Source organism: Passer montanus, unplaced genomic scaffold (genome assembly GCF_014805655.1).
Source record: "Passer montanus isolate IOZ18808 unplaced genomic scaffold, ASM1480565v1 scaffold47, whole genome shotgun sequence".
Classification (NCBI taxonomy): domain Eukaryota; kingdom Metazoa; phylum Chordata; class Aves; order Passeriformes; family Passeridae; genus Passer; species Passer montanus.
This window is the reverse complement of record NW_024369596.1, coordinates 6,210,963-6,279,948: the sequence shown is the minus strand read 5'-3', so window position 1 is coordinate 6,279,948 and position 68,986 is coordinate 6,210,963. Positions and strand designations below refer to the sequence as shown.

Here is a 68,986-nt window from a genome sequence, read left to right as displayed (position 1 = left end):
GGGGTTCTGTGAGCTGGACCTTGCCCACAGGTTTTCCCTCAATCCCTTGGTTTTGGTACCTCATGGCTCACCCTGGTGCTGCCAGTGCTGCAGAGCCCTGGGAGCCCAGAGCTGCCCACGTTTTCCCTCAATCCCAGTTTTTGGGGTGAAAGGGGGCCAGCACTCCACAGTCCTGTGGCCCTTGGGAATGAGCTGTTGGGAATTTTTAGTAGGAAATGAATTTTTTTCTCTGGTTTATGAGCCATCCTATAGAATTTCATCGTCATTCTTGCCTGAGAACTCTGCCTGTTGGCTGAAACCTCTGCAGAGAGGAAATCTCTCTCTGATTGGATCAGCGGGATTTGGGCAATTTCTGCAGAGCTTTGAAAGGTTTTCAGAAAGCTCCATTCTCTCATCCTTACCAGATTTGCATGAGGTGTATAAATGATTAGATCGTGGCTTCTTTGGTCACAAACCCTCCAGGGAGGGATCCTTCCTGCTCTCTTTTACTCCAGAGTCTGTAGAGCACATGGAATGTGGGATGTGGCCAGGAGATGGGAGACCCTTGGTGCTCCCACAGGACAAGGAATGGTCTCAGCCCAGGTCAGAGCCCAGGGGCCTTTGTACCCGCTTACAAAAAGATCCCAATTATCTTTCTCTGAGCCTGGCCTTGGACTTTCCAGCTCCTTTCTCATCCTGAGCTGTGCTCTAAGAATGAGAATGGGAATGGGAAAGGGAATGGGAATGGGAATGGGTGTAACTCCCAGGTCTCTCACCTTCTCCAAAACACACACATCTGTGTGTTTTTGGAAAAGCTGCGTCACTAAGCAGGTAATAAGTGAATATTAGAGTCTGGCCATTGCTGGGAGCTGGGTCTGTTCCATCAGCCCTTGTCCCAGGGATTCCTGACTGCCTTTGCATCCTGCCAGGCCGGGATGGTCAGAGAACCCGGGGAGACTTTGCACCCGGATCCCTGCTGCCCCCAGGAACTCCAAATCTTATCCCGATGCCCACACTGAGGGAATTCCCAGCACCCTGAGCTGTCCCACAAGCCTTCCCTCTGCCTGGAGTCACTGAGCAGGGCCTGAAAGCAAAAGCCAGCACGGAACAATCTGTAGCCAAGGGAAAGTGATCTTTCCATCAGGGCAGAGAAGGTTTTCCCTCACTCCTGGCAGTGTGAGCGGGGGTGGTGAAAGGTGCCGTCACCGGTTCCTTGAGCCATCAGCCCCGCTCTTGCAACATTCCCACCAGGAGGCAAATCCCAGATAGCCGCAGTAGGGGAGCTGCAGACCTGCCGGGTCCCACCCTGCTATCTCAAGAATGCATTTGAACAGGAGCTGTTTCTGCAGCCTGTGGAGGTCGGGGCTTCAGATGGAAATCAGGCTCCAGAGACAGTCCCACAGGGCAAATTTCAGGATTTTTGGAGTTGGTGTTCAGCACAGATAAGCCCTCGAGAGCACAGATACTTTATCTGAGCCTTATCTGAGCTATTTGCATCACTTCAGCCTGAGAAACTGCTGTCAGACGTTTGGGGGAGGGAGTGGGACAATTAGGACGGGCTTTCGGTTCTTTTAATTGTTATTTCCAACACAGAGACACTTCCAGGAGGATGGGATTGTCCTGTGCCCCAGCACAGCTCTGGGAGTTTGTCCAGGCTGGAGAGGGGAAGAGCAGGAGGAAGTGCCCGGCTTAGACAAGCAGGAGAGCATTTGGAGGGATATTCCTTGGAAGCCCTGTAAGGGATTGCATCTCTCTGCTCTCCTCCTAAAATGAGACAGAAATCAGCCCGAGCTGCCCCTGCTGCCAGCTGGGAATGGAAATGATTCCTCCTTTTCCAAGCAGAACCAGGGTTGAGCTTTCCAAAGGAGCTCTCTGCACCTCCTTTTCCAGATCCTGCTGTGTGCCTGCGATGTTTCTCACCTTACCTGGAGCCTCTGGGGGAAATACGGGGTCCCTGATCTCTTGCTGCTCTCCCAGACCCCTCTTCATCCCAGCTTTGCAGCAATGAGCTGTTGGACTGCAAGGACCCTGCAGTGGAACCTCCTCTTCCCAGAGGGTGAGGGGGTCATTCACCCAAGCTCCCAGTCGTGGTGACTCTTCCCAGCACCCATGGTCATGGAAACAGAGAAATGCCTTTCTCCCAGGTCTGTGTGATTCACTCTCCAGAATGGTTTGGGCTGGGGGCCCCTAAAGCTCATCTTATTCCTTGGTCAGGGACACTTTCCACTGCAGCAGGCTGCTCCTAGTCCTGTCCAGCCTGGCTTTTTATGGCAGAAGAGTTCTCAGGAATAATATCTAGGAGACCAGACTGATCTTACAGCTGGGGTTTGGAAGACCTTGGCTGTATCACTTACCAGAAAGTCTTTAGGCATCTAAACCCCTAAACTGCCTTCCCTTGGAGTGAGATCCCTAAATCCCTGCAGCCGCTCCTGTGAGCCCCTGCACAGCAGTTTCTCACGTTGGAGATGCAGATGATTAATTCAGTGCACATTTTATTGCCATACTTAATTCAGTGAGGTCAGCAGAGTGGCTGAGGGTCCCTGGAGAGCGGGGCTGTGCAAGTGCTTCAGATTACACACAAAAAGAGACGTCTGAAGTGAGCCTTGGCTGCTGCGTGGCCAGCCCTGGAGCTGCCTGCAGCCTCCCCAGCACGTGCTGGAGTTTCCCAGCCCTCCAGATGGACCTTCCCCCATGAGATTTGGGATCAATCGGCTTTGGAAAAGCTGCACTGGGGCAATTGTTGGCTGTTTGACCAGGGCTGGAACGTGGTTCCTCTCTGTGCAGCTGGTCCTGGCAGGGACGGGCCCCTGTGGAAGCAGGCAGGGATAAGGAGGCCCTGCGTGTGCTGGGATGATGGCTCCTCTGGGGGACAGTCATGGGACACTCCAAAATGGCTTCAGGGAGGTGTGGGAACAGCTTGGCATGGAGGGTGGACTTTGCACAAGGCTTCATTTCCAGCTTTAGGCTCATGGAAGGAGCTTCTCCATGCCCTGCGAGCTGCCTGTGGAGACCTCTGATCCCCGAAGGTCAGACAGGGCTTCTCTTTTGATGTTTGTCCTGCCCCTGTGATGCTGCAAGGACAGGTTGGGATGCAAAGCTGGGATCTCCACTAATCCCTGTCAGGAGGATGCAGCCCAGTGGGAACTGGTTTTCTCAGGGGTGACAAGGAACTGGACAAGGGAAAACAGCCTCAAGTTGTGCCAAGGTTTGGTATTTAGGAAAAATGGAGAAAATAAACTGCTCCACCGAAGGGGAGGTTTGATTTCTAAGGAGATACAGCTCAAACTCCTTCTCCTTAACTCAGCAGCAGTTCTTTTTCAGAAGTCAGGAATACCTTTCTCCCAGGTCTGTGTGATTCACTCACCACATCTGAGGTTCAAGTTGGGCGAGGGAGCTCTTGCTTGGTCAAACTGCTGTCAGTGCTGAGGTAGAAAAGGAAAAAAGGAAGAGATGTCCCAAGGGAGCCTGTTCATGGAAAAATTCTAATTTGGTCAGTTCCAGGCATCTTGCAGAAGAGTCTGTGCTTGGGAGATTTCAACCCAGTTTTCCAGACTCCAGAGACAGGACTAATTCTGGAAGGCAGTGATGGAAATAAAGCTGGCATCTCCTCCTGCCCTGGACCAGCTCCTCACCACCAACTCCCCTGAGGTATCTGTGACATCTCCAGAGTGACCAGAGCTGCTCTTCCTCTGCTTTGCATCCAGCCCCTGCCTGACCCCAGGAGAGCAGAGGCCTCGTGTGTCTGGCAGCTCTGGCTGTGTTTCCACCCAGGCAAACAGCCACTCTGTGGAAGCAGGAGCAGTAATCAGACTGACAGGATAATGAGGCAGCCCAGTAGCTTTGCTTTGCCTTGTCCTTGTGCCGAGTCCCAGGCTGGGTGTCAGCTCAGTCCCCATATCTTGAGAAAAAACCTCTCTTTTTTTCCCCTTGTTGCTGCCAAAACTGACAGATTGTTGGGTGGAAATCATCAATATTTTGTCAAAACCAAATCCAAATATTTCTAGCCAAACCTCAGCGTTTTCTGGTGCTGATGCACAAACAAATCTCCGTGGGAAATGCCAGCAGGGAAAGCAGATGGAGCAATGGGCTGCAGTGTTCTGCTGTCCTGGCTCTCTGCTTGGGATGTGTGGCTGAGGGGCTGCGAGGAGCAGGGTGGTTGAACCCAGGAGCTAAATTTGGGCTGCTCTGTGTTTATTCAGAGCTCAGTGGTGTAAACAGCCGTGCTCTGCTGGCCTGCATGAGCAGCCTGGCCTGGGCAGTTCATCCCGCAGAGTCTGGAGTGCAGCAAGCACCGAAATTCCCTCCCTGCTTTCCAGGAGCAGGAGGTGCTGCTTCACCCCAGCCACACTCCGAGCTCAGGGAATGATTTGGGAGCTTGCACCCACCTGCTGCTGCCTGGCTGCGATCACCCTGCCCTTCTCCCCCCACATCTGCCCCCAGCCCCTGCCTTTAGCACAGCCATACTTCCACAACATCCCTCTTCCCAAGTCCCTGCCCCAGGGCCTCACATCTCCAGGGGCACTGGCTCATGGTGGGAGGACTTTTCCCTCCACAGCCACCTGAAGTCAGGGTTTTTGGGGCTCTCCCACGCCTGCCAAGAGCACCTCGCCCTCGCTGGCCATCGCTGCTGCTCCTCACTTCATTAGCACCAGGGATGTTTATAAATGGCAGGATAATATTTTTCGTTTCCAGTTTGGGTTTCCAGGGCAGCCACTTTCTGAAGCACTTAGGAAGTTTAGAGAAGACGAGGTTATATAAACGGTTTTTCCCCCCTGGGCCCTTATTAATCAAGTGGCTGTGGAGCCATTCCCAGAGCTTTGGGATCGAGGGCACTGGCTGGGTGAGGGGAGGCAGCTTTTTCTTGGCTCCTGCCCTTTATTTGTGAGTTTGGGATGAATGGAGCTCTCAGACCTGCCTGTGGGGTTTGAAGCTGCTGGAGGGCTCAGGAGGCTGCTCCTGGGTTATGTTAAACTGGCTTTGGGGCTGGACTCCTGTGTAGCCCCTTCTGAGCCTTCGTGTGAGCCACAGCATCTCTTTTAATGATGTTTTTCCTGGCCCTGTGGATGCACCCATGTAAAATTTGGTTATTTGGTGTAAAATCTTTGCATTTCCTGAGTGTAGGGCACATATGATTTCAACAGCGTGCATCAAGTTGATCCCTGTGCTTTTGCAGTGAACCCCTATGGGTGTGCACATACACTGATTAATAATTCCCTGACGCATTCCTAGAGCTTCCCAGGAGCTTTTTCCTACCCAAGCTCCACCAGGAGCCACTCCCCAGGGTGGGTTTGAAAAGCAGGAGCCAGCTTTGGTTGCCATTAGAACAAAACCAAGCTCTGCCTCCTCCTCCTCTGTGTCCTTCCTCCCGCTGCCTCCTCTCCACAAGGGATGAGGAATGGGGATTTTCTGTTTGCCTTGGGTGGATGGATGGAGCTCTGTCTGCAGCAGCAGGTCCAGCTGCTTCCAGCCTGGAGCCACAGGTCCACAGGAAATCAGCTCATTAATCTGCTGCCTCACCTTCCCAGTCCTCCAGCCAGGCTCTCCCAGTGTGAAAATGATGATTGAAATAGCCAGAGGTGGGAAATGATGATTTAAAGGGGGTAAAAGGGATATTTGCAACTATTGCTGACTGGGGCCTTGACAGAAGGGAACTGAATTTCTTCCGGGTCTTGGGAGCGTGTGAGGAAAGGTGCTGAATATCTGGAGTGATTTAGGAGTTCTGGGCTCTTGTGCTGGAGCTCAGCCTGAGGAGCAGGGCTAGGATAGGGAGAAAATCCTGCTGTGGCTTTTGGCTGGAGCTGGTGCAGGTTGGGTGCTCAGAAGGTCCATGTCCACCTCCCCCAGGGATGGTTGTGGTGGCCCAGGACATTTCAGGCAGCCTTGGGGTGTTTGATGCATCATCTGAGTGGATTTTCTTCACTTCCCAGAACTCCTTTTCAGATTGGAAGGAAACTCTAAGCCCCAGAGGTTATTTTGCTTCATCTCACAGAACACAAATCAGCTTCCCAACTTCCCTTTGGCCTCATCCTTATCCAAGGCCTTCCCCTCCCACAGAATCCTCCTCCAGGAGGTGAACTAACTGGGTGAAAAGAGCTCGTTAACAAATTACTTTTAATAGGCCTTTTTTTTTTTTCCATTTTGCAATTCCTTCCCATATTAAAAGTGCAAAAATAGAAAGTTTTAGCTCTGGTTGAATGACACAACATTTTCCTTGTTTATTTTCTTTCCACTGCTTTAACCCAACGAGAAGTGTGGGAAAAGGAAAAAAACCCTACAACAAACTGCTCTGTATCAGCCAGGAACATATTTAGGAAAAATATTTGCATCTGATTTTTTCTTCCAGCCACCAGCAAAGCATGAAAAATAATAAATAAATCATCTGTTTTCACGGCTTTTGGCACAGGCAGCTGGGAGGTGGATAGGGAAGCAGAGTGTGCTGAGCCCTCCTGGATCCCAGGATCTCTGCTCAGCTTCCTGAAGATGGGAAGGGGGAATGGCTTCAGCCTGGAGCAGGGCGGCTTTGATGGGATGTTGGGAAGGAGTTAATCCCTGTGAGGGTGGGCAGGCCCTGGCAAAAGGAGCTGCCCCTGGATCCCTGGCAGTGTCCAAGGCCAGGCTGCACAGGGCTTGGAGCAGCTGGGACAGTGGAACCCATGGCAGGGGTGGCACTGGATGAGGTTTAAGGTCCCCTAAAGCCCTGAAATCCGCGGTGCTGCCGCCCGTGGCTGTCCCGGGGTGACCGTGTCCCCTCGGGAGCCGCAGCTCCCTGCCAGCAGCTGTCTGTTCCCATTCACACCCGCAAGGATTTAGGACCTCGGCGAGCTAATCAGGAGACGCTCCCGGGGAGAGAGGCGTGTTATTTAATTAGCTGCACAATGGGCTGGCTGGGAGGCACGTGGTGGCTCTGATGGCAGGAGATAGATGTCCTTTTAGCCGGCCTAATTGTTGGGAAATAGCGGGGGCTTTGTTCAGCCCCAGCGTGGGCTCTGTGATCTCGCAGAGCCCAGGGGCTGCCCGCTTATAATTTTAGACAGATCTATTCAAGCCTGCCCTGCAGCGCGGGGCCGAACAAGCCGGGCATTGTTGTAGAGCCAGGAGCTGTGGCCAAGAAAACCACCCCGAAAAACCCAAACACGTGTAGGGAGGAATATTTCCCCGGCGTTATTCACTGCCAGGCCAGGTTGCCAAGCACGGACAATTGCAGGAGAGGAGGTTTCCAGCGCCGGGCGGGGGTTTTTCCTCTTCGAGCCGCATTGGCAGGCGGATCCCTCATCCCGGAGCGATGCTGGGGGTGGATCAGGCAGAGCCTCTCTGAGGAGGGCAGCTCCGGGGCTGTGGTCTCATCCGGAATTTCCGTGCTCTGGGCACGATGTTAAGTGGGATAATCGTGCCCACCCCTGAATTATCTCTCTAGTGTGCACCTGTCACCTCATAGCCTCGGCAGGACCGCGGTTTGGGATGGAGGGACCTTCCTTGGCTGCTGGATCTTCGTTGGTTGTGCCTTCCAGGGTCCTGTGGAACAAGGGATAGAAATCCCAGTTCTATCTCCTAAATCTCTGGACAGACCCCATCATGGCCCCAGCCCCTGAGCTTTTCCTTTGTGGCTGCTGAGCTCCCAGCTCCTTGAGAAGGGAGAAAGTGTCATTAAAAAAAAGGGATGGAGATACAAAGGTGGAAATATTGGCCAGGAATTAAACTTCCATGACTTGAGCCCCTCTGTCCTGGCCCTGGTGTTAACCCGAGGGTCACTGCAGTCCTGTGGTTTATCTTCCTGGGCTGACCACTTCCAACTGGCTGCCAGCATGGGATTGTCCTGGTGGCTGCCTCTTCTCAGGCTGTGGATTCTACGCCAGAGCTTGGAGCTGGACTGACCTCCCTTGGGAGGTGCTGGTGTGTCTCTTGGACCTCGGTAAAGTGAAACGTGGCTGTCCCTCGGTGTTTGGTGAAGCAGTGGATGGTGTTTTGGTGGTGATGGGTGTTTGAAAGATGGAAAGGGCAGATAAGCATCAGTGATCACAGTCTGGCTGTCAGGAGACCATTTATGAGCAACGATTCCTTTGGCTCTCCTTTGTAATCCCTCCATGTATCCCAGGAAAGGGAATTTCAAGGGATCAATTCAGTAAGGAGAAACTGATCAATGCCAAGAGCGTGGCCGCAAGCAGAGCTGTGCTGCTTAAACCTGAGCTGGCTGCTTTGCTTGTACTCTGAAGGAGAGAGATCTGAGGCCAGGAGATCTGAGCAAAGGCGAGAGAGGTGTCCTGCAGGTGGGATTTGATGTGTATTGGCTGCACGTGCTCGGTGTAATTGAGAATATCGGGAGTTCAACAGCAAAACCCTTCAGGATGTGTTTACCCAGAGCTCGGTGCTGTGAGTGAGGGGAGCGGGAAGATGTCCAGAGAGCAAACAGGGCTGCAGGGCAGCTTTCGGGGATTTTCCATCCAGCCCCTGCTTCCAGCAGGGACACGAGTGAGTGACAGCAGCCCTGCCAGCTGCGTGCCACCATTCCCATCGGGATGGCATTGCCGGAGCCCGGAGAGCTCCTCAGCTGCGGGATCAGCGCCTCTGGGAAGGCAGGAGCGGGAGGCACTTGGAGATGCTCGGGCAGCCTGAGGCTCGCTCGGGGTCCCGGGCGTGTGACAGGGCTGTGCTGCCGCAGCCACGGGGCTCCGTGTGCCGAGCCCTGACCCCCGCTGGCCACAAAGCGGCTTTTGTGAGCCCTCCCCGCCGGGACTTAATGAGAGCAGGAGCCGCGGAGGCTCGGAGCCCGGGGACAGCCCCTGACAGGAGGGCATTGTGGCCGCGATGGCTCGGGGCTGGGCCGGCCGGGCTGGGGATCCCAGCGGGAGCACTGCCCTGCTTTTCCTGCCCCCAGCGCCCAGCCTGCGCGACTCTCCGTGCCCCCAGCCCCGCCGCGAGGGGACCCCAGGGGGGTACGGCCATCGTCTGGGGTACGGCCATTATCTGGGGTACGGGCATCACCCGGGGTACGGCCATTATCTGGGGTACAGCCATCACCTGGGGTACAGCCACCGTCTGGGGTACAGCCATCACCTGGGGTACAGCCACCGTCTGGGGTACAGCCATCACCTGGGGTACAGCCATCACCTGGGGTACAGCCATCACCTCCGGGACCCTGCGCTGGCTCCTGGGGCGGCCCGGCTCCTGCAGCCCGCCCGGGGCACACACAGGAGGTGCCACTAACCAGCTCTGCTTCCATGCCCGTGCCAAAAACGGGAGGCTGGAGTCAGCAGGGCTAACCCAGCCTCCTCTGACCAAAATACTCCAATACTTCCCAGCTATTACGGCGCTTGAAAGAATTTCTCGTATCATTTTAAATTCCAGGAAAGGTATCTCCCAGGGGAACGGTCGCGGCAGCTGCCTGCTCTTTCCTCTCATTGCACAGAGCCGCCTCCACACCCAGGGCCACCTCCCTGCTCTTTCCTTTCTTGGAGTGGCGGCTGCTGCTCCTTCCAACAATGTCCCCGTTACGATAAATCCTTTCATGTCTCCGTTTCTCCCTGGAATTGGAATTGCAGGACAATTTTTTGTTTTGTTTTGTTTTGGTTTTTTTTTTCTTTTTTTTTTTTCTTTTTCCTTTCCCCTTTGCTCCTGATTTTTGTCTCATGCCCTCTGGGTATTGTTTACTTGACAAAACATCAAACCCAATCTCTGACCGCTCGCGGTCATTAAAAATCCCATGGCAGTTTTGGGGAAGGCTCCAATTTGGCTAATTACGTTCTGCCATAAATATCCCCCTGCAGTTTTAATTGGATATGGTGTTCTTCATTTCCTGACCATTACAGCTGGGTGGATGCTCCACGTTATTACGTGGCCGTTGTGTTCACCCCATGTTTTGGTAGCAGCAGTCTCGGAAAAGCTCCCTCTCCAGACCAGAAGTTACACCTAATTCCTGCTGGAATGAGAATGGGGAAATGCGAGGGAAAGGAGAATCCTGCCCAGCTCCACAGCATCTGAAAGAGAGCCAGCAGCTGCCCTGAGCTGGGGCAGGAGTGAATTTGGCCGTGGAGAAGTGAAAGGGCCATCCCAGCCAGGAGAGAGGTCATGGAAGAGCCGTCCTCTCGTTCGGAAATCACAGCAAAGGCTCCGCTCTCCTAACACCTTTCCTCAGTGCTAAATGAATAAGAATTATTCTTGTTCTGTTAACCCAAGGTTCGTCAGCGGCCCTGGGAACAATGGGGCATTACTGCCCATCCTCTCTTTGTTCGCAGCAGTTGCAAACAGTGGGGCTGCGCTGCGGAGGGAGGGCAGATGGTTATCGCCCATCCTTGGGCTGCAGGGCCGCTCTCCAGCCCGGCATCCTCCCTCCCTGACGGAGCCTGAATGGATGTTCACGTTCCTAACGACACAGTGGAAAACGAGGCTGAGACTTGGATGGGCAAGAGGAAAGATTTTCCTAAAGCCTGTGAGCAGCAAATAGGAACCAGTTGCTGAGGCGAAGTCATGTTTGGCAGGTCTTGGACTCGGAATGGTCACATCCCAGCTGAAGAAACTAATCAATGGATTCCTTCCATGCCTTCTGCGAACACTGAGCCATTGAGCAGCTCAGCTGGAGCTCAGAGCCAGGCCTTTCATGTTGCAGCTCTGAAGTGAACACAAATTAAGGCGGCTGCTGGGATGGAGTTCGAAGGAGAGATTCAGCTGCCCTGGGAGGAAACCTCTGTCTGCAGCCACTCTCTTCTCTTCTTCCCCTTTGGGGATTTTTGCCCTGGTGTTACTTTTGGAAGCATTTCCAGTTTCCCTGTGTTTAGGGGTTGCCATGCATTGCACCAGCAAAACGGAACACAGGTTTGGGGAGGCACAAGGGGGTGAGGCACAGCTCAGAGCTCCTCTGAAGCCGTCCTGCACCAAGCTGGGCTCAGTGTCATCTGGGATCAGGGCTCAGCCGGGATGCCAGGAGGGTGTGGATGCCTCCTAATAAAAATGATACAAGCTGTGAGAAAGGTCTTTATTAGAGCCTCTGTCCTGGTCCAGAAGAGAAGGATCTCCAGTACAGGTGCCCTGGAGTTCAGCCAGTCCTGGAGGCTGTAACACTGCAGGAGCAGCTGAGCCAAAAGCATCACCCCAGGGGGGGCAAGGCTAAGGCAGAGACACCTCAGGGCACCCGCTGCCTCCTCTTGCTGCATCTCAATCTGTGGCAGCTCCCTCCAGGGCCTCTCTGCCCAGGAGAGCCTTGTGCTGCCTGTCCCAGCCTGTGTTTGGGCAAGTCCCAGTGACCCCGCCGCGCCTCCTGCTCTGTTTCGGTCCGGGGCTTGTGGTTTGCTGCAGCCGCGCTCCGAGCGGGGCGAACGATCCACCCGGGGGTCATTTCCATACGGTTGGGACCGCAGGTGCTTTCGGATGGCTCCGTCCGCAGCTGCACGAACCGGCACCCCCAGCAGCCCCCTCCCCTCCCTGCCCGGGATCCCAGCCCGGGAGCGCAGGAAGGGAAGGGAAGGCAAGGGAAGGGCTGGGGGCTCTGATAACTGCATCAGGTTTCTCTGCCCAAGCCTGCTCTGGAGGGATCAGAGATCAGATAGAAAGGCAGCTGTTCTCCTGAATCCCCTTCTGATTTTCAACTAGAAACGTTCTGCTAAATCTCCTCTCTGTAGTTTCTTCCTTTAATCGTTGCTGTACAGGGAAGAAAGAAACCCAAACCCAGGGCAGGTGCAAGCACAGGATCCTGTCCCGGGAGGGACCGCATTTTATCCTTGCAGCAATCCTCTTTCCACCTTCGGATTTCCAGGTTCATTCCTGTGGTAGGTTTCAAACCACCAGCTGAGGTTTCCAGCCCTGTGCTCTGCCTGAGCTCAGGTTCTCCCGAGCCCTCGGGAACCAGTGGAGGGAGGGAGGTTTATAATCACAGCAAATCGCTGGTCCCACTCCACTGCTGCAGGAATAGGTTGTCCAGAACTGAGCTTGCAAGTAAATTGGAAACAAGATTGCCTGTAAAATCGGGAATGCGAGAGGCTGTCACTGGGTGAGGAAGCTGAACTTGGGGCTGGAGCTCCCTGCCCAGCTTTGCCAGCTTTCAGCTTCCTGCTGCTTGATCTGCCTGCCTTGGCAAAGCCGTGTGTGCAGCCAGAGCTGCCTCTCCTTGTCTGGCCCCGGCAACCTCATAGCTTTTTTCAGTTGCACAAACTGCCCTGCTATAAATACACCGTGGTGGCTGACAAAGACCCGCTGCAGAAGCAAAATTATCGGAGCTGCAGCGTTTGCATCTGCAGCTCATCTTTCGGGGCCTCGGGAGGTTTCAGGGGTGTTTGCAAGTGGGACCCTTGTCCATCCTAAGGGCTGAGCGGTGACTGTGACCCCGGGCAGCTGCTCCTACAGGGCTGTGTTCACTTGAGCCCATCTTCGATGGGAGCAGCCTGATCTGTGCTGGAGTCGGAAGCTGTTAAAGACTTTCAGAGTGACAGAACCACAAGAGCTGGTTGCTAATGACTTTTTTTCTCCGTACCGGTAAGCTGACATCTGTGAGTCATACTCTCCTTCTGCTGTGCCGTTTGTGGTCTCAAGTTTGTGCTACCTAAATACAATCAAACAGATTTCATGTGAAAACCGATATTCTTCTGTTAACTCCATGCTGTGCTGGCATGACACTCATCTTGCATCTTCAAGATGCTTTTTATCCAGTCACTTCCCAACTCTTTAGCCTCCCACCTCTACCAGGCAGGCCAGGAGCAGCCACCCCTGGCTGTCACCCACCACAGCACAATGTGCACTGCTGTGCCCGGGCTGTGCCCCTGCGTTTGGATGTGCCTGTGGGTGGGAGAGGATCAGGCTGCTCCAGGCAGGATGATGGGAATATGAAGGGGAGATGGAAATGTGAGGAGATGATGTGAGCATGGAGGGGTGATGGGAGCCGAAGGGGTGAGTGTGAAAGGCAGCGCTTCATGTCGAGACAGGCAGGGTGAACACAACTGGCCCGCTTTCAAGAACCATCGGTTTCGGGCAGGGGCTCCAGAGCCAGCGTGCTCAAACTCTTATCCCGTCGTGTTTAGGGCCGGGCTGCGAGCAGAGGTCGCGGCGGAGGCGCCCTGGATGCTCTGTCCCCTCCGTCCCCGGACCCCCGCTCCCCCCGGCAGCGCCGGCTCCGCTCCCCGCAGCGCCGGGGGCCGGGGCCGCCTCCGGGGCGGGGCGGGGCGGGTCCCTCCGCCGCTGTCACCGCTGGGGCCGGCCCAGCGCCCTCCCCTCGGCTCAGCCCGGCCGGGGCGGCGGCGGCGGGGACGGGCGAAGCGAGCGGAGCGGGAAGCGCAGCGCGGGCGGGAGCGGAGCGAGGGAGCGCGGAAGGAAGGAAGGAAGGAGGAGGAGGAGAAGCAGGAGGAGGAGGAGAAGGAGGAAGAGCAGCGGGAGGAGGAGGAGGAGGCAGCGCCGGCCGCGCTGCCCCGGGCGCCCCGCTCCGCGCTCGGCGGGGCTCAGCCGCCGCCCCCCGCTCCCGGCGCGACGCCCCCGCGGCGCTGCCCCAGCCATGAAGGCGGCGGTGGATCTCACCATCATCAAGACGGAGAAGGTGGACATCGAGCTCTTCCCGTCCCCCGGTGAGCGCCGTGTCCCCTCCGCGCAGCCCCGTCCCCTTCTCCCGGCGAAGGCGGCGGCGGGAGAGCTTTGGCCGGGGGGGAGAGGCTGGAGCGCTGGGGCAGGGGTGGCCAGAGAGGTCGGTGTGGGGTTTTTTGGGGATGTCTTTCGGAAGGGAACACGGAGCGCACCCCGAGTCGCAGCGCAGCGGCGCCGCCCGGGCTCTGCCCGCTGCCGAAGGCGAATTGACTTTCCGAGCGCTTTTATGACTTTCCATCCCCCCCTACTCCTAAAATCCATCCCGCCGCCCCTCCAGCCTCCTTCCCTCGCGCTCCTGGCATCCTTGCCGGGATGTCGGGAAGCCCGTCCGGCGGGCAGGCAGGAGAGATGCGCTCTCTCCCATCCTTAGCTGGGATGTGCGTTCCCCCATCCCTGGCTGGAAATGTCTTGTGTGGTCCAAGCACTCGTGGTATTTGGGAAACACAACTCCAGTGCTAAATACTCTGGATTTAGGGCGTTTAATCCAGGAAAACCCGCCGCTTTGATTTTTTTTCGCCCTTCTGGAGCTGGAGAAATGGGTGGAGAGAGGGTGCAGAGAGCAACACGTTACTGAAGGGAGGCGAGAAGGGGTTTTTGTGTGTTGTAGCGGGTGAGTTCAGCTGCTGCTGGCTGCGGTTGCTGCTCCGAGCCGAGCCTGACCAGAATAAGGGCTGCTGTTCACACACTGGTGGCGTCTGGCTGCTCGCTGACCCCGGGCGCTCAGCTCCTCTCTGCCCTGCCCAGGCGAGGTGGAGGATGGAGCTTGGAGGACCCGAAGGAAAAACAAAAAACAACCTTTTTTTCTGCATTAAACAAGTCCTGTTGCTTCATCCCTCCCTGCTGCAATTCCCACTGCGCCAAACTGGAAGTTTGCTGGGTTTTGTTCAGCACCGGTGCGGCGAAGAAAAACAAATTTAAGATTGAGTTGTACATTTCTCTGCCGGTTAGGAAGTTTCTAGGAAAGCCAGAAGGGAGGCACAGCTCCCGCAGGCATTGGGATTTTGGGCTGCATGTGGAAATAAAATGACAGCTGAGTGCTGGAGCCGCACAGGGGTTGGTGCTTAGGCTTCAGTAGATGCTGGTGCAGCATCAGCCGGGCTGCAGAGAACTCCAAATGCAGCACCAGTGGCCATCAGCCATCCCTGGGCTCCGGAGGAGTCTCTCCCTCGGCATCCCTCCTCCCGGCCGCAGGGAGCACCCTGTGCTGGTCAGAGGATGCCAGAGCTCCCTGCCCTGGCAGCACGGCTGAGCCTGGCTCCCGGGGTGGGCTGGGGAGCGCCAGGCTTCAAAATGCCCGAGGGGTGCTAAGAATGCACCTACACAGCTGAAATGAGAGGCTGGAGGGGAGCTGAGGACCTGCTTGTGCCTATTTCCTAAAACTTTGGTGAAGACTCATTCCTCCCTTCAGCCCTGATGGCAGCCTGTTTGTTCGGAGGGGAGGAAAACGGGATAGGAATAAACACCTGAACCACCAGGGTGGGTGGGGTTTGCTTTTCACTCCAGAGTAAAGTATGCATTAAAATTTGTGCTCTCCTGGAGTGGGTGGGAGCTCTCACGGAGGCTCTGGGTGTCCGGAGCAGTGGAATTCCCTGGTGCCTGAAGGGAGGACTCGGAGTTTCATCCTGCCTTAAGTTCGTTTTCTTCTGTCCCTCAAAGCTCTTCTGCAGCTGATGTCAGCAAATAGCTCTTAGAGCTGCCCCAAAGTTGAAACTTGGGCAGGAAGAGCGCTGAAAAACACAAACCCAAGAGGTAGAAAAGCGCTGCCCCCCCATCGGCCTCGGCTGCAGCCGCTCCTGTGCTGGTGGCTGCGCTCGCTGGGAGCCACAAAGGTCAGCGCTGTCAATTAGCTGGCTTAACCTCATTTCCCCTCCAACTCGGAGAGAAAAAAGCTGCAGCTTTCTGGTTTGGTGGGATTGATGGAGCGGGAAGGAGTGTGGATGCTGCTGGGTTGTGTTCTGGGATCCAGCCAAGGGAGGAGGGAACATCACTTCTCTCCGCTCCTGGAGGGCTCATCTGCTCCCTGATGGTTCCTTCAGCCCTGAATCCGCCACCAAATGTTCCCATCATCCTTAATTCCAAAACAGGCTAAGTTCCCACCGTCCTTAATTCCAGAATGGGCTGAGAAGGACTCCAGCCCCTTGTCCCTTCACAAAGCAGCGGTGCCCGTGTGATCCGGGGGGTTAACCTCGGGCAGGGAGGGCCCTGCAGCCAGAGGGTTTCAGCTCTGCAGGATGTTTGATGTGCCAGGTGCCTGATGCCCCGTGAAACTCTGTCCCCTCTCACCCCCCAAACCAAACCCTGCTCCACCCCACACCTCTGCCTGCAAAACTCCGGGGAGATTTGAGGTGTCCAAAGGGTTTAAAAATAACCTGGAAGGGATGTGGAGCTCTAGAAAGCTTCCAAAGCCAAATCCTCCCCCCCACCCCGCTATTACCAGCAAGAATGTGTGAGTGAGATGAGCAGGGCACAGCCAGAACCCCATGGGGTGGGTTCTCCTTCAGGACACAATTCTGTGTGCGTGGCTATTCTGAGGAGGATGTGATGGAAGGGTGGTAACATCACTTGTGGTTGTACATACATGGCTGATCCACCAATGGCTCGGTGGGACGATTTCTGAGACAGTAAAACCCCAAACCACACAAAATTCAACGCCAAGGGAACTTCACCTGGGGGCTGACAAACGCTGCCCTCCACAAATCACTTTGTTTCCTGCAGCTCGGCCAAGCTGCGTTTGCTGCCTGTGGGCAGAGTGGGAAGCAGCTCCAGCCCTGCTGGGAGCTGGGGGCTGGAACTGGGGCTCCCAGTGCTCATTTCTTGCTCAGGAAGCTGCAGATTTGTCTCCCCCGAGGTACCAGAGCAGGGCTGTAATGCCAGGTGTCGTTCCTGGGCATCCCAGGTGGAGCAGGGATGCCAGACTCCCCATCCTGCATCCAGCCCTCCTTTCCCTGGAGGTGTGTTACGGGAGCAGGGGGGTGTTTGTTCCTGGAAAAAGGATGTGCTCCGTGCACACAGCACAGAAATCCGGGCTTTTTGGCTCTTCCCATGCCTACCCTGAGGACAGCTGGGACATGGACACGTTGTTTCCATTGGCCTGTGCGTGGGTGGCATCCCAGGGGTGTGTTTTTATCTGGCAAGAGCTTTTCCCTCTGTTTAGGATTTGGGACAGCATCAGTTAGGGCTGAAGCAAGATTTTCCCTTCCAACCCAAATCTCTGTAAGGTTCTGGTTCTCCTGCTGTGGTGGTGCAGGGTACAGGGAAGCTCATACACAGCTTCCATGCTGCTTTGGGATGCAGGACCTGCCTGGATCGTGCTTCTCCCCCTTCCCACAGCCAGGTCCGGCTTTGCTTTCGCTTTCAGCGCAGACAAATAAGGGAGCTCACATTTAAAGTGAGCCTGGCAAACGCAGAGCTCCTCCACAGAGCCTCGCCGCGGGCAAGTGGCAGAGAAAATCCCCCCTCTTCAGGTTTTAGGAGGGGATCCTTCATTCTGTCCTCTGCCTTGTGTAGGGAGGACAAGTTTGCAGCCAGCCCTGGCTCCGGGTCATGGAACGGGGTCACAGCAGAATCAGCCCGACCAACGGGGGTCAGTTTGCTGAGCTGCTCGGGGTAGAAGTGCTCAGGGACTTGGGGCATTATTCTCATTATTCTCAAAAAGGCGAGTTTGATCCTGCGTTATCCTCGCAGGGCTGAGCCCTCCCTCCAGCTGTGTCAGCTGCTGTGTGACTCAGTTTCCCTGCTGCCGACGGGCGCTGGCTCCTGCATGGCCGCGTTTTCTTTCCGTGCGGGGTAAAACACAGCAGAGAGCCCCGGCATTGCCCTCCCTGCTCTGGCACCTTCTCTGTCCCCCTGTGCCTCCGTGGCGCTGGGACAGCGCTCACCTGTCCTCCCGGGACGCCCAGGATGCCAGAGCCCGGGGAAAGGCAAGCACGGATTGGTGTTCCCAGGGATGCAGGGAATCGCAGCCGCATCTTTTGGAATGCTTTGCTCTGCAGTGCAGCCGAGGTGAGAGCTGGGCTCGGCTGGGATGCTCTGTGTGGGCTGCAATGATCAGCAGCGAGGCTGAGGCTCAGCCGGGGAGGGCTCGGGCCGCTCTCGCATTTTCGGTGCTGATTGCCTGCGGAGGAGGTGAGAACTCGGCTGAAGAAGAGCAATTACCTCTGTATGCGCTGACAAAATGCCCATTACTGTGGTATCCAGCCGGGATGCGGGAATGAGCGGTTCCCAGGAGGGGGGACTGGCTGCACTTGGCTGCCACCAGCTTCAAGTTTTTTAGTGTCAGCTTCCCACCAGAGCTCTGAAAAGGGGTGGAAGGAAGGCAGCTCACGGAGCTGTCCTTCAGGGACACATCCACCAAGCGCATCCCTGGTTTTTAACCTGGAAATGGGAGAGGAGATTTCCAGGGAACAGGAGCAAACCCGGTTCCTTTCACGTTTCCATCCCGAGCTCCCCAAAGCACGCACCAAGTGTGTAATTACAGTGTCGTTACATGAAGTGGCCCCTAATTTGCCATGTAATTACAGCGTGCCATGCTTTGATGGGCCTTACAGAATGCAGGGATAACACAGGCTCAGCTGGAATGCTGCACTCCGGCTCTCCAAAGGAGCTGCTGAGACATCCTAAGACTTCCTGCGCTCCCAAATCCAGAGCAGATTGCTGGCAGGCAGGCAGCGAGTGGCTGGGACTGTGGCACACTGAGATTAGCCACGGGATTATACAGAATTCCAGAATGGTTTGGGTTGAAATCCTTAAAGATCTCACCTGGGATCTCCCACCAGCCCAGGTGGCTCCAAGCCCGTCCAACCTGGCCTTGGACATCCAGGGATGGGGAAGCCCCAGCTTCTCTGGGAGCCAGCTCTGGGTGGAACTGCCGTGGCAATGATGGGAGAATGTGGAAATCCACAGTCACATTCCTCTGGAATGGATCCTGCTGTGTGAGGAGCTGGGGGCAGCTGGGCAGGCCTAGGGGGGCAGAGGTTGTTCCACAGATGAAAGCCTCAGGTGGGTGTGAGTAGGACCAGACTCTGAATCCACCAGGGATGTGAGCTGGCAGAGCTGTCACCCTAAATGGCTCTTGTCAGTTGTGGCACTGGGATTTTGGGGAAGAAGGGAACAAATCCAAGTAAATCTGTTCCAGATAAGGCAAGAGAGTCTTTTCCTTTTTGCATGGCACCAGGTGAGGAAATGGCAGGATTTAGGACAGCAATGTCAGTGCTGTCCCTGATCCAAAGGATGCAGCTCTGGCAGCCTCCAGGCTGGCAGGTCTTGCTTGGTGGAGCACCTGTGCTGGGTAGGAGCGTGCCAGGATGCTGAGGGGGTGCACAAGGAGGGGATGATTGCTGTATTTGAGCACTAAAATTCCCCTGGAGCCAGGGCCTGCTGTTCTTCGGGCCTGGGATCCCTGTGGGAGCTGTGGTATTCCACAGGGGCAAGGCTGAGCTCTGACTCCCCAGTTTGCTTTTGGCTGGGAGTTCCTGGTGGATTCCAGTGTCACTCCAGAGCCTCCTGGTGCAGCTCCAAGCCCCATCCCATCAGGAGCCAGTGGCACAATCTGCAGCTGATCTGAGCAGCACAGCTGTCTCACAGCCAAAATTCAGGCCTGCAGCCCTTTTTTTGTAACCCCATGCCACAGTTATCCATCTCAGCTCTTTTGTTCCTCTTCCGTGACTAAGCTGCTCGCTGCCTGTGTTTCTTTTTTTTCCTTTCATTGTGTAGTTTATAATCTTCCAACGAGATACAGACAAAAATTTGTTTGCAGTGCTGGCCAAGAAGGCTCTTGTTTCCCTGGCACGGGGCCATGCTTACATCTCCAGTCAAAATACTGCTGGTTAAACAATAAATATTTATTGATTCTCCTACGAGCTCCTACATTTTTCCCAGGTGCAGTGGAATTTGAGGGGGGGAAGCACTCGAGTGCTGCCCATGGCAGAGCTGGGAGATGGCTCTGGAGATAGCGGGCCTGGAGGGGGATCTGCTCCTGCAGAGGTGACTTTGGAAAGCTGGGCTGGCTCCTGCTGCACAGCCCTGCAGAGCTGCTCTCATCTCCCCAGCTTTGGGGATTTGTGCCTGCAGGCTTCTGTGGCAGAGATGGGAAAATGTGGGAATCTACAGTGGCTTTATGTGCCTGAATATCTCCTGGAACAGGGGAGGGACAGCCTGGGATGGACTCTTGGAGGCCAAGTGCACAGAGATGGCAAGAAAAGAAATAAATCCCTGAATCCCAGAATGGTTTGGGTTGGGAGGGACCTTAAAGCCCATCCAGTCCCACCCCTGCCATGGCAGGGACAGCTCCCACTGGACCAGGTGGCTCAGGGCCCCGTCCAGCCTGGCCTGGGGCACTGCCAGGGTGGTTTCAGTTTGTACTTGGGTGTGGGGGCTCAGCCTGGTGTCTCAGTGTCTCACCCCGCTCTGGAGCCTTTCTCAGGCTGCAAATGCTGCTGGCAGAGCCTGAGCCCTGCACGGCTGAGGGAGAGGCAGAGCTGTACTCAGAGCTGCTCTGTGGTGTTCCATCCTTCTCCTGAGGGGTGGCTGGCTCAGAGCAGCCCTGGATGGGTCAAGCCCTGCTCTCTCACTACAATCTCTTTCTGAACTGAAACTGCATTTTTGTGTTGAGGTTTTGGGGGTTGTTTCAGTCAACTGCCAAACATCCAAGCCCTGGTTTGCTCCTCTGTCCTATGAACGTCACCAGCTCACGGGAGCAATGCCCCCTGTGCAGGACCAGGCAGGTGACATGTTTTTCCCTGTCCCCTCCCCTGGCTGTGCTGACCTTGCACGGTTTCCTGGCTCTGCAGGCTGTGTCCTGCTCTGTGCAGGGCAGGTGGAGCCGGTGTTTGCAGGAAGGCAGGAAGCTGGTGCAGCACAGCCCCTCGGTCCCACATCTGGTTCCTGGAGCTCGTGGATAAATATAACCTGCCAGAGGAATATCACAAACACACCGAGAAACAGCAGCTTGCTTTCCCAGAGAGGAAAATCCCCTCTTTTCTGTGGCTCCCTCTGCTTTGGGAATGAGGATTGGAGTCGTTGTGGCAGCCCTGGTTGTGGATTGGGATGTGCAAAATCACGGGGCTCTGTCTGGCTCTGAGCTGGGCTCTGAGGCTGGAATTCCCAGTCATTCATCTCCCAGTTGCTGCTGGGCACAACAGCAAAACCTGCTCCAGCAATTCTCTGCTTTCCAGCTTTAAACCTTTCCTGTGAAGCCAGAAGAGACAGAGCCCTCCAGCTCAGGTGGCTGGGGCAGGAACCCCGAGGTTATTTGGGCTGGAACAATGTCCTGGAGGGAGTGCAGGGAGCACGACTCTGCTCTGGGCTGTAGCTGTGTGTAGGATATCTTCCCATTTAATCCCGTTCTGGGATGGCTGTGGGGCTGCCTCCTCACCCCAGCTGAGCATCCAGAGCTTGTTAATGAACAAAATGCATTTTCTTACACGGAGGGGATTCTAAATTGGCTCCACATGGGTTCTGTAGGTTGTCGCACTTTCCCGGAGGGTGATGGCATGAGCAGGAATGTGGGATTGATGAAAGAAGCCAGACACTGAGTCAAAAGCTCCCCCTCTCCCCTCGCCGTGCCCCCTCTCTCTCCCCCCACCTCATCTCAAATATTTGACGTGATTCCAAGGCATTCTTCTCATGGCTGGTGGGGAGTGCAGGAGAAGGCAGCCCAGGCACTGAGCTTTCCTTTAAAAGCTTATTTCTAAAGCTCTGGGGCCTTGCACCCCAAAAGATGTTGGGAAAAGGTTTGATGAGACTTTATTTTTAGGGAAACTGAGGCACAGCACTCGCACTCTGCCGCATCAGGGAGGTGGGAGCATCCTCAGCTGGGTGCTCCAGGTCTCCCTCTGCTTGCAGGATTCCCGCTCTCCATGCTCTTGTTCCACTGCCCAGCTCCTCCCTGCTCCTCCCCAGCAGCAGGCAGGCCCTGACCACCCACCCCCCGGAATTCCCAGTTTGGGGGGGCTGGGAGACTGGGGCAGGCTCAGCATCCCTCGGGAAGCAAGAGTCAGGCACGGCAGGATGGGGCTCTCTGCCATCCCCCTGGGATGCTGCCTCTCCTGGCACAGCCTTTCAGGATAACCCTGCTCGCTCAGGGAAGCTGCCACTGCCACCAGCAGAGCCCAAAAGCTGAGGCTGGACACTGGGCTTTGGGGCTGTTTTCTGTTGTTTACTCCCCGTTGTCAGCACTTTTTATCACAATAATCAAACTGTGGCTTTTTGACCCACATGAAAGTTTTTTTCAGAGGTGCCTGCATGTGTTTGTGCAAAGCCACTGAATTTTGGTCACTGCTCTGAGAGCAGAAAAGGGGATTTTTATTTTCTTACCTTTTAGTTTTGAGCAATTGTTTACCGAAACCTGAACCCTCTGAAGAAACAACTTGCAAAAGCTGAGTAGTCCTGGCTTTTTCCACTGGAAAATTAAAAAAAGATGGAGTGGGACATGTGAAATTTGGGTCTTTTTTTTCCCCCCTTCTTTTTTTACCCATTATTGTTAGAAGCGGTTTGAAAATGCAATGCCAAGAGCTTTCTCTTTTCAAGTGCTCGAGGCATGTTACCCAACTGCTCCATCCCTCAGCCTGCTCCGTGAGGTCAGCAAACGCAATTCCTCCTGCTCTGCAGCTGGAAATGAGGAAAAACTCCTTTGCTCAAGCCCTGGCGTCAGCCCCGGGCAGCAGAGGAGCCCGGCCGGTTGGGAGCAGCATCGGCGGCACTTCCCAAGCCCATCCTTGTGAAGGGCTGCGGGGAACTTCGGGCTCCGTGTCCAGGGTCTGGGAAGGCTGGGAAGGTTTCCCTTCCCAGCGTAGCATTGGGGTCTGGGAAGGCTGGGAAGGTTTCCCTTCCCAGCGTACGGGAACTTCGGGCTCCGTGTCTGGGCTGTGCCGGGGTCTGGGAAGGCTGGGAAGGTTTCCCTTTCCAGTGGCAGCAGTGGATCTGGGAAGGCTGGGAATGTTTCCCTTTCTAGCTTAGCATTGGGGTCTGGGAAGGCTGGGAAGGTTTCCCTTTCCAGCGTAGCAGTGGGGTCTGGGAAGGCTGGGAAGGTTTCCCTTTCCAGCGTAGCAGTGGGGTCTGGGAAGGCTGGGAAGGTTTCCCTTTCCAGCGGCAGCAGTGGGGTTTGGGAAGGCTGGGAAGGTTTCCCCTTCCAGCGGCAGCCGCGGGGTTTGGGATGCGGAGCTGTCCCGGTAGCCGCGGCCCGGCGGGGCCGCTCCTCGCTGGGGCTCTTTCCATCCCTTTAAGCGGCTCCAGATTTGAATTTGGCTCCAAAGGCCGGAACATGAAAGGCCCCGGCCCTGCGCCTGTTTGCCTTCGAGCGGGATGACTCGCACCACTCTTGCTTCCAAGCCGAGCCCGGAGCAGCCGGGGCCATATGGATCCTATAGAGTGACCCGACTGCCGGGGCGGCACGGCGGGGTGGGGAGGGGGGGTCAGGAGGGGCTGCCCCGAGCTTTGTCACCGCCGGGCCGGACCCTTCCCCCCTTCGCCGTCTTCAAGGGCTTCTGCCTTCCGTGGCTGTCGGGCTGCCCGTCCCTGCCACTCACTGAGAGCCAAAGCTCGGCTGAAAGAAATTTCAAAAATAAAAGAAGGGAAAAGGGGGATAAGACCCCGGAGGAAAAGGAGGAAAGGGAAGGGGAGAGGAGGATGATGTGCCTTTAAGCCGCGTGTGTAACTGCTCGCTAATCTGGTGACTAACTGTGCGCTGCTGCCAAGCCGGGATCCATCCCCAGCCCAAGGCTCGGGAGTCATCGGGTCCCCTCCCTGCCCCGTCCCGCGCCCCGCCGGGCGCCAGCCCCCCCGGCCCCCCGCACTCCCCATGGCAATTTATTTACTCATCTGGAGGGCACAGCCCCGGCGGTCTCTTGACTCAGCAGTCCGGGGCCGATGGGAGCTGCGGGAGCAAATTCCAGGCAAGAAATAATCTCATGACTTGTCTCGGAAAAGATTGCTCCGCAAAGATCCCCTGACGGTCACGGAGCGCTCCGTGCCGGCCCCTCCGGCAGAGCCTGACCAGGCTCCCGATTTCCCAACCTCGGGCAGCCGGCCAAGGATCCCGGGGGGACTCACTGCAGCTTTCTCCCTTGGAAAAACAGGCATGGACTCGGGGATGGCACGGGGCCTCCAAACCGATACCTTGTCCCCCTGGGGCACGGGGAATGGGGAGCTGGAGCCAGCTGGCAGGGCAGGGAGCCCAGAGCTTGGGGCTGTGTTGGTTTTTGGGGCATTCCTCCTTTTCTTCCCCTCCACTTTCCAGGGAGGGTTTAAACCCTTCCTTCATCCCCAGGCAATTTTGGTTCCTCCGTCTGTGTTTTTGCCCAGGCACTGGCAGCACCCCCGGGAGGGCTGGCACTGAGGATGACTTTCGAAGCACATTTTTCCTTTGTTTTTTTTTTCCCCCCCTTCTGTTGGCTCTTTTTCATCCTACATTTCTCACATCCTGGTCTTTTTTCCCCACCTCCTCCCTATCCAGAGTAACCAGAGTTCCATCCCTCTCTGAGGGCTCTTTGGGAGGTCTGGTCCCATACCCAGTGTGGGAATGGGGTGGGATTACACCAAGTTGGGAATTAAGGATCTTTACAAACCAGCATTTTTCTGGGAGGAAAGCCCCGGGGATGGGCAGTGCTGTTGGGCTGACAGCTCCTGTGCCTCCTCCTCAGCTGGGATCAGGGCTTGGGATCACACAGCTCCTGGGGCCATCCCACATCCCTGGAAGGGAGCTGGTCCAATGCATGGTGCCCTTGGAGATTAAGAGAGGAACCAGCCTTGGATCACTGGGGAGTCACTCCTGGAGCACCAGGAGCTCGGGGCCAAGCTCCCAGGGGAAACTCACACCCCTCAAACCACACATCCAAGTCACTGCCAAAGCTCCTCCAGCCTCCTTAGGGTTGACGGAGGATTCCTGGAGTTCCTGGCAAGGGCTCCCAGCTCCTGAGTCCCAAATGCCGCCCCCTCCACCCCCTCCTCCATTGAGTGTCTCCTAAAGAGCCTCTTGGCGTGAGCAGCCGAATTCAATCAGCCCTTTCACCATCTGCTCCCAGGCACTTCTGCCGGGGAGGGCTCGGGGCCAGGGAGGCTGTAATTCCTTAATAGCTTCCGGATGCTTCGCGGGGTGGATGCGAGGCCTGGGAGTGGCTCAGCCTCTCTCCCCCTGCCCTCACCGAGGTTTCCAAGCTCAGGCTTCCTCTGGGCAGATCCGAGCACCTCCAGCCACTCACATTTATCCATTTATCCCTGCCTGCCCTTCGCTCTTCCCGGCTGAGGCCAGGAGCTGACATAATCCCATCCTGGACAGCGCTTGGCTCTGGCATGGGGGGGACTGAGCCTGATGGGGCAGCCCAGCTCGTCTTTGGCCGCCTTTCCCAGCTCACTCCCACCTTCATCTTCCCAGGGCTTGGTCTGGCCCAGTCTCTGCACTGGTCCCTTCCCTGGTGGGAAGTTTCCTAGAAGTAGGAGCTGGAAAAGAACTTCTTGGGGATTGGGAAAACCCTCGCTCCTGTGCCTGAGGATCCTGGAAACCTGGATGTTGCGTGGTGTAACATACCTGGGCAAAGCCCAGGAGCCCTTTGCTCAGCCTGGGATGGAGATGATTAATCTTGGGGCTCTCCTGGAAAATCCCCTTTGTTGGTTTTCTTGTCTGCTTAAAAATTAATAAAACCAGGAGAACTGTTCCTGGGAAATTGTGAAATGAAATTACTTTGGCACCACTGTTCCTGAGGCTGGCGTGGGCTGCAGAACTTTGGTTCCCAGGTTTTTCCCAGGCCCTTCCTGGCCTCCATCACTGGGGGAGCTGAGCTTGGACAGGGGACAGGGAGGTGAAATGGTGCAGGGCTGGCAGGAGCATCCAGGGATGGCCTTGTCCTGGCTCCCTCCTGGTCCCAAGAGGGAAGCTGGCTCTCATTCTCCTCTCAGCAGCCCCTTGGCTTTCACGGCTTCCAGCCCAGCCAGGAAAAGGCTCCTGTCCCTGTTGTGGCTGCTGGGATCATCTGCTGCTGTGCAGAGCCTGCCTGGGTCAGCGTGTGGGACATGAGTGGTGCCCATGGAGGGGTCAGGTGGTGCCATCAGCACTGCCACAACCTGAGCAGGTGGGGCTGGCTCAGGGGGCAGAGCAGAAGGAGCACCTTCTCCCTCAGCAGGTTCTCCCTCCCTCCCTCCCTCCCTCCCTGGGAGATGCAGCTGCACTGGGACATGGGAAGGTGCTTGGAGCAGGTAGTGACTGCTGTGAGCTGCCCTGGGGGAGAGAGGTTTCAGCTGTAGGGGGCTGCTGGGTGTACTTGTGTGTTTCTCAGTGTGTGCTTGTGAGCCTGGCCAGGGACACCCTCAGAGAGGGTCATGGCACTTGTGGGGGCAAATCTTCAGGGCAGTAAATCCGGGGATGCAGAGGAGTCAATCCATAACCACAGAGGGGAATTGGAGACATGTGGATCATTACCTGCCATCTTTTGGCAGCTGCCAGTGGAGTTGACTGTTTGCTCTAAAGAGTTATAAATAATTTTGTTGATTAAAATGATTGATTATTCTTGATCTAATATTATTTAGGCAGAGCAAACAGTGCTGAGATTTACCAGCTGCTCTCTGACCTCCCAACCCTGATCTGTTTGCAGAAAGCCTGTGCAATTATTTGTTTGATTTCAAAGCTAAATATCCTAATCTTCCCTCTCCGCCTTTGGAAACTGCAACTGGCACCGGGACAGCTCGGGCTGATAAGGGAGGGCAGCCCCGGAGTCCTCGTGTGCGGGGACTTCCCTGGGCACAGAGGCTGAGGGGGGACACGGGCAGGACAGGTGAGGACAGGGCTCCCGTGGAGGAGCCTGTGAGGCTCCTGCGAGGTGAAGGAGCTCTTGGGCTCCTCCTCTTCCTCCTTCTCCTGCCCTGCACACCTGAGGAGCGCTGCCCGGGGCAGAGCCCAGCAGTGCCAGCTGTGGAAGCTGTCGCGGCCGGGAAGGAGCGGGCGGGCGCGGAGCCCTGCCAGCCGCGGGACGCGATGCGACTTGCCGCTGCCATTGAGCAATCCCGGCTGTCTGGCTGGCGCTGCCCTGCGGGGAAGGGGTGCCCGGGAAGGCTGCGGAGGAGGGGGTGGGACAGGCAGGAATCTGCAGCTGCCGAGCGGTGCAGGGCTCGCCCGGCGCCCGTCGCCCGCGGCAGCGAGCGGAGGTGACCCGGAGCTGCCGAGCCTCCCTCCCTCCCTCCCTCCCTCGTCATCCTCTGGTCCTTCCGCATCGCCGCCTTGTGCTGGCAGCATCCTGCGGGGATGTTCTGGCTTCAGGAAGCCTTGGGACCTTCCCCGTGAGCGCATGGACGCACCAGCGGCGGGTCCGGCTCTCACAAGCATTCCCGGAGGATGAGTGGGAGCTGGGGAGCAGCAGAGGCTTTGATGTGGACGGACATATCTGGGGGGTTGAACATCACCCCAGCCCCGGGGCAGTGCCACGGTGCTGCCATGTGCTGCCTCGTGTCTGGTGTGACTCGGCCCGGGGGCAGGGGCTGGCCTGGACACAGAGGGATCAGTCTGAGCAGGGAAGTGGAGGCAAGGCTGGGAATTCCTCGGGACAGACAGATCAGAGGTGTTTGGCTGAGCAGTTCCGTGTCTAATCCCTTCCCAAGGCAAGGGTAAATTGAGGCTTCTGTTGGGACCAGTGATTTCCCAGCAGCAGGGACAGCTCTGGAGTCCATTGGCCTCAGAAGTGTCTCGTGTCCTGGTGATGGGCAGCACAAATGATGGGGTTTTATCCAGGGCACGGAGTCATTGCACATGGATCATGGGATTGTGGGCTGAAAACATCCCGAGCTGTGAGGTCATACGTGGCTGCTCACAAAGTGTGCTGGCACACTTTGTTCTTCAGGAGTGTCTGAGCCAGCTCGGAGGGTTGGGATCCTTTGTGAGTGATGAAAGAGCTCAGCTTGAGTGAAGGTTCCTTGGCCTTCCTCCTGCTGTGAGGGGACAGCCCTGCCAAGAGATCTCAGCCTCCCCTTTTCACACTTCCCATCCTGACAGCATCTTCCCCACATGATGTTCTGCCAATTATCCTCAACCTGGCCTTGCTACATCCCTGCTCTCCCTTGCTGGGAGACTCTGGTGCATGGTTTGGCAGCCCCAGCCTGCAGCAGCTGCTGGAGGTGCTGGAGCTGAATCCCCTTTGTGTCCATCCCTGTTCCTGGATGATGATGAAGGCCAGGGAGATAAATATCTGCAGAAGAGCCTGAGGGTTTGTTTGAATGGATAGAGAAATGTTCCCTCTGAACTGCCCAGGTAGTACCTTGGGAGCATCCCATGGGTGCTTCTGCAATCCAGGAAGAACCCATGGCAGGGTTCTGGGATGGGTTCATCCTTCTCTTGGGACAAATCCTCCAGTCCCATCCCTCCTTCATCAAAGATGCCAGAAATGGCAACATCAGCCGGGGGCTTGAGGAGAGAACAGAACTCCTGGGTGTGACCTGGCTGGAAGGGAATGTGAGCTCTCAGGGACGGTGGGTGCGTGTGACCCGGAGCACCATCCCTGAGTGCTGGAGCCCAGCGTGGCATTGCTCTGGGAGGCTCAGGCTGGGCTCCTGCAGCCCTGCAAAGCTCCGGGGCACGGCTGGCACTGAGGGCTCCCGGCCCAGCCCTGGGACAGTGAGGAGCTTCAAACAGCTTCTGGTCACAAGCCCCGTGAGCGCCCGGGCTCTGTGCCAGCAGCAGGGCAGTATCTGTGCTCGTCTGCTGGGTGCAGAGTGCCGGGGCTTGGCAGGGGTTTTTCCCTTTTTTCCCCATTGCTGTTGAGCAGTCCGAGCTCTGCGGGGTGTGAGCAGCGGGGTTGGGTTGAAAGGAGCATCTCCCGCAGGTGGGGCATGACCTGGGCGGGCTGGTTGCACCTGGGCTGCTTCCAGCCGGGCTGGGTGTCCATGACAGGCTTTTCCAGGCTCGGCAGCGCGTGTGCCCTGCCCGGGGATTAGAGTCTTTAGAGGCGCGGTTAGCAGGGATTAGGTGATTATGGGGGAAGCGTGCCTCAGGTTTGCGCCAGCCTGGGAGGGTCCTCCCAGCCCTGCTGGGTAGCGATCCCAGCCTGGAGGTGAGGCGCTAATCCCGGCTCCAGAGGGGACGCTGCCCATGGGATGTTCCATTGGGAAAGAGGCAGGGAAGGGCTCTAAGGGCCTTTGCCTCCTGAGCAGGAGGGGTTTGGGCAGGTGCAGGTTGCTCCTGGCTGGCTGCAGCCTCCTGGCCTGGCTGTGTCCAGCCTGGAGCCTCCATGGGGGTTTAATGAAGCTGGACTCTGCCCTCAGGCCAGCGGGCTCGGAAAAGGCTGCTGGAAGTTTTAGGTTGTGATGCTGTTAGGTCTGAAGGGACTGCAGAGGCCATTTAGAGCTCATTCAAGAGTGGGAGGGTCTGGTGCTGAGCTGCTGGTGCTGCTGGAGCTGAACCACTCCAGCCCTGTAGCAGCTCATCCTAAAACCCTCGGGTGGGTTGGGAGGGATGTTAAAGCTCATCCCATCCCACAGGCACCTTCCCTATCCCAGGCTGCTCCAAGCCCTGTCCAGCCTGGCCTTGGACACTTCCAGGGCTGGGGCAGCCACAGCTGCTCTGGGTAATGCTGGTGGAATTTTATTGATGACCAGTCCTGTTTCCTTGATGGTTCCAATGAGTGCTGTTAAGCCATGGCCACATTCCCCAACCTCAGAGGTGGCTGAATCTCCCCAGGGTTTGCTTAATCCATCTGTGCTCCTTCCAGCAGCTGAAATGGGGAGGTTGGGGTGAATCCCAGCCGAGGAAAGCCCCTGAGCTGCTGGAGGAAGAGGAGCTGTGGGCCCTGGCCCTGCTGAGGTGGGAGAGCTTTCCCATAATCGCAGTGAGCGTTGACTCAGGGGCTGTGGTTTAGCTCAGCTTCAGCCCTGGCCTTTCTTTAGCACTTCATTCCCTCTTCTCTCACAACAGCCAAGGAGGGAGCAAGCTGCCCACCAGGCTGCTCCCCTGTGAGCTCCTGGGACTCTCAAGGATGCTGCTTTCCCAGGATTGCCATCCAACACCCACGTTACAAAGCAGGCAGAGCGAGAGAGGAGAGCGAGCTGGAGCCTGAGCAGGGCGGGCTGTGACTGATGGTGGCTGCAGAATCCTCTCCCTGGGCCTGGTTCCTCACAGCTGCCAGAGCCAAACCAGCCCTTCCTCACCTGGTGGCTGCCCTGTGCCCAGTTTTGCTCGTGGACAGCCAGGGCAGGCTGTCCATGGCACACAGGGCTGAATCCCAGAACCTGAGGCCAAGCAGAGCATCCCAACACCTCACCTGCAGCTGAACTTCCCCTCTGGTGCTCCGAGGGCTGAGAGCCCAAACCTGGGACAAAATGTTTTGTCTGCATTTGGGGAGCACAGTCCTCAGGCCCGTTTTTGAGGGGAAGAGCTGGCCCCCATGGCACACCACATCTCCCTAAGAAAACTGCTGAGGGCCGGAAAAAAGCTGGCTTTGTTGGGCTTTCTGCAGTGCTAAGCACTGTGGGCTTTCGGTTTCCTCTCTTGTTTTTCTCTTGAAGCCCAGCTTTCATCTCACTATTTATTTTTCACTGCTTGAAGGAGGGAAAAAAAAGACTTACTTTTCTTCTCTTTTTTATTTTTTTGTTTAAGAAATATATTTATTTTAAATTAAAATAGCAAATGTCTGCACCTTTTGTGCCATCCTTGCAGAGGGAAGCAGGGCTGGTCTCTGGCACGTTGCTGCAGGAAGGGGACCCAAATCTCCCCCATCTGCTCCCATCCCATCCTATCCACAGCCCCAGCAAACACCCCTTGCTGTGCTTATCCCTGTTCCCCTCCCAGATTTCCTTCTGGTTCTTTTTTCCAGCTTTCTGTCCCACTTTCCCTTTCCCCCCTCGGATCTCGCTGCCCTTTGGGTCCGAGGAGCCCTAATTGGAACAGGCCGGCTCCTCTCCTGCTTCCTGCGTGGGAGTGAGAGGCAACGCTTGTGAAAACAGTTCAAAAGTGCACACAAATTTTTGCCTAATCCTGCCTAAATAACAGGGGGCTCAGCCAGGGTTGTTTGCCTGGGTGTCCCTGCTCCAGGGCGGGGGGCACCTGGGAAAGGCAGAGCTGCCCGAGGGGCTGGAGGTGCCTGGGGGTGCTGGAAACCCGAGATGGGGATGTGGGGACATGGTGGGGACGTGGTGGGGACGTGGTGGCTCCACGGTGCCTGGCGGCCTCGCTGGGGAGCGTGGGAAGGGTCTGAGCTCCCAGCCCCCCTCTCCTCAGCCTCTTCTGATCCTGAGAAAGGTTCTGGGCTGCTGAACCCTCCCAGCTGGGGGACGTTGGGAAATCTGTGCTCCAGCTTCCCCCAGCTCCAGCTCTGCCCCGCTTTGGATCCCGGGGAAAGCTGGGACAGAGGGGCTCAGGGAGATGAGCCCGGGCTGGGCTGGGGGGAACCGTGGTGGCCACGGACTCACCGTGGGCACGTGGGAGGAGGGTGGCACAGTGAACCCCTGCCACCCCTCTGGGAAACTCCTGCTCCATCGTCACCCAGCAGTGGGGGGACATCCTGTAGCGTGGGCAGCTCCAGGATGGATGGGGGTCCAGGGGGATCTCAGCTGCCTCAGGGCTCAAGGATTGAGGATTCTGAGGGACACAGGCATGAATTCATGGAGCCTTTGGATACACAGTCTCTGCAAATGGTCTTGTTTGAAAACAACGTGCATCTTCCCCCCTAATTTAATAATGGAATCCTGGAATGGTTTGGCTTGGAAGGGACCTTAAAGGCCATCTCATTCCACCCCCTGCCATGGGCAGGGACACCTTGCACTGTCCCAGGCTGCTCCCAGCCCCATCCAGCCTGGCCTTGGGCACTGCCAGGGATCCAGGGGCAGCCACAGCTGCTCTGGGCACCCTGTGCCAGGGCCTGCCCACCCTCACAGGGAGGAATTGCCTCCTAAAATGTAGTCTAAATCTAAATCTGAATCTAAATCTAAATCTAAGTCTAATCCAGATTAAATCTACCCTGTTTCATTTTCACGCCTTTCCCCCTTGTCCCCGTGCCTCTGCCAAGCCACACAAGGGCCTGGGATCTCCATGGCATCCGTGTGCTCCCGGCCTGGGAAGGGGAGGCTGAGGAGACCTCGGGGTCCTGCCCTTGGTGTCCATCCGTCCATGCAGGGACAGGAGGTGCTGTGGGGTCAGGTGTCTCTGCTCTGAGCCTCCCCACATCCCTTTCCAGCAGCTGCTGGGTGAAACCCACACAGGGACACACTGGGGCTCTGATGGAAAAAAAAGTGAGTGGCCGAGGGGACCTTGGTGGAGTCACTGACCCCGAGTGGAAACTCGGCTGAAAAATGACTTTGCTCCCATCCTTCTGCTCAGACCATCCTTTTTTTGCCCTGTCTGCCATTTATTTTCCTTCTGCAATCAGCTGCATTAAATGGCTTTGGCGTGCAGAGGAGTTCTGTGCATTTGAAGGTCAAAATCCCTAAAGTTTGTAAATCCCAGTCCTTTAAAAAGATCAGATGTGTGGAAATAGTTTACACATGCAGGGCCTGGTGGGAGCAGAGTGGGAATGTGGCTGGGAGATGAACTTGGTGATCTTGGCCTCTTTGCTCCTGGTTTTCTCTCAGGCTCCACGTGCCCCTGGCTGGGGGCTCTGGGCAGGTCCCCGTTAGCACAGAACCCATCCAGGGCAATGTCAGGGTGTTTTAGTCTCTTGTCCCTCTGAGTCCCATCTCCAGGGCTGTCAGGGAGCTGAAGGGGCCTGGTTTGGAGAAGCCACGGAGCCTCCAGATCCCTCTTGGCCTTGGAAAGCTGCAGCCAGATAAAAGCTGTCCCCATGCGAGGCAAACCGCGCATCTCTGCTCTGCAGATGCTGCTGACATAACTCTCCAGGGCGACTGCAACTCCTGGCACTGCTTAAAAATCCAACCATAGCTCCCTGCCTGCTCTCCCAGGAGGGAAATCAAAGGCGGCTCTGTCGGCGCAGGACGAGGACATGGCATCCCCACAGCTGGGTGCACGTGGCAGCCGTGTCAGGGGGCTTTGATGGGCTCGTAAAAACCAGCCAGAAATCCCAGCCCGGCCCCTGCTGCTGAGCTTGCTTTTGGGATTAAAACCTCAGCATTCCTAAACTGGGTTTAGGTGGAACAGCTGGGCCTGCTGCTGGCTCCTGCCCCAGCCCTGCACGCAGCCCTGTGCTCCGAGAGGTTTTATTGGTGCAAGGTTTGATTAAAATCTTGCAAACAGGTTTCAGATGGCACTGAAAGCTGATACCAGGGCTGCTAAGCCAGGCTTGTTGCTTTTGTTCCTGAAATTCTGCTCAACTCTGACCTTTAGGCATCCCAGACTGGAGGCGAAGGGCTGGAGGACATTGCCAGGGCTGGGTTTGCCTCCACGGGAAGGAATTTCCCTGCACTAGCAAAGTTCCTAGAGTTATAGGATATTCCAGGTTGGCAGGGATTCATAGGGATCACTGAGTCCTGGCCCTGCACAGAGCTGGGTGAAGCCCACCATGCTCCCTGCACATAAACCACCCAGTTTTAAAATAAATACTGAATTATTTAAATAAATTCAGTACACCCAAAGCAGCAGCACAAGAATTTAGGGTAAAAACTGTCCATCCACCCCATCTTTCTCGAGCCACCCAGCCAAGCCTTGTCCCCAAACACATCTGCAGAGCTTCACACACACGTTTGGTTTCCCTGGGTGAGTTTTCCCAGCTCTGGGGCACTGCTGACCCAGCCAAGGCTTCTGCAGGCTCAGGGCTTTGGGGCTGCTCTGTCCTCAGCAGAAATTCAAACAAGTGGCTGCGACCTCGCAGGAAAAGTGCAGATGATGTTTTAGTCCTAAATCTGCCGAGCACAACAGATTTTGCAGAAGCCTTGAAATGCACATTTGGGTTGATTTGGGTCTTTAAATAGAAACCGTCCTCTGGCATGTTTTTTTTTTTTATTTGGGAACAGATTGTTTGCTTCCCTGTGACCTCTCCCTGGGAATCACTTTTAAGTCTCCCCTGTTTTGACAGGTTGTTTGTGCAGAGCTCAGCATTCACCTTCCTAAACCGAAATCTTATCCTCCCGCTACTGAAAAATTGATTTGCTGCGTTTGTGCAAAGCCAACCCATGGATCCTGCACGACCAAAGAGCGGGATCAGGGATGGGCCCTTGCTATTGCAGAGATAAAAATACCGTTTTTCACCCTGCTCTTGGTGTCTGGCCTGAGGAGCTCACCTCCACACAGGTTTTCATGGTGATTCAGTGTTAGAATTGGGGTTAGAACCGTTTTCTCAGCCTGGCTCTGACTCATCTTCCCAGGGCAGGCAGGAGCTGCTGTTGAGGCAGGCGGAGGGAGCAGATTCCTGGGTGGTCCCTGTGACCACAGAGCAGGGAGAGCAGAGCATTCAAATGTAACTTGAGGATGAAGGGAAAGGGGCACCGAGCCACTTTCTCCCAGTGTTATCTCAAGCAGCAGATGGGGAACAGAGATAGCGATGGTGGCCGCTCGTTTTCCGTGCCCTCGCCAGCCAAATCCAGTAAATATTGAAGTGTAATTTGCCAAATAGCCTTTGGATGTGGGATTTGCTTTCAGAGGTCCTGGTCCTGCCCCTGTGGAGGCAATCCTGGATTTGTGTGCTGGGCTGAGGGCAGGAATTGTGTCCTAGAGACTCCATGTTGGGAATTTCAATGCTCCTACCTGAGCCGAGAGGCTGCAAATCATTCCTTGAGAGCCTTGGGCACTTGGCTGGAGGACGTGCAAAGGGAAGGGGAATTTTTTTATTGGGGCTGAGAGGTGGAAGGTGCAGAAGTGGGGACAGAGAAGTTGCTCTGTTTGGCTTGGCAGTGGAATTGTGTCAGGAGCACCCAGCAGATGATCTGGGGATGCTTTGCAGCATTGTCACCCTCACCCTGTGCTACAGAGCTGCATGTGGAGGTTTATCCATGGAAAAAAGGATTGTTTAGGTTGGAAAAGCCTTCCAAGATCATGGGGTCCATCCACTGCCCAGCACTGCCAGGTCACCACCAACCCATGTCCCCAAGAGCCACATCCACAGGTTTTTTAAGCATTTCCAGGAGTGATGACTCCACCACTGCCCTGAAATTCTGTTGACCCAACCCCCAGATTCTCACTTGGAAAAAACCCAGTGTTGGGTTGTTTGGCCTTTAAATGATGGCCATGAGTTTGGCTGGGGAGGAGTTGAGTGGAGCAGGAATTCCAGACTGGGCAGCTGGGCTGGCTCTTCCCAGTGGCTGCAGCTCTTCCATTCCTGACTCTGTGTTTTATCAGGAATACACCAACACTGCCTGGAACAGGCTCTCAGCAGCATTTTGCAGGTGTAAAGGTTTATTAAATCAGGAGTTTAATGAACTTGAAGCGATGGAAAACTGTGGTGGTTGAGTTTCCACAAGACACAGAATTCTTTGATTTTCAGTGTCTGTGAGAACACCAAAGACTTTGCCCATGGTGTCATTTTTCCACTGAGTTTTCATGGAAAATTTCCACTAGGCTGCAGAGCTAAACCACCCTCAGGTGGAAGATTTCCATCTCTGCTGACCAAGGGCAGTTTTTGGGGTGGTGGTTGTTCAAGACTTTGCTTCTCCATCATAGATGTTTTTCAGGAATACTGAAAGTACAGGAAAAAGAGCCAAACCTCTATTCAGATATTTTGCCTCAAATTGTTGCTTTTATTTTTGAGACTCTTTGGCTACAAAGCTTCATTTCCTTCCAAATAAATTTGAAAAAGGGATTTAAAAAAGGAAAGGAAGAGCTTTGGTCCTTGTCAGGACTGACTCCAGGCCTGGCTCTTGGCTTGGCCCCGCTGTCCCTTGGGATGGCTGGTGTTGGCCATGACTCACCCTGGCTCCGTGCTGTGGATGTGCATGACGTAACTCTGGGCTAATGTGGGATTTTCCAGCTCTTTGTTTCCCTTCCCCCCTCAAGTGGGTATTCTGCCACTCCTCCATCCTGTCTCAGCCCAGCTCGCTTTTTCATGGACTCTTAGAATCATGGAATGGTTTGGGGTGGAAGGGACCTTAAAGCTCATCCCATTCCACCTCCTGCCTTGGGCAGAGACACCTTCCACTATCCCAGGTTGTTCCAAGCTGGCCTTGGACCCTTCCAGGGAAGGGGCAGCCACAGCTTCTCTGGGCAACCTGTGCCAGGGCCTCCCCACCCCCACAGGGAAAAATTTCCTAGGATAAAGAATTTTCTAGAATTCTTTAATTTTCTCATTGCTTTTCTTTGCGCTGGGATGACAGAGTGGTAATTCAGGGATGCTTTTCTCCCTCTTTCTTGCTCACCCTGGTGTGGGGCTCTGCCTTCCTCGGTGCCTGGAGCTGCTGAGCCATTTCCCAGGCTCCAGACACACCTGGAATGCTGAAGCCCAGCAGGCTGTCTGGAAAGGCCTTGGTATCATCATCCAGTAGCACATTCCAGAAGTGTAGGGACACCATGTGCACCTGGCTAGCACTCCCTGACATCTTTCCCAGCCCCGTGTCCTCATGGCTGTGTTCCTCTCCTGCTTCTTTCAGACATGGAATGTGCAGATGTGCCTTTATTAACGCCCAGCAGCAAAGAAATGATGTCCCAGGCACTGAAAGCCACGTTCAGCGGCTTTGCCAAGGAGCAGCAGCGGCTGGGAATTCCCAAAGGTAAGGCTTGGCTTCCTGTGAACAACCACAGTGCCCACAGGGGTTGTGTCCTCCTTCCAGGCTGCCCAGAATTCCCTGTCTGCCATCTCCCCTGCTGGGTCTCCTCAGGTGGTGTTGCCTTTTAAATACCACCTGAAGCTTCTTAGAAGCTGGAAAAATGTGGACAAGTCATCTCCACTAAAGAAAGAAGCAGCAGGAACCCTTTACCAGAGACTGGTGACAGGGAGAAACCAAGAAAATTGGAGAAATGGGTGGGAGAAGGGGGTCAGAGAAGTGATGGGATTTTTAGAAATCCCGAACAAATCCAAAGCTTGTTCCTTGGATGAAACGTGTCCACATTAAGGCTGATCCAGACTGGGCACGGTGTTCCTCACACCCTGATGCCAGTGGGCTGCCAGTCTCCAGGGCTGAGGCTGTGCTAGTGCAGGGCAGCTGCAGCACTGTCTGTGTCCTGTTTTCCTGGGAAAACTGCCTGGGGTGCTGATGGCTGGATCCCTCTGCAGACCCCCAGCAGTGGACGGAGACGCACGTGCGGGACTGGGTGATGTGGGCAGTGAACGAGTTCAGCCTGAAGGAAGTGGATTTCCAGAAGTTCTGCATGAACGGAGCTGCCCTCTGTGCCCTGGGCAAGGAGTGCTTCCTGGAGCTGGCGCCTGACTTTGTGGGAGATATCCTTTGGGAACACCTGGAGATCCTGCAGAAAGGTTAGTCCTGGGGTGTCCCGGGTGAACAATTCACAGCATCCCTGCCAGCCTGGTTCTGGGGCTTTCCAGAGACCAGGAGGTGTTCACCATGAGCTTTAATCCCAGGAAAAACATCTTCCAAAGCCCAGCTTTTCAGCAGGATTCCAAATGGGCATCCCACAGCAGCGGGCAAGGCGGGTCCTGGCAGGCCCTCAAAGAGGCAGAGTGTTTGTGCCGGCTGCTTGGCAGGGATCCCCGGTGGGCAGGGACGCTGTGACTGCCTGGAATCCATGGTGGGATTTTCCAAAGCATTTTTCCTCAGCCTGTTCAGCTCCTGTTGTGAATTTTACTATTTCCTCCACTGGAACTGGGTACTGAAATGCAGCCAAAATCCTACCCGAATTTCCCAGTGGCAATTGGAAGCTGCTTTGCTTTGTTCCATGTCCCAAAAAAGGGTGTTCCATGTCCCCAAAACCAGCATTTCTGGGAGGAGGCGCCATCTGTGCCATTCCCTGCATGACAGCACCCAAGGGCATTAACTTTCAGTGGCTGGGGGCACACACTTCGATTTAGGGTGTTGATTTTCCATGTCTGGATGCCCAGGAGCACTGGGATGGTTTCTAATGAGTAGGTGAGGAGCTGGGCACCTCTACCTGAGCCACAGGCAGGAGCTGCAGCACACCTGGGCTCTTTTCCCAGCTCCCTTCTCTGCAGAGCTATTTGCTTTCCTGGAATGTCCCCTGTGCTGTCCTACTGACCCTGGTGGCAGGAAGGGGAGGGGGGGCACAGTTATTCCTTCCAGGAAACCATTGACAAATGGATGTTAATTGCCCATTACTAATTTTACTGCTACCTGTGGTTTGCAGAAGGTAAACATGGCCCTTCCCGGGCTTTGGGCAGGCCAGGCTGTTTTCCTGCTCTTGGGCTCTAAATCTGGTCTGTCCCTTTTGTTTTGCATATTTTTCATGGAGTGCTTGCATCAACACCAAGCAGTTTAACCAAACAAAGCCAAACCTTGTGGTCAGCCCAATTTCTCCTTGCATTGAGCCATTGCTTGCACCTTCCCACAGCCCTTCTTCCCTGCTGTCCCTGCCCATGGCTGGGAGGTCTTCAAGATCCTTTCCAACCCAGCCCTCCTAGGATTCTGTATTTTTCTGGATTTTTTTGGGCTGTGGAAAGGGTGGGATGTGCTGCAGGTACTGACTGAGGCACCAGGGCTGGGTTTGCACCTCCTTCCTGCAGATTCCCCCCACATGGAGATGGACTTGATGCTGTAAATTTATGGCAGAGGGGAGTCATAATTTCAGACAGCACTGACACATGTGGGTATTCAGACACTGAATTGGTGCTACAAAGGCCTGGGATAGGGAGGAGTTTTTCAAAGAAGCTGAAAATCTTTGTGCCTGCTGCAACTGTTCTTCTGAAAGGCTGAAAATGAATAAAGCTGAATTTCTGTGTTTTCGCACTGTTGGTGCTGCCCTGAGAACCCAGAAATCTCAGTTGCCTGTTTGGTTTCATTGATGACTTTGTCACTCTTGCACAAGCAGGGCCCTTGCTCCTCTGGTGGGCTCTGAACACGTTTCCAGTGAGGTATTTGGTGGGTGACAAAGAGCTCCCAAGAAATAACCAGCCTCCCCCCCAGGTCTGGTTTCTGTTCCCGGTAAGTGCTGGGGTTCATCTCCAGCCCTGGCCAGAGCTGGGCTGGAGCTGTACAGGCAGAACAGAGCTGTCCCTGTCCCTGTCCCTGTCACTGTCCCTGTCCCTGTCCCTGTCCCTGTCCCTGTCCCTGCCACGTCCCTGCCCAGGCAGGAGGAGCTGGGGCTCTCCCTCTGCACCTGGATGTGACATGGGAAGAGATCCAGGTGTCTCCAGGCTCAGCCAGGGCTCCAGCTTGTCTCTCCATCTTTCCCACCATCATGGCTGGGTGTGTTGGTGCTGGGAGTGGTTCTCAGCCCCAAAATGCCTGGCTTTACCTGTGCTGCTGGCCCGGGGTCGTGCTGGGACAGGCTGTGACCCCGCTGTCCCCTGAGCTGACCCTGTCCCCTGTGAGCACTGCGTGACTCATGTACCACAGGCTGCTCAGGGTTTAAAAACAGCACATGGGTGCCTTTTCCCTGCATGGATTTGGGTATTTGCAGGCTCACTTTTCCATAATTCTTCCTAAAATAACCTCCTCAGTTACCAGCAGTCAGCAGTGCCCTGCACTTGACTCTAAGCACAGCCGAAGGTTCTCCCCTGCTCTGTGGCCACCCCCTGCCCCTTGGCAGGCACTGTGGAGAGAGGAACAGAGCATTTCTCATTAGTCCTCTGTGTTTGCACAACCCCTCCTTTTGTCAGGGAATATTTTCCAGCCTGCAGTCCCCAGGGGAGAGGGCCAAATTTAGGCTCCTCACAGGCCAACGTGCGTTGTCTGTGCTCGGCTTCTCCAGAGCCGGGGCAGAAACAAACCCAGCCAGAGCGGCCCGGGGGCCTTGCTTTGGTTACAGGAAAGAAAATCCCCATCCCTGTATCCCTGCTCAGCATGCCATGCTGGAATGAGTCAGGTGTTCAGGGAAAAACTGCTCAGGGTAGGGGCAGGGTGGTTGTTACATGGGAAAGCAAATTCAGCGCAGGCCAAGAGGAGCAAAGTGTACCTGGAAAAAGCCACGGGAAGCAGGGAATCTATGCCTTGACATGCTCCATGCTCTCCCAGTGAGTTATGCCTGTGGAAAGCTGAAATTTGGCATTTTGACTATATATACATGGAGGAGTCTGTGTCAGGAGTGGGGTCAGGGACAGTGAGACAAAGCAGTTTGGAGCATGGAATGTTCTGCCTGCATTAGGTGCTGCACAGGCTGGGAATTCACACAGATTTGGGGTTAGAGGAGCTGGCTTTGGGATGGGTCACCACTCCCTCATATACACCTGCTGCTGGTCTAAAAATAGGGCTTTTCCAGTGAAACAGCTGTCCTTGTGTGGGGAGGTTTTCCAGGAGCTCATACATGGAAGTGTGCTCAGCAACCCTCAGGAGAAGGAGAGGTGACAAAGCCTGAGGCAAGCAGGGAAATGCTGCAGCTGGGAGCTCAGAGCCTCCTGGAGCCCTGGCTGAGAATGTTGTTGCTGGTTGGGTTGGGTTTAAGCTCGGCCATACCTGCAGCAGGAATTCCCAAAGGACCCCACGTGCCCCAGGTTCCTGTGGGATTTCAGCTCTGAATTAATTTCTGTTGCTCAGAATGTCCCAGTTTGACCTGGGGAGGAGATTTTGGGAAGTTCAGGGCTCTCTGTGGCACAGCAAGTGTTGCACAGCTCCGTGTGCCTTCCACTGGTGACATTTCCTTCCTTTCCCCTTTGCAGAAGAGGTGAAACCGTACCCAGCAAACGGAGTGAGCACCACTTACCCCGAGTCCCGCTACACCTCAGACTACTTCATTAGTAAGTCTCAATCAGCAGTGATAATTATCACCATTGCCATGCCTGGAAGCACCTTTGAGCAGAGGTTTGTCCACGCCACAACAGGACTGCACCCTGCAAAGGGGGATCTTGTGTTTCCAAGGGCTTAGGGTTCATTTGGAAGCCTCCTGGACTTTTTGGTGGCTGCCTTGTGTGCCAACATCTGATTTCTTCAAGCACTATTTGTTTGAAGCTGTAACTCAGCAGATTTTGAAAGCAGCCTCAGCACACCTGGGAATTGTAAAAAAAACTGTTAAAAAAGGGAGGGAATTGGGGGGAAAGGCTGAATTCTGGATTGCCAGGAAGGAGTCTAGCAAGGAAAGGGATGAGTCTCTACCTGCACTCCTGCACTTGCCATTGCTTTGGAGATGTTCTTGAAGGGCAAGTACTGGGAATTGTAAAAAACCTGTTGAAAAGGGAGGGAATGGAGGGAAAGGCTGAATTCTGGATTGCCAGGGAGGAGCCTAGCAAGGAAAGGGATGAGTCTCCACCTGCACTCCTGCACTTGCCATTGCTTTGGAGATGTTCTTGAAGGGCATTGGAAGTCTGGGAGATACTTCATGAACCAGCAAAAACTGATCTGAAGAGGAGAGGTTTAAATGAGGTTTGAGGGAGAAATCCTGCACTGTGAGGCCCTGGCACCACAGGGTGCTCACAGAGTTTGTGGTGTTTCCATCCCTGGAATTGTCCCAGGCCAGGTTGGACAGGGCTTGGAGCAGCCTGGGATAGTGGAAGGTGTCACTGCCATGGCAGGGGTGGAATTGGATGAGCCTTAAGTTCCTTTCCAATCCAAAACCTTTTGAGATTCTGGGATTCCAGGCTCTGGCACTGGGGAGAGGTGGCTGTGCAAGGAGTCACCTTTCCCAACCAGCAATGAAACATTTTTACCCTGTTCCTCCTTTGCTGAGACTCCACTCCCCAGGATTTTCCAGCTTTTTCCTTCTGGCAGCTGCCCTGGGAGGGGTTTGGTGCAAAGCACCTCGAGGATGGTCTGGGGTGTCTTACTTTGCTAACTTGCTGCATTTTCAGACCCCATCTCTGCAGCTCCTGGAGCCCTTGCCCGAAGCAGTGCCTGAGGGAGGGGTGTGGGGTGCTCTGGGAGCTCGGGGCTGTTTGGGCAGGGTCTGACTCCCGCTGTGCCCCCAGGTTACGGCATCGAGCACGCGCAGTGCGTGCCCCCCTCCGAGTTCTCCGAGCCCAGCTTCATCACCGAGTCCTACCAGACGCTGCACCCCATCAGCTCGGAGGAGCTGCTGTCCCTCAAGTACGAGAGCGACTACCCCGCGGTGCTGCTGCGCGAGCCCGCCCAGGACGCGCTGCAGACCGACTACTTCTCCATCAAGCAGGAGGTGGTGACTCCAGACAACATGTGCATGGGCCGTGCCAGCCGAGGTAAACCCCGCGGGAAGTGGCTGTGGAGAGAGTTTTTAGGGTTTAGCAGAAGGTTTGTACCGTATGTGTTTGTAGGTAAGCTGGGAGATGAGAAATGCTGAGTTAGAAACGCCGTGGAACAGGACAGATGTTGTTGAGGGAGAAATGGAGTTAGGAAAAGAGTTTTAAAGGATGGCTTTGTAAATAAGACTGGATACTTTGGAGAAATAGAATAATGAAAGTTATAGGAAAGGGAATTGTCTGACAGGGGCTGGCTTGGATTCCTGCTGTTCTCACCGTCCCTCCCAAGGGAATGGCTCTGGGAGCACAATGCTGACACAGCCCTCTCCCAACAAAGCTGACTTCCCTGGTGGCTCTGAGCCCTCCCTGCCCTTCTCTCCAGGGAAACTTGAGGAAGATCTTTCTTTCCTCTCCTCTGCTGCCTGTTTTTACATCCTCTGCAGAAAGGGCACTTTTCTGGTGCTGTGCTTCGATGTTGAACCTGAGTGAAATTGAACTGAGCTTTCATGTTGTCAGGGAGGACAAACTGCTGGATGCTTGTAGAAATCCCATTTTTAGGAGCCCAGGCAAATCCCCTCAAATTCTTCACAAGTTCTCTTCAGGAATTGCTGTTGGAGGCTCTGAAGAGTTTTGCACTCTGTGATCCAAAGTCTTTGTGCATTATTTGATGGCTGCTTGTTTGAAATACTCTGCTATAGCCAGTTCCTGAGCTTGGCTATGAGGTGCAGATGTCAGGGGCTGGGGCAGCAGCAGAGCTAAGAACCCCCCAACTGCTGCTCCCCAAAGAGTTGTAGGTACACGATTCCTGTTAGAGGTGGTGGGATTTAAACACCTGAACACTTTGGAGGATCTGAGCCCAAATATCTTCCCAATTAATGTTGTGAGACTGGGAACACGTGGGGCCCACATGTCTGATTGCTTTGTGATCACATCAGTGATGCCAGGCTGGGGATGTGGCTCTGCCTCTGTTCAAAGCAAAAAGTTCAATCCATCGAGCTCAAAGTCCCTCACAGGTGGGATCATTATCTCCAGATTCCAGGTAGGGAACCTGAGGCACAGGGAAGAGCTGTGACCTCCCTGCCATCCCCCAAAATGGAATCCAGGTGTCCTCAGCCCCAGAATTCGTTAGAGTGACGTGGTGCTGTGAGCCAGGTTTGATGTGCAGCAGCTAAACCCATTTGTGCAGAGAGCTGAGGATGAGCTGCCTTCCCAGGGAAGCCAGAGCTGCTTTCCAGCCTGCATGGCACGTGCAGCACATTTGAGCTTCCTCACTCTTTTTCCAGACTGGGGGAGCTAATTAGAGGGAAGTTGTTATTCATGCTCTTGCCTCTCCTTCTGAGAAAGGTGACCTGAGCCAGAAGGGCAGCAGGGTTTTTTAATTTTGGGGAAACTTCTCTTTTTGGGGTTGTTTTTCTGCCTAAATTTCAGCAATGTCTTTGCCTTTTCTTGACCTTTTCTTTAACACAGGTGATTTCATCATTCTCACAGTGCAATGGTTCAGGAAGGCTTTTGCAACTCTACCTCGAGCCTGTTCTCAGTGGCAAACCTAAAAATGGTTTCAGGGGAGGGAACAGAGAGCCCTGACTGCTGCTGTTAGCAAAGACTTGAACGCTGATTGCAAGAGGCTGTGCTCACACCAGGGCTGCACTTCAGCCATGGAAGGGCCTTTGGGGGACACAAATCCTCCCAGGGCTGGGGGAAAGCCTTAATAAAAAGCAGAGCCCAGTTAATTTATATTTATGTCCCTCTTTACCTTGCACTGTCTTACAAGGCTAGTCTGACACAAAGTCGAGCCCTTCAGCATCACCTCGGGGTGAAGGTTTTCCAGACACTGTGGGGCCTTTTCCAGGCCTTCTGTGGGGCCTTTAGGAGGAAATTTTGGGGTCCCACGGGAGTTGTTTCTCTCTGCCCCTGTCAGCGAGGGCGGCTGGTTGAGGAGTGGAGCTGCCAAAGTCATTTAAGCTTGTCCTGAGTAAGTGCAGGTCGTGATTGTTCCAGCTAGGTGGAATTTAGGTGAATTTTCAATGGATTGACACAAATCACATCTCTGTCAGGTTTTAATTCCTTTTCTAAATGAGCCTGTGCTGCAGCATTGCTCAGGGAATTGGTTATGCCAATTAATGTACACACACAGCAGCGTTGTGTTCTCCTTAGCTGGATTCAGGGGAGGATTGGAGCGTGAAAATCCTCAAAAAACAAAAAGAAAATAGAAAAGAGTTTGGAACAGGGCTGTTCCAGCAGAATGAAGCCGATGGATCCCAGCTCCCAGTGACTCCAGGCCAGCAATCAGGGCCGGCCCTGCAGTAGTTGAGTCTTTTCACAGCAAGTGCTCTTCAAACTACAACACAACAAATATTTGGGGGCGTGTGCCAGCGCCCTTCCACGTTCCCTGTCCCCTGGGATTTGCTCTCTGGGCCCAGGCTGTGGGTAGCTCTGCCAATGGAAATTTCTCCAGGAGCTCTTGCACAATCCCAGCAGCTGTTTTTAGCTGGGTTTGGGAAATTAGTGAACTTGAATGATCCTGTTAGCTTGTCAGGAAAGATGTTGAGCAATCAGTGGAGTAGGGAGATCAGAGGCTGCGATTTCAGTTTGTTCTTTGGGGCCTTTTTTAGCTCTGTTTCAGTACAGGGCTGGCTCTGGGGGGTGTAAATCAGCACTGCTGAGGATCTGGCCTCTCATGTTCTGGCTTCAACTAAAAATACCCCAGAGAGTGACTTTGACACAAACCAGCTGTGCTCACCTTACCAGAGCTGGAAAAAGCTGTTGGAGCTCTCAGTCATTGGCTCTCCTCCTCCAGCAAACCTGCTGCTGGCTGGGGATTTGGGGCTGGCTGGAACAGATGGCAGCAAAAGGCTGCTGTGTAGAAACATCCAAATTCAAGGAGCTGGGTGTGCCTGAGCAGTGTTTGAATGGGGCTGGCAGATGTAGTAGGGATTTATTTGAAACCTCCAATATATCCTTCAGCAGCAAGAGAATCACAGAAATCAGAGAATCATGGAAAGGTTTGACTTGGGAGGGACCTTAAAGTTGGTTCCACCCCTCCCCTGGGGAGGGACACCTTCCACTGTCCCAGGTTGTTCCAAGGCTGTCCAATCTGCCTTGGGCACTGCCAGGGATCCAGGGGATCCACAGCTGCTCTGGGCACCCTGTGCCAGGGCCCCACCACCCTCTGAATGAAGAGATGAAGAGGTCCTGGAGTGCCCATGTTTAGGCTCCCAAGCTCAGCCTTGAGTATCTAAAGTGAATTTTGTCTCTGAAATTGCCTTTTGGAAATGAGGGACCATTTCCAGTCAGCCCCAGGCACCAGTCTTGGGTAGAGAGGCCAGATTTGGGTTTTTCCCCTGTCTCTCTCTGCCTTGCTCTTCTGCCTGAAGTTTTCCAGGGCTCAGCCCTGCTCTGAATGGCAAAGGTAAAAATACTGCAGCTGTGGGCTGTGCTTACATTGGAGATGGGATGTAAAGGAACAGCATCAATTGCCCTGTGCCTGCACAGTGCACAGGTGAAGCACCCTGTGCTGGCCAGGTGAGCACTCTGTGCTGGCCAGGTGAGCACTCTGTGCTGGCCAGGTGAAACACTGTATTGAGGCCAGGTGAGCACTCTGTGCTGGCCAGGTGAGGCACTCTGTGCTGGCCAGGTGAAACACCCTGTGCTGGCCAGGTGAAACACCCTGTGCTGGCCAGGTGAGCACCCTGTGCTGGCCAGGGGAAGCACTCTGTGCTGGCCAGGTGAAACACTGTATTGAGGCCAGGTGAGCACTCTGTGCTGGCCAGGTGAGGCACTCTGTGCTGGCCAGGTGAAACACCCTGTGCTGGCCAGGTGAGGCACTCTGTCTGGCCAGGTGAGCACCCTGTGCTGGCCAGGGGAAGCACTCTGTGCTGGCCAGGTGAAACACTCTGTGCTGGCCAGGTGAGCACTCTGTGCTGGCCAGGGGAAGCACTCTGTGCTGGCCAGGGGGAGCACTCTGTGCTGGCCAGGTGAGGCACTCTGTGCTGGCCAGGTGAGGCACTCTGTGCTGGCCAGGGGGAGCACTCTGTGCTGCCAGGCCTGTCTCACCCGCTGTGCCTCCCCCAGGTAAGCTGGGAGGCCAGGACTCCTTCGAGAGCATAGAGAGCTACGACAGCTGTGACCGCCTGACGCAGTCCTGGAGCAGCCAGTCCTCCTTCCAGAGCCTGCAGCGCGTCCCCTCCTACGACAGCTTCGACTCCGAGGACTACCCTGCCACCCTGCCCAGCCACAAGCCCAAGGGCACCTTCAAGGACTATGTGCGGGACCGGGCCGACATGAACAAGGACAAGCCTGTCATCCCTGCTGCTGCCCTGGCTGGCTACACAGGTAGGGCACGGTCCTGGCACCCCTCTGTGCCCCCAGCACCTCCCCGTGCCCAGGGGCAGAGCCTCGGGGCACCCTGGGCTGCCCCAGCTCGGGGTGTGAGGGAGGTTTTGGGGTGTCTGGGTCAGCCCAGGGCTGCATCTCCTTTGAGTGTGGGCATCCCACAGCTCATGGGGGATGTGGCACCTGGCTGGGCACGGGGCACTCAGTGCCTTTTCTCCCTTTGCCCCTGGCTGGCAGTGGAGGAGCTGGGGCTGGTTTGGCTCCTGAGCAGGAGGTGCTGCAGAGCCTCCAGCCCTGTGCTGGTGGCTGGTGGGCTCCTGGTTGTGCTCTCCCCCTGGGGCAGGAGCAGGCTCAGCTCCAGCACTGCTCTGTGTGTGGGGATGGATCCTCTCCCTCTGGCACAGAGGAGGCCCCGCTGTACCTTGGTGTGAGGCAGGGATGGGGCCCTGCCAGAGCCATCCCAAACATTTTCCGTTCCCTGCGCTGGGAGAGATGAGAAGGTGATAGGCCACGGAAACTCTGGCTCTTTATGACAGCCCTTCAGCAATCTGGCATCTCCAAGGACAGAAACTTGGTGGGATGGGACTTCCAGCTAAAGCTGAGCTAATCCTTTCCAGCCCTTCTGTGCCATGGCTTTTCCCTGTGCTCTGAGGAAAGCCTGCTGCCAGTTCCCCTGGCTCTGCACCTTCAGATCTGTGCTGGCCCAGCTGGTGGAAAGAGTTTGTGCCGATAAAGATCATGCCCAGGTTCAGAGCAGATCCTGAGGTGCCACTGTCCCCGAGTGCCCTCCCACGCACGGCTCCTCCGGGGCTGACACCGAGCCTTTGTGAGGGTGGGAGAGGTGCAGGGGGGGAAAGGTGGGCAGATAATTTTAGGAGTGTAAAAAAGGAAGTGGTTTGTTGCTATGGCTTTAGTTAGAAAGAGAGCTCAGCCCTGCCTGCTGAATGAGACTCTACCAAGTCCATGCCAAATATGAGTGTGCTCTGCATTCCTGAATGGGCTGGGGCTTGGGGTGGGCTGGGGAGGGGCAGGAGGGACTGTGCCCTGGGGCTCATTGGCTGTGCCATGGAGATTGATGTTCCTGAGAAAAGAGACCACTCAGCACAAGTTGCTCTTTTTATTCCCGTTTTTATTCCTATTTTCTCCTGGCAATGCCTTTCCCTGTGGCACTGGAAGTGCTTTGGGTGTGCAGGACCCCAGGATGCGTTTGAACAGCTGGGGAAACCGAGGCACCAAGGTGCTGGCAAAATCAGGAGCATTCATTTCCAAGCTGGATATTTCCCTCCACGTTTGCTGTTGCTCATGGAAAAGAGTGCACAAGAGCCACCCCTGGAGAGAGGCGAGGAGCTGAAGTCAGTGGCTGGGCCCTGTGTTTTTCCAAGGAATATTAGCACCCCAAAGGCTGTCCTTGGAGCTGTGCCTTCGGGAAGGGGAGACTTGGGTTCATGCAGTGCCAGAGCACAATTCCAAACACTTTCCTCTGTGTAACATTTTCCCTCACCTCATTTCCAACCCCTCTTGGAGCTGGGAAAGGAATCCCTTGGCCCAGGCACTTTGGTGGGATCAATAAGTGGGAACGCCTGATTTCTGTATTTATTTTTGCATTGCTTCACTTGATAGGCTTTAAATGTGGAGAGGAAAATCTGGAATCACTGGGAAATACTCAAGCTGGAGCTCTGTTTGCCTGCTCCAAAGGCTGCTGAGCAATATTCAGGGCTCAAGCCAGCAGAGCCAGCTTTTGCCATTGGGAAAGGGCCCTGGATGGCTGGTCCTGGCAGGCAGTGACTCCAGAGATGCCCTCTGAGCCATTTTAAAGCCCCCAGACCTTCAGCTCTGCATTTTCCAAGCAAAGGGAGCCAGAGCTGGGTCACTGTGCGAGCAGGGCCTGGGGAGAGTGAGCAGAACATGTTGGGTTTCAAACGGGAGGACAACTGGGCACTCCCCACTCTTTGGGTCTGTGTCAGGGAGGAAAACCCTGCTCAGGCTGCCCTGAGGAGGGCTGCAGGTCTGGCCTGGCCCAGCTGAGCTCAGAGTGGGGACTGGGGGGAGCTCAGAGTGGGGACTGGGCAGAGCTCAGAGTGGGGACTGGGCAGAGCTCAGATTGGGGACACAGGCAGAGCTCAGTCCTCTTTGTGCACTGCTGTGCTTTACCCTTACTTTACTCAGGGGAGGAAATGCTGTCTGGCAGCCAGAGCAGAGGAACTCAGAGTGTGGGCTCTGCTTGTGGCTCTGCCGAGGAGGTGGAGCCTCCCAAGGAGCAGAGCAGAGCTCTGCCAGCCCAGGAGCCCAAAACACCCAGATCTTGGGGGTCCATTTCCTACCTGAGGGCACACCCAGCCCCCAGCCCCCTCCTCGTGCTGGCCCTGCTGGGCCTGGCAGGGTGAAGAGGGACACCAGAGCTTTCTGTCCTGACTTTAAGGACCCGACAGTCTTGTTCAGGTTCTGTTAGCAGTTTCTGTGGTGCCCAGGGAGGTGGCCCCAGCAGGTCCCTGATGGTATCTGCCCCAGAGGCGCTGAGAAGGTGCATTCTGGCGGAAGCTCCGCTTGCGTTTGATGTGTTCTTCACCCAGCTCCAGCGGCCTTTCAGAGCTGCCTTATCTGCCCCCACATCTTGACCTATTTTAACAAGTTGCCATGGTTGCTCACAGAGAGGTTGATGCAATTTTCTTATCTTTTTTTTTGAAGGAGAAATGTAATTGCTCAGGAGTTGGTGAACTTCAGTTTCCATCTCTGCAGGGAGGGCCAGCCCTCGACACCTGGGTTTGGAGCTTGGACAGCTTGAATTTTACTTGAGGGCACAGCTGGAGCTGGGCCAGGGCAGGGCAGGCTGGAGATCAGGAAAGGCTCTTCCCCAGAGGGTGCTGGCACTGCCCAGGCTCCCCAGGGAATGGGCACGGCCCCGAGGCTGCCAGAGCTCCAGGAGCCTTTGGACAGCGCTGCCAGGGATGCCCAGGGTGGGGTTGCTGGGGAGGTCTGGACTTAATGATCCTGGTGGTCCCTCCCAGCTCAGGAGATTCTGTGATTCTGAGATTCTACATTAATCCAGATTTTGCCATGACAGAGTGCATCCATGACATCCAGGCAAGGGATGGCTCAGGATGTGTGTTCCCTGCTAAACCTCACGCTGGCTCAGCTGAGCTCAGTCCAAGCTCTGTGGTTCAGCAGCAGAGCCGTGTTTGGTGTGAGTGGGCAGAGATCAGTGCCTGAGCCCAGCTGGGCTAAAGCGAGCTCAGCTCTGCCTGCATGTGCCCTGGGGCTGTGCCTGTGCTGGATCCTGCAGCCTCTGGTGATTCCCGTGGCCACCAGCATCCTGCAGGAGCCCTGGCTGCAGGTGGATAAACTCAGCTGGATCTTTGTGCCCCGTGTTGGTGTTTGCAGCCCGTGCTGCTGCTGCCCTGGTGCTGCAGGGCCACAGGAGGTTCAGACCCTGCTGCTTTGCCATGGCTGTTCAGCACTGAGCTGGTTTTGGGTTCCCTCGAGCAGCTGTGTGGTTTGGCAGCCAAGTTACAGGGTTTGTTTGCTCTGTGGTGGGCAGGACTGACACCCTGGGGCTTTCCACGCACAGTGTCAGTGCTGCCATGGCCCAGAACTGCTGCTCCACGTCACTGAGCACCCAGCAGGGCCATCCCTCATGGTCCAGAGGGGAGGGGAGAGGGATGGGAGAGCTGAGGTGAGTGCACACCAAGCCCTGATCCCACAGATGTAGGCTGGGGTTGTGTGGCTGCTGCAGCCTGTCCTCTGCTCTGGGCCTGGTTATGGAGGTGCTGATCCCTTAAAGCCAGTCCCAGCACTTAAAGAGTTAATGCCCCTTCCAACTGGTGTCACCCATGCCCTGAGTGTCCCTCTCCAGCATCCCTGTCATCCTGCTGGGCAGCAGGAATTCGGGAGGCCCTGCAGGACAGATGTTATCCCACCCCAGTGCTCTCTCCCCTGAGCTGGACCTGCCCAGGCCAGACCTTGCTGAGCCGGGCTGTCAGCACCCCCAGGGCTGTGCCATGGGGCCCAGATGTGCCTGAGCCCCGTGCAGCGGGTGAGCTGCTGTGCTCAGAGCCTGGAGCCTGCCCAGGCTGTTTGTGAGCGATGCTTATCTGTGAGCCAGCAGTGAAAGCACAGCTGCTGTTTTGCAAGAAAGTCGAGGCGGTGCCAAGGAAAGTGGGTCTCTTTCAGGACAGCTCAAGTGCTGCTGCCTTCCCCCTGGTGCTGTGCTGCTGCTCTGGAGCCTCCACAGGCGAGATCCCCCCTGAGCTGTGGCCATCAGCACCCAAAAATCTGCCAGCAGCTGCCTTCCTGTCCCCTTTCCTGCCACACTTCCCTTCCCCAGCCTGTGCTGCTGCATTCCTGGATTCCAGCACCTTCCGTGCCTGCACGGCTGGAGCAGAGTCCATGTGGGCATCTGCAGCCAGGGCACAGGAGCTGGGCAATGCAGGCAGCCCCTGCCTGTGCCCAGCAGCACAACAGCTCCTCTGGCCCTGCTGGGATGCAGGGGATGGTGTCACCCTGCCCCTCCTGGCTCATGTCCTCCATGTCCTTCATGTCCTGCCCCTCCTGGCTCATGTCCTTCATGTCCTGCCCTCCTGGCTCATGTCCTTCACCTGCCCTCTCAGGTGACTTCAGGGTGACCACCCAGCAGCTCCTGCCCACTTTGGCCTCAGGCAGGCCCCCGTGAGCTCAGAGCCCTTGTGGCCCCCCCAGGGTGGGGACTCCAGGGTGGCAGCAGGGCCGGTTCAGTGGCTCCTGCCCCACCTGCCAGACGTGCAAACGAGAGCAAACCCAGCCCCGCGCGCCGCTGCCCAAGCGTGGCAGAGCTCAGCTCTCCCCAGGGCTCCTCCAGCCCGGGCTGGTGGGGGCAGCAGCTCTGCCTGGGTCTGCTGCAGGCACCCAGCTGGTGCTGCTCAGCAGCTCGTGGCCTGCAGGGCCATCATCAGGGGGATGTGGAGCTCACAAAGCCCCTGGAGCTCTGCCAGGTGCCCCTGGGGTCAGCCTCGAGTTCAGGGACAGTGCTCTCAGGCACAGGGTGGGACTCTTGGGTTGTCCCATGCAGGGCCAGGAGCTGGAGCTGGTCTGTGTGAGATGCTTCCCACTTGTGAGATTCTGTGAGATCCTCCCAACACCCCCTTCCTGAGAGCAGAGGAGCTGCAGCAGGGAAGCAGCTCTGCCTGGGCTGGCCCCTGGCTGCTCTCCTGCCTGCAGTCATGGCCATGTTGCTCCCTAAGGAAGGAGGAAGAAGCTTCCTGGGTCCTTTCCTGCTTTTTCACACCTGTTCTTGGGAGATGCTCCATCCAAACTCCACACTTTGCAGTGTCTGATGCCTGCACCATCCTGGGCAGGAGTTGTGGGAACTGCTCTGAGTCATGGGGACCAGCACTCCCAACACTTTGGGGGATCTGGGGACCCTGGTGCCATCCAGGGGGGTGGCCAGGCTGGCAGGTGAGGGGGGCAGGGGCTGTTTTGGAGCCGTTGCCAGGCAAGATTGTTTTGTGGGGTTGGAACCACAAACCGCAGAGCACCAGGCAAAGGTGCCTCGCTGGGGGTTGGTAGGTGGGGTTTTTTTGTCTTCTTGTCTTGTTTGAACCAAGGGAAACAAAACAGAGGCCGTTGGGAGGGGTGGATGTGTAAAACCGTCCCGAGAGAGAAGACAGGGCTGGGGTTGTGCCCTCCCTGTGCAGTGCCCATCTGCCCCAGCCGGGCAGTGCCACCATCACTGTGCCACTGGAACGGCCCCACCCGGCAGAGTTTGGTGTCCTCGTGGCTGGGAAGGAGGTGGGCGACCTGTCCTGACCAAGGAGGGATGGCACAGTGATGGCGTGGCACCAAACCCTTCGCTCTGGGGACACCATCAGGGCTTGGTGCTGAGGAAGCCCTGCGGGCTCCCAGTCCCCTCCATTCCGACACCCAGCCCAGAGGAATATTTTCCCCCTGACGCCGCAGAATTCCTGTGGTGTGACATCCCTGCTGAAGGACCCTGTTCAGTGCCACCAAGGCCAGACAGGGCCCCCATTGTGGGTGCTATTTTTAGCAGCCCCGTGGGTGCAGGAGGTCGTGGTGGGGTGGGAGGACACCCCCACCCCTCTGAGTCCTCCCCTTGTCTTTTGTGGAGCCGGGCTGCCCCCAGCCCCCAGCCAGGGCTGGGCCTGCTCTGGGAAGCCCCTGGATGTGTGTGGAGGGAGCAATGCCATAAAAGCTGCCTTGTGCCCCTCCACCTCCACTGGAGCTGCACCCCAGTCCAGGCTGTGGGAAAACGTGGTTGTTTTGGGATAACCAAGGCAGCAGATCCCCTGGTGGGAGGCACCCGCTGGCCTTGGGACAGCCTGGCTGTGTGGAGAGATCCCAACCCATGGAGTGATCCCAACACATGGGATCCCGTGGAGTGATCCCAACCCATGGAGTGATCCCAACCCATGGGATCCCATGGAGAGATCCCAACCCATGGATCCTGATGGGCATTTCCAGCCCTGGCTGGGCTGAGGGGAAGGACTGGAGCACAAGGGATGCTCCCAGCTCCTGTGGGTGAGGAGGTTTGGGTGCAGGGACAAGCCTGGGAGCTTCCTGCTTGCCCTGTGACATTGAGGGGAGTGGCATTGCTGCATGAGCCACCTTGAAATCCTATGGGAGGATATTCCCTGCTCCTTGCTGGCTGCAGAGTGGCTCATTTGTGGAGTTCCCCCTCCCAGCACTAATTACAGCTGCAGCAGATGATGCCCTGACCTCCAGCACTGCTCCCTGCTCTGTTCTCCTCCCTGCGGGCACTGATTGGGGCACAGGCCTGGGCATGTGCTGGGGTTTGGCTCCTGCCACCTCGCTGCCATCTCGGAGCTGTGCCACATCTGCCAGGCTCGACTGCCTCCCCCTCGGGCAGGGAGGGGGTGTTTACAGGAGCTGGGACATGCCTGGAGCCCTGCACAAACACATTCCTCACATAATTGCCTGTCCAGCGAGAGGAATTTGGGGTTTTACGCGTGTCCTGCAGGCAGCTCAGAATAGACCTCGGGAATCCCTGTTCCAAGGATGACACCACTTCCTTGGAAATCCCAAAATACCCAACAGGGTGGCACTGGGGGTGGTGGCAGGAGCCCTACCTTGCTTGCTGCAGAGAGGGTAAGAATTCCTGGGTTTCCCAGCACCTCTTCCTGCCAGCTGGCAACCCTACAGGAATGGCACTGGCCACTGGCTGGAACCTCCAAAGATCCTGCAGGGCCAGGATGGCCCAGGGATGTTCTGAGGGCAGCTCCTCACCCAAGAACCCGGCACCCAGCTGATGAATTTCCATCCCTCTTATTTTGGGGAAGGAATCAACTAAAAATCCTTATTCTTCAGCTGGGCAGGAGAGAAATCAAAGGGAGGGGATGGACCTGGCCTTGGACACTTGGGCTGTGTCTCTGTTAACTCGATTTGGGTGTTGGATGCTTCCTGGCTGTGTGTGGGGAGTTGGTGTAAGGCCAGATGGGCCAAGAGAACTCATTCCCTTGGGAATTCACCTGTGGAAGACCTCAGGCAGCCACTAAACCTTTTTCCCAGTATTTTCTCTGCATTTGGAGCTCACTGCTATAAATAGCTCTGAGCCTGGAGATGTGGTGGCACTTCAGGCCAGGCTTTTCACTCCTCCCTTTCAACAAGAAGCAAAGGCGTCATCTGAATTTCCTCCCTCATTTTGGCGTGGATAATCCAGCTCCATCCCTGCTGGAGAGCGTGGCTGTGGAGTCAACATCTTGGCAAGCTCAGAGCAGCGGCGGGCTGGAGCCTTTTCCCGTGGAGTCCCTTCCCCTTTCCAGCGGGATGAGCCGGGAGCTCCCTGCCCTGCCCTGCCCTGCCCTGCCTGGGGCTGTGATAACCCCCAGGCCTGGCGCTGACCAAGCCCTGGAGCGCTTCCACAGGGATAACAGGAGGGAAACCATTCGGAAAGGGCTGGATGGGACACGGCCATTCCTGTGTCCTGGAGCCAGCTCTTTCATTTCCTCCTCCCCAGCAGCTTTGGAGTAATTTTAAACTTTGTGGAGCAGCCCTCCCTTCCCTCCATGGGTTATGCCACAGCCACAGCTCGGACAGCATCCATTGTCATTCCTGGAAACAGGCTGGGCTCCATCCCTTTTTCTGAGCCCATAACTCATTTTTTCCCTGCTTGAAGCTTTGCTCAGTGCTGTCAGCACTGGGATTACCCCAGCAAATCTAGCCTGTGCAACTCCCTGTGGGATAAATGATTTCCTCTCTCCTCTGGCTGTCTTGTTATAATTATTGTCATTATTAATGAGCTATTTCAAGCTGGGTTTAAACCATGGCAGGGTCTCTCCCAAAACACCTTACCCACAGCTAAGTGCAATACTTGGGGTGTGGTCACATTTGGAAGTTGCTCATCAAAGAGATTTTAGCTGCAGGGCTTCTCCTCTACCTTGGATTGGGACACAAGCCCAAGGGAGAGACAAATATTTCAAAACTTCTCCATGACTCCAGCCAAACTCCACTGCAGGCTCTCTCTGGGGGCGCTGAGACAAATTGGTGATGGCCCAGGTGAGAGATTGGAGGGGAGGTGGAGACCCGGTGTGGAAGGAGAGGTGGAATGCCCATGGCATGGGATGCTCCGCATCACCTCGTGCCTGTCCAGCTGGGCCAGGGGAGCAGCAGCCACAGGGAGGTTCCGTGTGGATTTGCTGAGGCTGTGCCAATGAGGAGATCCTGGGCTGGGGAGCTCTGTGTGCCCCCGCCCTCCCCACGAGCCCGCAGAGCCCATTCCTGCAGCAACACGCCCTGGAAAGAGGCCATGGAATTCTCGTAGCTGGGTCCCCCTTATCTCGATCAGCAGCAGAGCAAAGAGTCACGGCCGGGGAGCGGAGTCTGCCGGAGTTCAGCCATGGCCGGCGGCTCTTTGGCACAGAGGGATTGGCACTGCTGCGGTGCCAAGGCAGTGACTCCTCCTGTTTGTGTGCCAGAAAAATAATCCTATTTATGTAACTCCACGTGAGGCATTCCAGGGCATGAATATTCAGCTCTTCCTGCAAATAGGAAGCTCTGTTACCTGTAGGGTTTAACTCCCAGCTCAGCTCCTGCCCTGTGGCTGCTGGTGGCTCTTTTTGACAGGAGAAGGCTTTATTTTACTCAGTGAGCACCTTTTGGAGGGGAATTTTTTCCCCCTGTGATAAAACAAACTGTGCTTTTCCTGGAATTAATATCTCACGTTTCCTTTGTCTTTTTAGGCAGTGGACCCATCCAACTGTGGCAATTCCTGCTGGAACTGCTCACTGACAAGTCCTGTCAATCTTTCATCAGCTGGACGGGCGATGGCTGGGAATTCAAACTTTCAGATCCAGACGAGGTAAAGTGCTCTGGAATTAAGTGCACAACCCAAATTCCTCAGAAATATTGGTGTGGATAACCCTTTCCTCCTCCCTTTGGGCAGCCACTTTGTTCTGGTCTTGGGAATGTTGCAAGGAACCAAGGAATCAGAGTCCAACTGAAAGTTTGTTGAAAATTGGCATGCAGTCACCCTTTGGAAGCTGGGGTTCGTGCCCAAAGTTGGTGGGAAGTAGCTGGAGCACCTTAGGGAGAGGAGCAGTGGCAAAGCTCTTCAGATAGGCTGGGTACTGGTGAGGGGTGACTGTCCCCTGCTTTGGGAAACAGTTGGGATCTTTGTTCCCTCCCCTGACTGGAAGGTGGGGGTTGGTCTCTTCTGCCAGGTACCAGTGACAGAACAAGAGGAAGTGGCCTTAAGTTGCACCGGGGGAGGTTCAGGTTGGATATTAGGGAACATTTCTTCATGGAAAGGGCTGTCCACCCTGGAGGGGTTTAAAAGCTCTGTGGATGTGGCACTTGGGGATGTGGATCAGTGATGAGGAATGGTTGGACTCCATGATCTTAGAGGGCTTTTCCAGCCTAAATAGTTCCATGAGTGACTGGAGCCTGCCAAAGTGCAGGAGTGACTGGCACTGGGCCATTGCTTGTTGATGTCATCTGGTTTAGAACTGGCAGAAGGTGGAGGAGGAACCTTGGGAAAGGGGTGAAGGACTTGGGATATGAGGATATATCTGAGGTAGCACATGAAATTATCCAGATAAATCCTCATGGGATGCTCTGCCATGTTCTGCCACTGTATAGAGGTTGCTTTTCCCAATGATCAATTCTTAGTGATGAGGAATTCTGTGAATTCTGTGAAAATCCTCCCCCTTCTTGCTGAGAAGGGAGCAGACGTAGCAACCGAGCAGACGTCCACACAGACGTAGCAACGGAGCCAGGCTGACCTTTCCTCCCCATCCCTGCTGCCTGCAGGTGGCCCGGCGGTGGGGCAAGAGGAAAAACAAGCCCAAGATGAACTACGAGAAGCTGAGCCGGGGCCTGCGCTACTACTACGACAAGAACATCATCCACAAGACGGCCGGGAAGCGCTACGTGTACCGCTTCGTGTGCGACCTGCAGAGCCTGCTGGGCTACACCCCCGAGGAGCTGCACGCCATGCTCGACGTCAAACCCGACGCCGACGAGTGACAGGGACGCGGGGACGGCCCCGTCCTCCGGGGGAGCCCACGGGACTCGTTTGGTGGTTCTTTTTTTATTGATTTTCGCTGTTCTTCTGCTCGTTTTTTTTTTTTTTTTTCCCCGAGGGCCGCTCAGATTCGAGGCTTTGAGGATGTCGGGGGAGAGGGGGGAGGAAGAGGAAAACTTTGGGCAAGGATGGGCTTTTTGTTGATTTCCTGAAAGTTCCAAGACAGGCTTTTCTGGGGGAAAATTCTGAGTTTTGAGAAAGCCAGGAAAATGTAGCTCACTTAAAAAAACCAACAATCCCCTCCTCACCCTTGGCTGTTTAGAAAAAAAATGCGATGGAATGGATCCCTTTGGTCACTCACACACAAACTGACAGGTCAGGAATGACAATATTCCTGAGGATTTGAGGAATTTTAAACTTTTTTCTTTTGGAAAACCAAAATGGGTGAATATTCTTGCTTTGGGGAGGGGCAATATAGGAAAAGACCAAGAACTGTTGTTCTTGTTCCATCACCTTTCTGTTGATTGTCTTCTTTTCTACAAGAAAGAATTTTTCCTAGGAGGGATCAAGACTTTTTTTTTTTTTTAAAGTTTTATTTTATGAAATTTTGTGCCAGTATTTTTTTTTTTCTAAATAGTCTTAAGCTCTAAGATGGTCTCAGTATTGCAATATTGTGTGTGTTTGTTTCTGTTCTGCCAGCAGAGAGCTTTATCCCAGGGAGGAAAAAGAGAAAAAGAGGAATTAGTTTATGTAGACCCCACTGGAGAATTGGAATGCTGGGACTGGGATGGGAAGGAAAATGAACTCCAAAGTGGCTCCTGTTGGTGCTGGCTGGGGGTGCCACTCCTGTTCCCAGCCCCACATGCTGTGCTGATAATGCTGGTTGAAATCCCTGCGCTTTTTTTATGTTTGGCTGCAGAAATCCTCTGAAAATTTCAAAGGAAAATGTCTTTTGGTATTTTCCAAATCACTTTTGCTCAAGGAACACTTTGGTGCTTACAGAATTTTTTTTCTTTTGGGAGGGGGAAAGGAGAGAAATTCCCATGTTTTCAATGTGGTAAATGGAAAATATGCAATTTAATTGAGGGGAAAAATCAGGAAAAATTTCAAAACCCAAAGGGAAATGCTTTTTCCTTCCTGTTTCAAGCAGCTCTGTCTTTATGGCCGTGTGTGGGCACAGGAGAAAGGAAACTGTCCCTGCAAATGGGCTCTTCATGCCTTCAGGGCTGCTGCTGTCAGGGTGACAGTGGCACAGAGCACGGTGTCACCAGGGGTGGCTGTGGGATCAGGCCCAAGACTCCCAAGGCTCCCTCTGGCCTCCAAACCCTTCCTGCAGCTGGTTTGCTCTGGAGGGGTCATTCCTGCTGTTCCCCATGCTCCCTGGGATGCTCTGGGCAGGCTGAGGACAAGGTCCCACCACCCTGGGGGCAATGGTGGGACTTGGAGGGTCAGAGGCTGTTCCCGTATCCCAGTACAATCCCAAAACCAGATCCCTGCAGATTTGGCCTCCCAAGGGAATCCTTAACCCCCCTGGGTGTTTGCATTTAAAGGCAGCATTTTGTACTTTACCAAAATCCCTTCTCTGAGTGTCTTGGGGCACAGAGTTCATTCCAGAGGCACTGGACAGCTCTGGGAGTTGGGGTCAGAGCCTTTCCAGAGGGGCTGAGGAGTGATTCCTGCCCCATCCCAGTGGATGGGGTGGTGGGACAGGAATCTGTGTAAAATACCCAGAATATTCAGGCACAACCCCTGCTCCCCACTGAGGGGCAGAGCTGGAGGGGAGCCCAACCCCAAAGTGATGCCCAGAGGTGCTGGGCTCTCCTTGGCCTCTGGAGCAGGGGGACCCAGCACCTCTGTATCCTAAAACTGGGCATTTTAGGGCAAGTCAGCCCCAGAATTGCTGTGTCCTCACAAAAAATGGAGTTGGAGGGAAATGGGAAGGCCAGGAGGGAGCTCCTGCCAGGGGGTGGAAGCAGAGGGGGCCCAGGAAGGGAGGTTGTTACACTCGGGTGCCGTGGGTTGTCCGAAGGAAAGGGTGGGATGGAGGGAAAGGAGGGAAGAGGGGATGGAGGAAAGTGAAGGGAACCCCAAAGGAGGAAAGGGATGCTGCCCACTGAGCAGTGGAACTCGGGCTCATCTCCTTGGGCAGGCAGGGAGGAGGAGGATGGAAACAGCCTGGCCAAGCTAGAGAGAGGAAAGGAAAATTGGGATATCATGGATGAGACCCCCAGAGGTGAGGCTGTGGAACAGATGCAGCCTGAGCCATGGCTGGCAGCTGGACAGGGAGCCAGGAGGGGTGTGAGGGCACAGAGTGCACAGGGAGGAGCTGGCAGAGAGCGTCCCAACAGCAATCAGAGGGGCTTTGGGGATGTTCAGGGTTGCTGCAAAGTGCCCTGAGCGTGCACATCATGGGTCACTTCAATCCCCCTCCACCCCTAGAAAGGGACTCCCAGACATCCCAGCTCCTGGCACGGGCCGTGCCCCAGGACATCCCTCCTGCTTTGCTTGGATGCTCCAGCTGAAAAAGAAAATGAATGGGATAAAATTTCTCTCCAATAGGAGGAATTGCAGGTTTGGCTACAGCCCCACACCCCTGCCAGGCTAAATCCCTCATCCACTGTGCTTATTCCAGGTTTCCAAGCTGAGCCTGTGTGTTCCCAGTGATTCTGGGGAGATGGTTAAAGGTAAGGAAGGGTGAGCCAGGGGAAGCAGCTCTGAATTTTTGGAAGAAGCCTCTGGCTGGAGTTTCCCCATCATTTCTCCAGCCCTTTGCCCTCCCAGCTCACAGCCTGTGAACAGTCCCAGACACATCAGCTCCATCATTTCCTATTTTCCTTTGCTTTTATTCCCGTTCTAGAGGCCATCCCAGAGATGGGTGCTGTTTATACACTGGAAATGTGCAGATTTCTCTTTGTTTCTTTTGCTTTGGTTCCTTTTTCCTTCTGCTTTTCATTGCTGGCCTTTGGTGAGGGCTCTGCTGAGCCAGACGAGCTCAACCCAAACCCGCTGAGCTCCCTCAAGTCCATGAAAATTTGGGTAATTCCCACCTGCTGGTCCAAAAGGATGGATTTGAGAGGGATGATGGAGATCTGCCAGGGCTGGGACTCCCTCCTGTGCAGCTTCCTCCACACAGGAGTGAATTTCCCCCTTGCAGACATTGTTGGAACGGGGTCATTTTGTCTTGGTTTGGAATGTCTCAAGTGCTTTGGGTGAGATTTTGGGATATCTTCTGTGTCCTGGTCGTTCTCTGCTGTTTCCATGTGGGTTGGTGTTCCCTTGGCCCATCTGGCAGAGCCTGAGCCCTGCTTACAAACAGCTCTGGGGGCCTTGACAGTTGATATTTGGGAACTCAAAAATAAAGGGAAAAACCCCAATAATGATAAAAATCACCCAATAATGATAAACCCCACCCCAATAATGACAAAAACCACAAGCACTTTCCTGCTGCCAGTCCTTCTCCATCTCCATCTGTGGGATCACCATAACCCTTGGACTCTGGGGTGTGTCCAAGTGGAGATCCATGTCATTCCCACACTCCCACCATCCCATCCAGATGGGATCATTCAGGGAGAGAAATAATAAAACAGGGCAACAAATAAAAAGTAATGTAAAGTTTCACTTTCTCCTGTCTTCCTAAAGCAACACCCCCTCCAAAAAACGGTCCCAGAAAGCAGCAGCAAATCCAGATGCTGCAGGAAACATCTCCACTTTCTGAGTTTTGAGTATTTGGAGGGGTTTTCTCCGAGGTTTTAGGATTCAATTGCTGGTTCCTTGTGAACATTGGAAAACTGGGATGCCTTGGCGTGCTCTGCTCCCTGGTAGGGTCTGTGTAACACCCAGGAGCTGTTGTCTACATTCCAAAGAGGTTTAAATAAAGGATAAATCTATGTATACATATATGTTATAAAGGAATATCTCCAGGAATTAACTGCCTCAGTAAAAAAAAAAAACAAAAACAAAAAAACCACAAAAAAACCAACAACAAAAAAAAAAACAAAAATAAGGACGTCTTTATTTGTTTTATTTTGGTTTTACACATTTTTTTAAGCTGATAAACTTAGAAGAAGTTAAAAAAAAGAGATTGTTATATTGTGCTGTTCGACTATTTTCCAACATGTATTTTCATATAATTTATATTTTTTAAAAGTGGGAAAAAAAAAGTTTAAAAGTGAGATTTAAAAAAAAATTAAAAAAAAACCAAGGAAAAAGCAGGTGCTTTTTTAAAAAAACCTGAGCTGAGGTAGCTTAGAGATGTAGCGATGTGTGTGTGTGTCTGTGTGTTGTGTCTGGTTCCGTTTGGTTTTTTTTAAAGGATTCAAAAAAGAAATAAAATCCCTCCTCCATTGAATTCCTAGAGAAGGAGGGGATTGGTTTTGTTTTAATTGCTGATGCTGGCACATCATTTTGCTGGAGAGTTTTTTATATACTGTAGCCTTATTTCATATCGTATTTTAAACCATGTGAAATTACAAGAAGAGTAATTCCTAACCCTTGGTGTCCGTGTGATTATTCCTTGCCTTTCCTATTTAGATTTGGGGCAGAAAGTAGGAAAACAAAAAATATAAAAAATCCAGCAATTTCTCTGTTTTCCCCATTATTGAAGTTGGGGGTTTATGGGAGAGAAGGGCCTGGCTGACATCATGGTGGGGTGATGCTGCCCACGGCTCCCTCTCACTTTGATCCACACCCCAGGCTTTCCAAACCCTCTTCCACCGGGAGCGTGGGATATCTGTGGTTCACCAGTCCAGATAAGCTTTGAGAGGGGCATTTTCCTCAGCAGGATCTCAGGGAACAGCTGTGGCCACCTCTGCAGATCCCGTGGCCACCAGCGGGAAGCTGTGCTGGGAATTCACTTTCCTCCTGGAGACCTCGGGCTGTGGCCCATGGGGAGGAGAAATCCACCTTGGTCCTCTCCAAGTCCTTCACCACTGTGCTTCAGATCCTGGAAAAAACCATGTTTGGATCCATTATGGAATATCCTTGGTTGGAATGATACCTTGGGTTTTGAGTTTTCCTGTTCTGTTTTGGTGTGCAGCTTTTGGCTTTATATTCACTGTTACCAGCATCTTCTCACAGGGTGGTGGAGACAAAACAATCCCATTCCAGCTGGAGACTCAAGGACAATCTTTTCCAACTTCAGGCCCAAAGCATAAATAACATGAGAAGAGGAGGGTGGGCAAGCAAGCAAGGAGGAGGAAACTTGGTAATTTGAAGCTGTTAATTGGACAGTTAACTCCTGTATGCAAATGGACTAAGGTTTATAAAAATGGGAGATCTCATGACTAAGCCCTCTCGTGTTTCCATCTTGGAGCCATCCGGGCAGAACCACAACGGTGGCTCCAGTCCTGCCAGGGGGTGGCCTTTGAAAGCACCTCAATAAATACCCAGTTTATTCCTCTGAGCTCCGTCTAGCCTCTGTTCCAGCTCCTTAAGGCACCAGGAAGGACTCACAACGACTCCAGCTCCCAAGCCTGCACAGGAGCTGGGATGCTTTTTCCAGGGAATGTTATGCTGGCTCTGGTGTTTCCTTGTCCTCACCAAGCCAGGAGGAAAACTGTGCTGTGCCCAGCTGGCCGGGGCTGGATTGGAGCCTGAGCCTCTGGAAGTGGTGATTAATGAGTCCGGCATCTGGGAGACGTCCATGGGCAGGAGCTGATGCTGATCCATAAAAGTCTGCGTGAAGGGAAGTTCCCAAGGGACTCCAGTGACGCTGCATTGGCTGAGTCAGCGCGGATCGGGTCAGAGCCATTGCTCAGGAATGTGACACTCGGGTTTCTGGATGCCAGGAACAGAGGACAAGGCACGGGGGGATGCGGATCCAGGATAAGGAACTCTCTCCATTTATAACAACTTGCAGCCGTGCAGGGAACAACATCCCGAGATTCCCAAGGATGGGGAATCCTGATGGTCCTCCCGGGACATCGCTGCACTCCCGAGCCGATCCCGACCTCGGAGGGGACGGAGCCGAGGCGGGGACAGCCCCGGGACAGCGCCCAGCCCGCTCCATCCCTCCCCGCACCGCGGAGCTCCGAGCGGGGCTCGCTGGGGCGCCGCGGGCCCTGGATCCCGGAGCGGCTTTTCCATCGCAGCGGGAGCGCCGGGGCTCCTGCTGGGCTGTCCCGGGAAAATGAACATCCAGCGGCTCCTTTCGGCTCCTCTGGGCTCCGTTCCCAGCGCAGGCTCTGGCTGCGGGAGCACAAAACCCCCAAGGGGTGAAGGTGCCGCAGCTCTCGGGGTTTTTCCGTCCTTGCAGAACCTGGGGATGCCGCAGGTTCCCCCCGCAGCCCGAATCCCGCATTCCCCCGGGACTGCAGCCTGTGGAGCGCTCCTGCCAAAAACACCCGCGGGCCGGGGCAGCCCCCGCGCCCATTAACGCCCCACGTTAATTATTAACCCAATTAACCACCCCCTGCTCCCGCGGAGGAAGCCCGGAGGGGGGGAGGGCGCACACGGAGCAAAGGTGCCCCCCCGATGCCCCTGCCCTGTCCCCACCCCTCCTTTTCCCAAGGTCTCCATGCCAGCAGCGGCTGCAGTGAGATTTGGGATGGGGAAGTGGAGTTTGGGGAGGGAGCCAGAGCTTTTCCCATGGAAAAACCCTCGCAGCTACAGCTCTGCTCCCCCAAAATCCATCCCCTTTGCAGCATCCTGCAACCAGGCTTCTAATAAAAAACATGAGAATTTGGAATCATAGAATATAATATTATAGAATATAATTATTCATAGAATAGAATAGAATAGAATAGAATAGAATTATTCAGGTTGCAATTCAGGCTGCTCCAAGACCTTCCAGTTCAATAATTTTGTAGAACCATGGAACAAATGAGCTTCATGATGGAATTGAGCTGAGAGGAAGGGGTTTGCTGGGAGTGATGTCCTCTCCAGCAAGAAAATCCTGCCAGTGTGGGGAATTGCACCTGGAGGGGGATTTTTCCAGTGTGTTGGTGGCTGTGTGGCTGCTCAGGTGTGTGATTGAACAGAGCCAGAGCAGGCAGAAGGGTTTTCCCAGACTCCAGCATGTGATTATGCAGCGATGCACACATCCAGCAGTGCAGAGGAGCAGGAGGCAGCGTATCCCAAGGGATTCCTGTGGGATGGAGGGGGTTTCTGGGCTGGAAACACCCCGAGCTGCTGCTCCAAGGGGAGACCAGTGAGGAAAAGGGACATTTTCAGGTTGGTGTTTTGAAATGAGACATTGAAACTGGTGTTTGAGGGACACTGAGATGGAAACAGGAACAGGAATTGATGAATTGATTGAATTGAAGCAAGGGAAGGGCTCTGTGGAAATCCCTGAGATCCTTCCCTGAGATCTCAGGGAGGTGGAAGAGGAGAAGGATGAATTTAAGGGGTGACAGCAGAGGGATGCAGAGGGACAGGGGGAAGGATGGGGTGCTGAGCAGCAGGGGATGAGCTTGGCTCCTTCCTGGGTGATCTTCAAGATCCCTTCCAAGCCAAACCATTCCGTGACTCCCTGTGGGGTGTGCACACCCTTCCACAAATCCCGACAGTGGATCCGGGCACAGCGAGCACGTCACACCAGGGAATCGAGATTTGGGGCTGCTGGGAGGCACTGGGACACTTCTGGTGCCCATTCCCCCTCCAGAACGGAGAGTTGGAGCTGCTGGGACACCTTTGGTGCCCACTCCCCCTCCGGGCTGGCCGTGCCGTTCCAGAACGGAGAGTTGGAGCTGCTGGGAGGCGCTGGGACACCTTTGGTGCCCACTCCCCCTCCGGGCTGGCCGTGCCGGGGGTGCTGCCGTGGGATGCCGGGGTTGCCTTTCGGAGTCAGCACTTTCCGCTGTTTGCTTTCCTCCCCCGGCTCCCTCCCGCCGAGCCCCGGCCTCTGAACCTCGTCCAACAGCAACTTTCCGTCTCTTCCAGCGGCCTTTCCCCGCTCCCGGGAGCGCGGCCGTTCCCTGGCCTCGCTTGAAAGGCGCTCCCACAATGAGCCTTTGTGCCAGGCTGCTCCGGAGGGCAGGAATTCAGGATTGCGGGACAAACAGCCTGTGCTCCTGAGGAGCCCGGCACAGGGCTGCTGCCCCAAATTCTGCTGCCCAAAGTGTGGCATCCCTGGAAAGACGGTGGTTCCCAAGAGGGCCTGGGATGCTTCTAGAATTCTGCATCCCTGGGGTAGGGATGCTCCCCAGGATGCTGCATCCCTGCAGAAAGGATGGTCCCCAAAGTGCTCAACAAGAATCCCTGCACAGGGCTGTTCCCCAGAATTCCCCATCCATCAAAGAACGACGCTTCCTAAAGTTCTGCATCCCTGGGGTGGGGGTACTCCCCAAAATGCTGCATCCTTGGTGAGAATTCTCCCCAAAGGTCTTCATCCCTGGGGTCAGGATATTCCCACAGCTGATGTATCCCTGGGCAAGGACACTCCCCAAAATCCTGCATCTCTGGGGTTGGGATACTCCCCAAAATTCTGCATCCATCAAAGAAGGATGCTCCGAAAACCTTCGTCCCTGGAGTGTGGGTACTCCTCCAAATTCTGCATCCCTGGGGTAGGGTTGCTCCCTGAGATGTTGCAATTCTGGGTGAGAATATTCCCCAAAATTCTCTATCGTGAGGTGGGGATGCTCCCCAGACGCTGCATCCCCCTCCTGCCTTCAGCATCATTTTGGGAAGGGAGGACACTCCCAGCCTGGTCAGGCTGAACTGAGCTCATCTTTTCCTGAAGACAGGGCTATTTTTCCATCTTTCCCAATTTCCCGTTCCCTGAGCTTGACTTGCCCTTGATGGACCCAGCAGAGCCCCTCCCTCCTCCTCCATGCTCATTCCTTCCCACATTCCCCTTCTCCTCCAGCCCTCCTGCCATCCCGAGCTCTCCTCCCTCCTCCCGGCTCATCCCTGGCATCCTCCGCCCCCATCCTGCCGCTCGGGCTCCGGCACAGCGGGAAAGGCACGGCAGGAACGGTGCCGTGGATTTTCAGCCCCCATTAATGACATTTCCCAGCTGGAAAGCACGAGGTGAAGCCAGAGCCTTTGGCCTTGGCTCAGGCAGACCACCAACGTGCCCACCACAGACCTCCAGCGAGCCCCCGGCTCCCAGCCCAAATCCAGGGCTTGGAGGGAGCTGGGAAGGCTGGAGGGGAGAGCAAAGCCTGCTCAGCTCCAGCCCTGCCAGAGGAGGGTTTCTTTTGGAGCAGGGAATCATCCTCTGCAAGAAAAAATAAAACTAAAATTCCCCACATTTAGATTTTTCTTTGGGGGTTTTTATGTTTTTCCCCTTCCCTGTCCTGGTTGTTCCTAAAAAATTCCCAGCTGGTGCTGGTATCGCTGTCCTCCTGCTGGGGCCTCTGCTCCAGGGGGAGAATCCTTGGCTGGATGAACCCAGAAAGCCAAGCAGGGGGAGCTGGCAGCAGGAAAAGGCTTTGCTTCCTCTCTGAAGGGCACCAGGAGCTGGCAGGGATCTCCCAGTGGAGGTCTGGGATTCGGGATCTGTGACTTGGGGAGCTCTTGGCAAATTTGGCCTCTTTCACCATCTTTGCCTCAGTTTCCCCAAGTGCAATGCCAGATCCCAAACCTTCCCAGCCTACCTTAAACATGTGAACATTGGGGGTCCCTGTTTGGGAGTGGGATGGGATGGGATGGGATGGGATGGGATGGGATTGGGATGGGATTGGGATGGGATGGGATGGGATGGGATGGGGTGGGATGGGATGGGATGGAACAGGATGGAACAGCTGCTCCTTCCAGCCTCACCACCACTGTGATGTTTCATTTTTCCGATCTCCTGAATCCTCAGCCAGGATCAACCCAGCACAGCAGAATAAATCCATTCCCACACTGCTGCCACCTTTCCCCTCCTCTATCCCAGATATTTCCCAGGGAAGTGGGATGGGGGACATGGGGGGATGTTATTTGGGGTTTCCATGGAAACACCACACCCAAGACCTGTGAGCTGGGACCATCAGGATCCCGTGGGAAGCCTGGGGGATGCCCTGCCCAAACAGCTCAGGGCATTTGCTTGCTGTGAGCAGCCCTTGCAAGGGGTTCTGTGTCCCAAACCCATCCCAAACGCTTTCCTAGGAACCTGGGGAACATCAACACGGAGGATCAAAAGTTAACCTGGGTCATTGTGGACCTTAATGATGTGCAAAGGCTCTGCAGAGCCTCATCCAGCTGGATCCATCCTGCTCTTTTGAGGTCAGCACTCTGGAAATGGGGTTGGTGACAGTGGCTGCACCTTGGGGACACCAAAGGCACCTGGAGGCACCGTGTCCCCATCCTGTGCCCCAAGCCCTGGGGCCCGGACTGAAGGTGTTTTGCAGCACCTGTTCCCACTTCCCTGCCAGCTCCTCTTTCCACACCCCTCCAAGCCCTTCTCCTCAGCACCGCCCAGTCCGGCCAAGTGGAAATTCCTCCTTGGAGGAGAACTCCCCATAAATCATCAGGATCTGCATCACCCTGCTGGGTTTTCATCATGAAATCCCCCAAAAAAATAGCAAGTGGGAGAAATCTCACTCCCAGCACAAAGCTGGCCCAGCCCTGGTTTGACTTTTCCACGAAATCCATCCCTTGCTCAGCTGCTGGCACAGGGTGAGATGATGTTTATTTTTCCCTCTCCCCTTTTCTGGATCCTGGGGCTGCTCCTGTGAGGTCCCACTTTCACAGCAGAGCCAATTCCTGATCATAAAAATAGAAAGCAGGGGCTTCCTGCCAGAGAGGGAAAGGGGAGAAAAGGGGATGAAATGCCAAATAAATGAATAAAAGTGACAAAGTGGCACTCACGGAGCTGCAGGAGGATTTGAGGATCCAAGGAACTTCTGTCTGGGTGGGATCAAGACAGGAAAAGGCATCAAATGGAGCGATTTTGTCACCATCCCTTTGTGTCACCACACAGGGGAAAACCCCTTTGCTGGTGTGAAGCAATGGATTTATGCCCCTCAGAGTGAATCCAAACCCTCCAGCCCCTTTCCCAGCTGGATCTGGAAATCTCTGTCACTGCTGACCTATTCAAAGGCCGTGCCAAATGTTGGTCTGGGATGTGCCAAAGGGTTTGGATGCCAGAGTGTCCAGCCTGCTGTGGGTTCTGTGGGATGCCAGCAGCTTCCCGAGGGCCCCTGGGACCCCCAGCACCCAGGGCTGCCTTTCCAAAGTGTGTGAGGCTCTGTGTGGTGCTGCCCTGGGGTTTGCCAGGCTTTGGGAATATCTGTCATGGAATCCTTGAGAGGCTGGGTTGGAAAGAACCTTAAAGTTCATCCCATTCCAGCCCCACCTTCCACTATCCCAGGTTCTCCAACCCCCTCCAGCCCAGCCTTGGTCTCTTCCAGGGGTTTGATGTGTACACGTTCCTCATCTCCCCTGTAAAACAGGGATAATAACCAAAAAATGGTGCCTGGTCTCACAGCTCTGCCAATATAATTCTGATTTTGGGGTGAAAATCAGGGAATGTGAACCGGGAGCAGCAGGAGCATCCCAGAGCTGTGACAGCTTTTGGGCTCCAACAGCACCAATATTTACAGGCCAAGTGGAGGAGCTGCAAAACTGGCAGCAGTTCAGGAGAGAGCGAGGAAAATTATTGGAATGAGGTTCTGGGAGCTCTATTCCTCTCCCTGTGTGTCAGAAAGGATTTATCCAACTCACGGGCTCCCTTCCTCCATGGGGAAAGGAAATTTGGCCATGAAGGGTTGGAAAGCAAAAACTGATCAGTGAACACATACAGAGTGCAGTGAGGAACAGAGAGTGGCAATGAGGAAGGTGTTAATTGGTGAGGTTTGTTAAGCTCTGGAAGGGTTTGCTCAGGAATGCTGTGGCTTATTTGGAGCCTGTTGGTTGTTTTTGCTCCTCACCCCCCAAATATGTGCTGCAGCTCAAAGAAATCATTCCTTGCAGAAGGACACAGCAGCTCCTTGCAGGGATCCCATCTGGATGCTGACAACAAACCTGGGATTCTCACACAAGTTTTGGGAGAGTTTCTGCAACTGAACCTTATTTTGAACTGGAAATGTACCCCAGTGCCAATGGCTCATCCATCCTGGAGTGCTGTGTCCAGCTTGAGGGTCCAACATCAGAAGTGGAGCTGCTGGAGCCAGCCCAGAGGAGGCCCCAGAGCTGCTCCAGGACTGGAACCCCTCTGCTCAGGAGCCAGGCTGGGAGGGATGGGGGTGCTCACCTGGAGAGGAGAAGGCTCCAGGGAGAGCTCAGAGCCCCTCCAGGGCCTAAAGGGGCTCCAGGAGAGCTGGAGAGGGACTGGGGACAAGGGATGGAGGGACAGGACACAGGGAATGGCTCCCACTGCCAGAGGGCAGCCATGGATGGGATTTTGGGAATTAGGAATTGTTCCCTGTGAGGGTGGTGAGGCCCTGGCACAGGGTGCCCAGAGCAGCTGTGGCTGCCCCTGGATCCCTGGCAGTGCCCAAGGCCAGGCTGGATGGGGCTGGGAGCAGCCTGGGACAGTGGAAGGTGCCCCACTGGAACGAGCTGAGCTTTAAGGTCCCTTCCAACCCAAACCACTCTGATCCACTCCCATGATCAATCCCTAATCTCAGGACTACCACGTTGTAGCAGTAGGGATTTTGCATGTTCCCCTTCCCAACCACCTCGTGCTGCACCAACCCAACCCAAAGCCAGTGCCCATTTCCAAAACCTC

The 68,986-nt window shown here is 55.0% G+C and overlaps 1 protein-coding gene across 1 annotated transcript; it reads left to right on the top strand.

The window, feature by feature from the left end:
- The first annotated feature begins 13,237 nt into the window (after positions 1–13,237).
- Positions 13,238–60,882, top strand: ETS1 (ETS proto-oncogene 1, transcription factor). The gene is made up of 8 exons (XM_039721872.1): positions 13,238–13,517; positions 35,971–36,090; positions 36,594–36,794; positions 40,107–40,184; positions 41,349–41,594; positions 45,666–45,926; positions 55,112–55,230; positions 56,181–60,882. The coding sequence occupies exons 1-8, from the start codon at positions 13,448–13,450 to the stop codon at positions 56,394–56,396; spliced, it is 1,311 nt and encodes a 436-aa protein (XP_039577806.1). The 5' UTR covers positions 13,238–13,447; the 3' UTR covers positions 56,397–60,882.
- The last annotated feature ends 8,104 nt before the right edge of the window (positions 60,883–68,986 follow it).

Excerpts from the sequence above, each read along its gene's own strand:
- ETS1 (XM_039721872.1), top strand. The coding sequence starts at position 13,448 with ATGAAGGCGGCGGTGGATCTCACCATCATCAAGACGGAGAAGGTGGAC. Across the intron at positions 36,091-36,593 it reads GCGGCTGGGAATTCCCAAAG|ACCCCCAGCAGTGGACGGAG; the intron begins GTAAGGCTTGGC and ends ATCCCTCTGCAG. Across the intron at positions 36,795-40,106 it reads CCTGGAGATCCTGCAGAAAG|AAGAGGTGAAACCGTACCCA; the intron begins GTTAGTCCTGGG and ends TCCCCTTTGCAG.